Raw genomic sequence first — 72,089 nt, forward strand, 5'->3', positions numbered from 1 at the left:
GAATTACGAAAATCAGTTTTTCAGATCTGATTTCACGCATATCCATGTGCATGTGTTTAAGTTTTCTTTTCTCACAACCCTAGACATATATAAGGATTATTTTAAGGGTCGTCTTAATTGATGAAACTTGATGCAAAGGTTTTATGCAAGCATATTGTGACTGGAGACAATTTGCCCTAGTTTATCTCTCTCTTGAAGAAGCTGTTGCGTTTGTACGTCGTAGGGTTTTGTGACCAAGGAGCTTCTTGATCTTCATCGTGTGGATGAATTGAAGAACTTTGCAGCCAACATCCTTCTTAAGTTGGTGTGTTAGTCACATACTTGGATTTGTGCATCGATTGGTTAGTCACGTACTTGGAGCCGTGCATTGAAAGGAGAGATTATCACTACATTGTAAGTCCAATTAGGTATTGGGGTAAGGGTTCAACTGTAGGTTGGTATAAGATACTGAGATTTTTTTACCTGTAACCGCTTATTTTGATAATAGTGAATTCTTAGGAGTGGTGACCTTAAATTCACCCGGTGGGGTTTTGCCTCAGTGGTTTTCCCCATTTGTAAATAAATCACTGGTGTTAAATTTATTTTCTGCTGCATTTAGTTATTTGGTGATTTGTTTGTGCTACCATGTTTATTGCATGTAATTGAATCTAATTAATTAACTTGGCTAATTAATTGATTAATTTACCAAATGAGTCAATACATTCTTGGCCTATCAATATATATATATATATATATATATATTGTTTTGTTTCAATAATTTCTAGGTAGATTCTTTAATATTTTTAGGCATTTCACAAATTTTAACATCTGAATTTTGGAGTTATTTTTTTAAATATCTGAAACTGTTTGGAAAATTTTTTGCAAGCTATTGCACCTTCAATAGCTTGCAACATCAAAAATTATTGTTTTGTTTCAATAATTTTTAGGCAATGAATCTTTTGATTATTTAATATTTTTGGGCTTTTTGTAAATTTTAACATTTGAATTTTTGAGTTATTTTTTGAATATATAAAATTGTTTGGAAATTTTTTTGCAACCTATTGCACTTTTAAGTAATGACTTCTTTATTTAATTGTATCACAAATTGAAGCTAGACAAGAGCAATTCATGCAATAGTATAGTTTCATAATCAATTTAAGTTTTTTCAAAATTAGGTAGGTCCCCATGTGTAGCATGGCTTTGCGACTAGTTTTAACAAATAAATTCATATTATAATATCTCTACATCAAAGCTAATTATTATTATTTTTATAGTGTTAGGGTCATATTTTTTATGTATTGGTTTATCTTTTGACAAAATACATTTTACTTGTAATTGGGTAGATCTAAGTTGGGTTTAATGTTTAAGAAGTGTATTGTTCAACATAACAAGTGGTATCATTAAAGACATGAAGATTGATCCAAGAAACAAGTGAAGAAAACTGATTCAGTGGAGTTTGACTCTAGTCTCGAAACTAGCATTTATCGAGGTTTAATGAAGAAGCTCAACACACACAAGCTCGATCTATCAAGACTTACTATTTCAGAAATCTCAAATCTGAAATTCAACCCATGATGACTTGGATTGTTAGGGTTTCTCCCTCTACAACCCTAGACCATATAGAAGGCTTATTTTAAAGTCATCAAAGACATAGAGACTCAATTAGAGAACTCATACACTCTGTGAGAAGCTACTGTGTATTGTCCTTAGAGTTTTGTAACCAAGTACTTCCAGATCTTCAACGCGCTTTGAAGTGAAGATCTTTGTAGCCAAGACCTTTGTAGCCAACAATAATCAATCAGTTTGACGCTAGTCTTGAAACTAGCATTTATCAAGGTTTAATGAAGAAGCTTGACACACATAAGCTCGATCTATCAAGACTTATGATTTCAGAAATCTCAAATATGAAATTCAACCCATGATGACTAGGATTGCTAGGGTTTCTCTCATTACAACCCTAGACCATATAGAAGGCTTATTTTAAAGTCATCAAAGACACAAAGACTCAATTAGAGAACTCATACACTCTGTGAGAAGCTACTGTGTATTGTCCTTAAAGTTTTGTAACCAAGTGCTTCTAGATCTTCAACATGCTTTAAAGTGAAGATCTTTGTAGCCAACAATAATCAATCAGTTGCTTGGAGTTAATCACGTATTGGGATCTATGCAAAGGAAGAAGTCTTTTACAAGAACAAGTCCAATTGTGGATTGGAGTAAAGGTTCAACTGTAGGTTGGTATTTTGGGATAGTCCAGGGTAGTGGTAAGATTCCTTGTACTTGTAACCGCTTGTTCTTGTTTAGTGGATTCTTGGAAGTGGTGGCCTGAAATTCATTCGGTGGATTTTTTGTCTTGTGAGAGGTTTTCTCCATTCGTCAACAAATTATATGTCATTTAATTTCCGTTCAATTAGTTTATTTGGTGATTTTTTAGTGCTTCTATGATTTTCGTGTAATTTGACCTAATTAATCAACTTTGGTAATTGAATTAATTAACTGGGGTCAATTATTTGTAAGTAAAAAAGTGATGTAAGTGGTAGGGTTAGATGAGAACTGTAGGGGCGGTTTTTGGGGCTCAGGCCCAACAGGCGAGCGATTCTGGCCCAAAAGTCCCTCAACAATGAATTTGTAGAGAGTAGGTAACAGAACTAGGTCTTGACAGCGTGAACGTAGTTACGAACAAGCCATGCAACCAGTTGGACGTGGGGATATTCCTCTAAGCTTTTGGGATAACAGTCCGTGGGGCTGTATCTTCTGCTTTTTTTCTCCAACTCCTTTCTCTTTTTCTCTGTTTTTCTTCCTCTTGCTTGCGATACCCTGATCATGGGGATTTTCTTCTCTTATATAGCATCCTTTCTACGATAATGACCCTACACTTGTTAATCATCTGGGCCTCTACTTGAGTGCCTGTCCCATAGGACATCCTCCTTCTTTTCTGTGAGTTGCACTGGCCAAGATAATCCTGTTCTCCTGTCCTTTCCACATTAATGCGGTTGGAAAAGTTGCTCCTTGGCATTTAATGCGGCAGTTGTGGTTGCCCCCCCCCCCCCCGAACGTCATGCACTCTTCCTTGATACTGGATGACCTTTCGCCAGGTAAAGGGAGTGAATCAGACTCTCATTTGGTGCGTCCGAGGAGGTACTCCTCCTCGGACGCCCCTAAGCAAGCCCGACCCAACATGATTGGGCTGGGGGGTCTTCCGCCCGTGTCTTCGCTTGTTATTGTGGTTGGGCCTAGTACAGGTACTATGACCCAACGTTGACTGGCGAACTTTACCCCCACAAGAACCAATAAGAATTTGCTACCTCAATAGTAAAAGTTTTTTAAAAAAAGTTTATGGTTATAGCATTACACTTAAAAGAATCAGCAATATTGGGGGGGGGGGGCGGTAAAGTGTAATTTTAATAATAAAAAAATTGTAAATCAACACTTGTGCATATTCTAATATTTTTTTTAAAACATTTTTGGGGGTGCCACTAAATCAATATCTTCCTTCTACCCTACACACACACACACACACACACACACACACACACATATATATATATATATATATTTATAATATGAACAATGCTACCTCTTATTTAATGTCTCTGTTATGCAAATCATCATCGAATAAATATATGATAATGGTAAGAAGTGTTACAAATGAGATCATGAAAAAAATGATAAAACTAATTAGCCATTATCATTATAGAGTAGTAGTCTATGGTTTTACGCATCTAAAGAAGTGGAGTATATAGAGTTTACTTAAGATATATGTAATGATTCACATTATAAAAAATAAAAAAAAAGTAGGGATAATAACACTCCTCTCCCTTGAGGTTTGGGGAAATTGCACTCAACCCCAAACTTGAAGAGAAAAAACACTTTCCCCCTTGACATCCGATTGACCAAATTTTGTTAAATTAATATTAAATATGTTATGTACTAAAATTTCCTTTGTTTAAGAGCGAGTTTCAAGAATTATCCCCCATTTCAAAATTAAAATTTGTTAGGTTCTAAATTGTTAAGTTTTTAGACCCTTTAACACAATATGTTTAACCTAATATTAAGCCAAGTTGATTAACAAGTATTCAAGTCTAGGTTAAACTATTGTGAGCAAAACAGATATAATGCGGAAAGTAAAGAACACAAAGAACTGATGACCTAGGAAAACCAAATCGGTAAAAAACCTGGGGAGGATTTAACCTGGCTATCCTCAAAGTAAAAACAGATCGAAAGAATTGAAGTTTTACAAAAGGACTTAGACCACTAACATCCTAATGCTACCTCGTGTAGAAAACTTACCACGACGACCATGTGACAGCTTCGAGTCCACGGACTACTTTTTTCCTTGGATCTGCAACAAACACAAGTTCTCCTACTTGTGACTTTGGGACTCCACTTAAAGGTTTTGTTGTTCCTTGAATGTTCTTTAAGTAACAACTGAAACAACCATCAAGTTCTTGATGTGAATCTTGATCCTAATAGTTCTATGTGTGTGTTTGAACGTACAAACTTTTCAGATCTCACAAAAGACTCAACACACAACTCAACAAAGACTTCTAAAATGTGGCTAGGATTTTTCCTTTTATACTAGGAGTGAACCACTTAACCCTACATGTCATATGGGCTTGGGCTACGTTTGAGATCTTTTGCAGAATTTGCTGTGCTACGATTTTCGATCGATTGAGCCTTGCAGTTTTACACAGTAAATTCCTGCAAACAACTCGATTCAAACATATACTTAAACAAGCTTTGAGCAAGCCTAAACTTAGACTCATTATTTTGATCATGGTTTGCCAACATATACAAAATGAAGTTCTAATACATTTAGTTCCTAAAGTTTTGGAACCTAACAATCTCCCCCTTTGGCAATCCGTGACAAAACACATTACAGGAAATAAAATGCTCAAAGTAAAAACAACCCAATTACACAATGTTGCCCAAAATAAAATTCAAACTAACTACTACCTATCAGTTGCAAGTGTAGACAACAGCTTCGAATGAATCAACTTGTAAATTCCTGAAACACTAAACAAACCATAAACGTATGTGTGGAAAATACAAGTAAACCAAAATAAATTTCTTGTTTTCACAAAACATAAAATAAAAGACATATACCATGAATAACCTCATATTAAAAATCATAACCAATATATCATAGTTTGTGAAACAAGAACATAGAAAACACAAAAACATGAAAGAAAAATACAAAGCATGTCTCCCCCTAACATGTACAATCACAAAGCATCAAAACATGTCTCCCCCTAAATACAATCTACACCAAAAAAAAAAAAAAAAAAAAAAATCTATATCTCCCTCTATCCTGTGTACTCCTCATTTTTGTAACGTATTGCCCAAGGGCAATCATAACTGATCCGAGGGTGGAGTCGGTGGAGATGCACCTTTAGTAGCTGCTAAATCTGCTCGTAAGGCCACAACCTCATTAAGAAAATCCAACAAAAGTTGTCCATGTGCTGCTTGAACTGTGAGACACGTCTCTAGCAAGGTATGCACAGAAGAGGATGTAGATGTAGATGACGGAGGATCCACACTAGCAGTGGGGTCAACAAACTCCTCAGCCGTAGGATCGCCAGTAGGAGGATCTCTAGATGCATCACCTGTAGAAGACTCGACTCTAGGGCGTTTAGAGCAGCTTTTAACTGAGTAGCCCTTTGCCTAAGAAAGGTGGCACCGATAGGAGCGATGATATGTATAGGCTCAGAAGCAGGAAAGTCCTCTAAACCTAAATCTAAAAGAATCCTATGAATAAAAATAGGGAAAAACAAATCATGAGACTTAGCACTACTCCTATGAACCTCTACAAGAGAACGAATGAAAAGAGTAGGAAAACTCATTAGAGCATCAGTGATGAGAGCGTACAAAAACGCACATCTCTCAATGGGAATAGTATGTATATGAGAAATAGGCCAAATACTATGACACGAAATCCTAAAAAACAAATAATTGAGCCTAGTAAGCTCATGTGTGGTAATCCTAGGATCAATACCCCAACTAATGGTAGCATCAATGAGAAGTGACATAATGTCATTGATGGGAGGGAAATTTGTGTAAGGATACACAGGTTGCTGTACCAAAGGTACATTGAGACTTAAGAGCTGTAGCCACTACCTCACGGGTAATGATAAACTCTTCACCCCTTATCCAAGTCACATAGTGAATATTAGAGTCATCGGAGTGAATAGAGAGGTTTGAATAAAACTCTCTACCCAACGCAGTCGGAGGAGGATGCTTTACATCCAGAAGAGGTAACCAACCTCGACTCTCAAAATTCCTACGGATTTCAGGATTTACCTCATCTAAAATGACTTTTCTCTCAGCCCAAATAGACCTAAAAATGTTCAACTTCTCATAGGCATCATTATTAGACTTGAACTGAAATCTAGTCCTATCAAAATCAGAAGTGGAGGAGGAGGTAGTGTTTTTCTTTGCTCTAGTTTTTCTAACCATGGATCAAAGAATAGGAAGGAAAACGAAACCAAAAAAAAAAAAAAAAAAAAAAAAAAAAAAAAACCTTAAAAAACCAAGAGCAGATTGCATTAGAAAAGGTTAGAGCACAATATGTAAAAAAAAAAAAATGACAAACTATATGATGCATGTAATGAATGCACATATGATGCATGTAATGAATGCACATATGATGCATGCTCTAATGCATTAAAAATTGTTCAATTTTACCAAATTTACTAACAATTGACTTGAACATAAGAGTTTTAACCAAAAACCCCAAATTTTGAAAAACCCACTTTTCAAAACCAAATCAAATTATCAATTAAACATTATACTAGTTAGAAAACATCATATAATGGCTTAATCAATCAATTTTACAAGTCAATTTCAACAATTTAAGCTTAATTGAACAAAAACCCCAATTTTGAGAAATTTCAAGCCCTAGAATTTCCAATTCTTCTCAAATCACAAAATTGATCAAATTAATGCATGGGAATCATGTATATATCATCTAAGAACAAAAACCCAATGATTAATTTTGAACATAAACAACCCAGAAATCCAAAATCACAAAACCCCCTTTGTTCGACATTTTCAAAAAATTTAATGAAAAATGTAAATAAATTGAAAAAGGAAGGGTATTTAGGTCTTACCTACACTTGAGGACAAAAAGCCTTGAAGATTTGTGGAGGAAAACGACAAGAAAGTCTTGGATTGGATCGGTTGAGAGAGAAAAGGACGAAAAGGAAAGAAAATATTTTTGAATGGTTGAAGAGCACGTGATGTAAACCTTTTTATTTTTCCTTCTTTTCGAAACTCGATCAGTCAAGAACCAATCGGGCACTAATCGAACCAGATAGAAAGTATTCTTTAAAACATCTTAAATTTTCAATCAGTCGAAAAATAGCTTCAATCAATCGAAATCTGAATAAAACAGATTCGATTGATCAAGTACCAATCGAGGATTAGTTGAACCAACCTGAGGCCAAGCTTTAAAAAACAAGGGATTTTCGATTGGTCAAAAAACACATTCGATCAATCGAAATTATGGAAAACTGAATTTTTTGAAAAACTACAGAAGATTATGCAGAAACACCTAAAGCCAAGTAATTTCATGAATGAAATGCATGAGAATGAGTTTAAAAGTTTTCCAAAACATTAGTTTTTAACCTAGAACTTCAAAACAAGATTTTCAATCCTTTTTACCCCCAAATTTTCAGTCTATAAACGTGTTTTTAGTATTATTGATATTAATAAAAATTCAGACTTTTGTCTATTTTTTTCTAATGAATTCCAGAACCCTTGTTCCTTGTGGATTCAAGAACTCTTGTGGATTAAAGGAACTCTCATGAATTCGAGGTTATTTTCAGAAGTAAACGTGTTTTGTTTCTTGTTTTCTAAAAGTAGATGTGTTTTGCTTTTTAATGCTTCCACATCTCGCATCAAAATAGCTACCGGAAATGGGTTTGGTTGCTTACGTATTGTTAAATATTTTCTTCACAAACATTGTTGATCCCTAGAAAAGAAATGGTGATCTAGCTATTGAAAATTTTCTTTTAAAAATTCATATATTATATATTTTTTGATTTTTAATTTTTGATTTTTTTTTTCTTTTCTGATTTAATTTTTTAATATAAATGCTGACATTGGATTTTTTAAAAAGCAATGAAAAATTATTATTATTGTTTTAGTTGCCGTATAAGCTACTTGTGTGTCAGCGATGCACAATATTTGTCACGTAGACATTTTTCATTAATGAGTTTATGATAAAGATCAAATTAACTGCGAGTTGAATAGAATATAGACTAAATTGACTCTAAAATGTGTGACTAAATTGACTATAATCCCAAAATCTAGGAACAAAATGGTATCTTCATAACCTGGCTGTGACAATTTCCCTTGTAGATATTGACACTTTTAAATTTTTATGCCTTGGGGGCAATTAACTGCTAAAATATCAGAAGAGAGCGGCTACAAAGAGATGTGTCTGTTTGGAAGGTTATCATGAGAATATAGCCAATCTCATTTTTAAACTATTATTAGTCAAACATTTAGTAGTATATATTATTTAGCTTAATTTGCCTTGGGAAGGTTTCTTTTGCTTGGTTAGTTGTGAGATGTTGAAAAATAATTCTATCATTTAACGCGTTTGTACTTTGTAGTCAGGGCCCCAAAAAAAGAAAAAAAAAAAAGCAAGACTTTAAGAAAAGATTCTAAAAAATGCTACCATATTTTTTGTCCAAGAAGGGTAGAAGACAATCTCAGGAAAAAAAAAAGGGTCGGGGGGGGGGGGGGGGGGGGGGGGGGGGTGCAAAACGCTACCCCAGTTGTAATTTGTAATTAATAGGATACACACTGATCATCGCAAACCAAATCCTGCAAAGTAAATTCTGCTAAAGGTTAAGCCCAAAACCTGCATCAATTTGATGCAAACTACAAGCCTTTTTTTGGCAGTAGAGATAGAGATGGTAAGGCTAAAGGGGTTTAGTACTTCAAACGACAGTTCAATAAGTCTTATATGCAGCCACTAAACTTAGAGAAGAAACATGGTAGTAAATTGTGCAGCTGATCTATCTCCACATCAAACGAGCAACAGTCCAACAGTCTATCAGGCAGATCCAGAAAGCTCAAATTCGGACATCACATGGCTCAATTTTATGCATCATAATGAGAGCAAACTGCAATGCTTAAAAAAAAAAAAAACACTAACAATTCAAATCAATGAACATAGAAGAGACGATGGGTAATTCATAAGTAATTTTTAAACTTTTTCCACCATTAAATTTGTACATAAACATATACATTGGCATATGCAATACATTCCTGGGAAATTTTAATATCAAACTAGCTCATCTCCCATCTCTCAGAGTCTCCCAGAACATGTAAAACACTATAGAGAGAGAGAGAGAGAGAGAGAGAGAAATGGATGCATCCATCAACTTGCATTAATTGAGAAATCTAGCTCACCCCTCACACTAACAACAAATCCAACAACGTCACAAACCCAATAACCCATCTTCTCTCGCCCACCACCATCGAAAACAAAATTGTTTTCTTTTTACCATTTTCAGTAGTCAGAAAATCTCCAAAGATCTAAGGAAAAAAAAAAAAAAAAACCAGAGAGCATGTACTAAAAAAAGAGAAAACAAAGAGGCCGGCATAGTCAGAGCCCCAGAAGAGGGAGACTCTTCAAAAATGGCAGCCACAACAAAGATAAAAGAAACACAAGGTGGCAACCAACACAATAGCCTCAAACACAGACATAATCCTGAAAAGCACGTCGTCCACAAAAGAGAGCTGCAGATTCAACCTCTTCCACTTGAAAGCTGACCCCAAGAACTTCCATCTCCAAGCTGTCTGCATCCTCAGCCTCTTGAAAAAGATCCACCCATTCTTCTTTAACCCCATCTCTCTCTCTCTCTCTATAAATTTTTTTTTCCTTTTCTTTCTTAGTTGGTCTTTGCTTCTGGGTTGGTAGTTTGGTCGTGTCAGACAGGTCAGTTGTATTTAACGCAAGGAGGGAAGGGAACGGAGAAGGTTCGGTTTTCTTAAGGAATAAGGTTCGGTCGGGACCTTTTTGGACTAGGATTTGTAGAGTGGGGGTGTTTTTGGTAATTTCGTAACGGAAGAGTGGACCGTGTAGAAGAAAAGAAGAGAACAATACTAGAATAGTGTTATATTTATTAAGCACATCCGCGTTTTTGTTGATTGGAAAGGAAGGAATTTTCCTATATTCAAAATTCAACAAAAGCCAGTAGGTGTAATTGTTGAGATTCTAGAACAAAAGAATATATTAATCAGAGAACAAAAGAAAATATACGTGAGCACTGAGCTACTAATTCCAGCCTTTCACTATACTTTTCTTGCTTTATTTTGTGCTAGCTGGATAGTAGCGGAAAATTCTTTGTTTTTGTTTTTGGGTCTTCGGCTACTTCCATATGGATGGGAAATCAAAATGGAAGACACTTGACGTAGTATTTTTGACCCACAAGTATAACTTTTAATTTTTGAACACTATAATTTTCTTATTGGAATTTTCTCTATGATTTGAATTTTTTTTTCCATTTTTAAATACATAGAAAAATAGGAGTGAGATGATTATAGGTGTTTGGTTTTGCGATTATTTATATAAACCCAATTAAATTAATGTTTGTTTGGTATCAGCTTATAAACTTAGTTATTAATTTATAGCTTTTATGTAGAATTTTTTAAAACTTTACTTTTTTTTCACTTTTTCAAGCTAAAAGTATTTGTTAGCTATATATATATATATATATATATATATATATAGGAGTTGGATACCAACCCTCTTCTATTTTTATCTAGAAAAAAAAGAAGGTATCATGCATAAAATGAAAGTCAATTGAAAATAATTATTGTTTTTTTAATTAAATGATTGTATGATGTGAGTTGACAATAATTTTTTTTAAATTAAAAGATTGTATGATGTAAGAGATGATTGTGATTTCTTCTAATATTCAACCTTTAAACCAATAAAATGTTTTTTTTAGATAAATATTTTTTTTGTATTCCAAGTCAAGTTCTTTTTTTATAATAGAAATTATCATCAGATTAATTACATTGTAGATATGGTATGACAAAAATCCTAGTCATTGTTGCACCAAATTCATGCCATATTAATCTTGTGGAAAGCAATTGATTTTTTTATTTTTTATTTTTTATTTACCATATGATTACAACCCTCTAATTCTATATTCGTATAATCTTCACACATGGTCTTTCTTTTGGGATTCATGTTCTTTATTATTTATTTAATTCAAAATTATTTGGAAATTCATGTTACTTATTTTGTTATTTTATTTTTTGAGCAAATTGATAAATTAAACATGTTACGGTTGAAACTCGAATCCATTTGTTGGGATCCTTACGACCTTACCTATTGAAGTCACTATGTCACTTACTAAAGTCAACTTCTTGATGACAATTGACAAGGTGCCTTATTACTTATTAGTACTTTCTTAGCATGCTACAACAAACTATTTTACCACCACCAGTTCCAGGCGAGATGGTACCCGGTTTGTAAAGAAACCTTTCACTCGGGGTTCAAGCCCCCGCATTTACCTAGCAAAAAAAAAAAAAAAAAACAAACTATTTTGCTAAAACCAAAAATTAAGAGCTTTAATTTTTTTTTTAAAAACTTTTAGAAATTAACAAGAGCTTTAACTAATCTAATACTAATATAAAAGCAGAGAATTTTTCCCTGTAATTAAGGCTATGCTGCCATGTAAGAAAAAAAATCTATCTAAAAATTTACTACGTATACAATTTAAAAGTTACAAAATACTGCACATTGCACCATTTGAGAGCTTTAGATTTTACTCGTTTATTACTGTGCTGTCCTGTCCATACACGGTTAAATTGAGAGAGAGAGAGAGAGAGAGAGAGAGAGAGAGAGAGAGAGAGAGAGAGAGAGAGAGAGAGAGAGAGAGAGAGAAGATCGATTAGGTGTAAAGGAGAGATAAAAATCTAAGAAATCTTTTTGATTTCTTCTCTTTTGGATTTAAATGATTCAATTTCTTTCTATGTAGAAATGAAGTGGAATCTTCCTTCTCTCCCACTCCAATCTCTATCTCTAATGATCCAGAAAACCCTTTCCTCTTTCTCTTTTCTCTTAATTTAAGTTATGCATTTTTTTCCCCTTGTAGAGTTTCCACATCTTCTTCTTCTTCTTCCTTTGGATTGGGTTTTCGGTTTGGATTTTCTTTTTCTCTTTTTTTTGGGTATGCAATTTTTATTGGATTTTTGTTTCTTGGCATTTTTCTATTTGGTTTCAATTATGGGTTTGTTTTGGTTTGATAGATAGTGTTTTTATCATCTTCATTTTACATTGGTTTTTCCTTTCTATAAATTATTATAATCTTTGAGTGTTTTATATGATAGCCAACAGAATGTTAAGTTGGGGCTGCCACTATTTTAGATTCTGTGGGCATTTTATACTAATAGAGCAGCAAATATTATTTTAGTCTATGTTTCTTTCTTTTTATAATAGAAAATGCTAAAAGTTTACAAGTTTTACTACATATAAGCTTAGAAAGTGGTGTAATAATGAATTATATCTTTATGATTAGTGACATAGTAATTTGTAAACTTGATATAATAAAACTTTTAGTAATGGGATAATTACAGCAAACCCACCTGAGGTTTGGCCCGTTTGCACGTTACCTACCCGTGGTTCAAAACTTATCACTTTGCCCACCTGAAGTTAGTTCTGTTAGCTTTCCGTAACCCACCTCTTCATTTGCCGTTAGAAAAACACATTTTTAGGCTAAAACAAATATAACAAGAATAAAAAAGCTAGGATTTTTCATTCCTCACGAACTTCAATAAGAACAAAGTGGAGGAACAACACACCAATCAAATGACTCAATGAAACTGTTTTTAATCCATAACAATATCAACAATTTCACAACAGGCCAACTATCACAACAGCCACAATCACACCAGTACTTAACCCTTTCTTCAAAGACAACTTTCCTTTTGCTTCACTCATTACAGCCGCTTCTGGTAACGAGCTCGGGTTCGATGGCACCGTTTGAGCCAATGCAGTCACTGGAGATGTATTGGTGAACAAACAAGCAGGCAAAGGACTCGACCCACATAGCCCTTCGTTCCCAGAAAAGCTTCCTTGACCAAAGCACAACGATGGGTTTCATTTTCCTTCATTCTTGCTTCATGGGTTTCATTTTTTTTTTTTTTTTTTTTTTTTTTTTGGTGGTTTTGGTTGTGGGTTCATCTGATTTTTGTGGTTTTGGTTGTGGGTTCATCAGATTTCCTTCGTTCTCGCATCCGTCTCGGTCTCAGCCTCCGTCTCGACGGTTTGGAGCAGATCCAGGAAAAGGGCCGGTGGTGGTTTAGAGAGAATGGAGCTCAATCTTGGCCTCTGTCTCGGCCGGCGGTGGTTTTCTTTTTTTCTTTTCTTTTTTTGCTTTTGGGTTGTGGGTTTGATAATGATTTGATTATGGTGGGGTTATGGGTTGTGGCTTGTGGTGGTTGTGGATTGTGGGCGTGGTGGTGGTGCTGAGTTGTGGGTTCTAATAGTGATGGTGGTGGAGTGGGTGGCAACGCTTCGTGGGTTTCAATTTTTTTTTTTTTTTTTTGGCTTTTTGGTTGTGGGTTTTATTTGATTTTGGCTTGCTAATGGTGGTTGACCTCCATAGCTGCCGTTAGCACCACTATGAGCCACTGCCACGACAGCCAAGCCGTCGTACAAGCCACCATCAAACTTTAGGTCGAAGCACTCGAACACCACCATTGGTAGGATGAACAATGGTGCTGTTTTTCTCTTTTTGGTTTGTTTCTATTTTCTGTTTAATCTATGATTGGGTTCTAAAACTTTTTTATTACAGTTTGGGTTTGAAAAATGTGAGGGATTTTGGTATGGATTCAGAGGATTTAATTGGTTTTGGATGTGTGTAACTGAAAATTTTGAACTATATTTACAAATGTTGTGTTCTTGTTTTTGTGAGGAAAAGATTTGATGGTTCGTGTTTGGTCCGTGTTATGTTCTATTTTTAATAAAATGGTGTTTTTCTAACGTCTGAGGGTGAGGTGGGTAACGGATGGGTAACGGATCGAAGTTCAGGTGGGCAAAGTGATAAGTTTTGAACCACAGGTAGGTAATGTGCAAACGGGCCAAACCTCAAGTGGGTTTCCTATAATTATCCCTTTAGTAATTGTAGCCCTACTCTTTTAAAATTGTTAGGTAGATGCTCGCTCCAGATCTCATCGCTACCCACCCACCTGTCCAAAAAGGAAGTGTCGTTTTTGCCCAAAATTCCTTGGCATCTCTCGCTTCTTTGTATAGCCTACAGTTATAGCTAACACTAGCAAAAGGAAGAAGGAAACCAATTAATTACTAGGATCCCATCACAAATAAAATTAATTAATTAAAAGGAGAATATAAGTATGCCACAAAATTGACAATTGAATGGAGCTTGTGTTTGGTATCTTACCGAAAGAAAAAAGCTGAAAACTTTTGAAACTCCGAAAATTTCAATATATTCGTTCCGCATTTGTAACAGTAGTTGATTGCTTACACATTCATGAAAAGCTGAATGTGCACTGTTTTGAACTTCAATGACAATGTGTGTGTAATTGGGATTTGCTCTTTTGTTGTGTTAATCCATGGAATTCAACTAATCACTTGGCCTATTAACCGGGCTTTATTGTGTAATTTTCTAAAAATTGGTAATTAGACGTAAATGTAATTGGGATCTAAACTGCGGGTCTTTTCTCATTTAACTTAAGAAATTTTCACTTTGATTTTAAAAAGATAATTTAGCAAATACTTTGTCAAATTCAAAGAATATTACATAACATGGCTTGAAATATTTCACAGTCTAATTAATCCAAATTTTTGAAATTTTATTAATTTATAATTTTAATTTTTACGCTAGGCTGTAGCAGCCGTTATAAGAAATTTCTCACTTAAAGGAGTTTCCTTAGACCTTGTTTTGCTGGGTTTATTTTCAGGTTATTATTTAACTTGCTTCTCAAAAAAATATTATTTAACTTATTTGATTTATGTTTAAAATTTTAAAACATGTTTTTTCCTTCTTTTTAATTAAAAATATACAAATATACTTGTTTCCAGTTTATTTTTGAGCTCAAGAAACGCGTCGGTTTAGATCCCAATTACAACCACTTTCCAATTTTGATCAAATTACACTATTAAGCACAAGTAATTAATTTTAAAATCAACCACATATTTTCACTTAAAATTTGCCAAACATCTCCGGTTTGCTCGAGCAAAAATTTTGAGACAGCAACTCCACTTCCAACATCTGATCCAAGTATGATGTATGATGTTCAAATTTAGATCATTTACTCAACAACATAGATTTTATTAATTGAATTAATTAGAACCCACTTCTTAACTAATAACTTGGAGTTATATCCAAGATAGTCGATACCAAATCGGTACATATACCAGTATCAAAATGTCAACGTTTCGTACCGGTTTAAAAACTGGTTGTACTGGCCAATTTCAAACAATATTAGTCAGTATCGGTCGGTACATATATATATATATATATATTTTTTTTTTTTTAGTTTTGTAATTTTTGAATTTTTGTAAGGGCAGAACGATAACTTATTTGTATTAACTTATTAATATTATTTGTTTTCTTAGTATGCAATGAACAATTAAGTTTTCTATTTTTTATATTGTGTTTTTTTTTAATTGATATTAAAGTCTAAAACCATGAATAATTTGTTCTGAATTGAGGTAATATTTTATGGTAAACTTTTATATTTATTATTATATACACACACATACATACATACATACATACATACCTACATATATATATATATATATATATATAAAACAACCTACATACCTACATATATATATATATATATATATATGTAAAACAACGGTAAACCCAAAACGATACACCGGTATTAATCGGTACCGAAATATATCGTTCCACTGTTTAAACTGGTACAGCCTCTGGTATGAGATTGACTCCCTTGGTTATGTCAATTTATTAATAGTAACTTTTCAAATGAATCTCCAGTCTTCACCTTGGGTGAATGATTGTTTTTCCAGAAATTTTATGTGATCTTTTCCAATATTTTCAAATGATTCTCTATAACTAAAAACCGTTGGTGTTGAAGATTTCAAGAATCCCAAATTTGAAAAAGAGTGAGAGTAGTAGACAGTGTTTTGAAGCTGGCACCGAAATGTACAGGTTTTGAATCATTCATTTTTAGTCCTAATTTTTCATGGTTGATCGGCCTAAAAAATAAAATTTTCTTTATGCTGACTTAAGATTTGAGAATAATCGTTTTGTTTCCTTTTTATTGTCTACTCTTTCTAAGTGTTTACATTGCCTTTTATTTGATGCTCCTACTTTTTTTTTTTCTTTTTCTTTTGAGTACTGAAATGAAATGCTCCGACTTTGATAAGCATTCACTTAAAGAGAATCATTTTATAAAAGAGTACATGGTTTTAGACAAAAGCTAATTTAGGCATAAAGTAGCTGGATTTAAAAGTGAACAGAATCACCTAATAATCTTTCGAAGTCAGATGAGGATCAAAGATGCAAGTCTTTAGTTTTTGGTGCTCTTGGTAATTGTGGGTTTGGAAGTGTAGAAACCAAGTTGTTTTTGAAAACAAATCTATGGCTTATGAACAGGTTTGCAAAAATTTGATTAGAATCTTTCATGAGCATTGGGCTTTAACTAAATTAAGCTTTAATAACCATCTAGATAGAAGAGATTTAAGCTAAACAAAACCACCACAAAATGCCTTCAAGTTGAACTGTGATGCAACTATTGGGGATTCAAGCTCAACTATGGCAGTCATTGCCAGAGATTGGAGAGGGCTGCTGCTGTTTGCAGTCTCAAGAAAAGTAGACACCACCACCCCCATCCAAGCAGAAGCTGAGGCAATACTGTGGACAGTGAATTTAGCTTGCCAAGTTTTACAAAATAAAGTCAACAAATTGATGTAACAATAAATTCTCTTTTATTATTAGTAACACATCAGCTTATAAGCTTTATATTATAAAACTTTTAATAATTGTAGCTCTACTCTTTTAAAATTGTTTGGTAGATGCTTGCTGCAAATCTCATCGTTACCCACCCACTTGTCCAAAAAGAAGTGTCATTTGCCCAAAATTCCTTGGCATCTCCCTCCCCTTTGTGTAGCCTACAGTTACAGCTAGCTAACACTACCAAAAGGAAGAAGGAAACCCATAAAGATTTAAAAATAAAATATAAATAAAAGTGAGCATACTTATTGGGATCCTATCACAACTAAATTAAATTAATTAAAGGGAGAATATGAGTATGCCACAAAATTGACAATTGTATGGAGCTTGCTAGCAGTATTATGTTTGGTATCTTACTGAAAGGAAAAAGTTACCAATGAGGGGTTGGTTGAGTTGGTATGTGTTAAGGTCCAAAATTTCACAAGAAAGCTCATTTCATGAAAAGTAAAGAAGACCCAATTTGTGCAGCAAGAAGAATCAACATCAAGACCCTATGTACGTTTAGATTTCCAGCAAAAAAGGCCATTAAAAAATCCAGCAAAATCCAGTGAAAGAATTGGGCCGGGATACCCAAAGGCTCGGGATCCTCGGGACGTAAAGCATAGTATGAGATTGAGACAGCTCAAGAGGGGTATCACGAAATATAAGAAACGAAGAATAGATATGTCTTTCTCAAGCACCTAGTGGTGCAGCAAAGAACCAGAGAGCTTGGAGAGTGACAATTCATGAAAAAAGGTTGGTACCTCGGGGAACCCAGAATGAAGAACTATAAGGGGAAGTGGCTGGAAAAACCTTCAACCCAACAGAAATTGATTCTGCCAACCTGGGAAAAATGACAGCAAGGAAAGACAACCAATGGTTGAGTCTGAAAAGTGAGAAACCTTAAAAGAAGAGAGATTAAAGGTTAGTTGCTCAAGGACGCCTCGGAATGGAAAGTCAGCAAGTGACTTTTAGAGAAACAGCACTAAAAGATGAAAACTATCAGAAATAGGGAAAGAACCAGCCATTAAAGTGACTGACATAACAGTGGCTTTGGTACCCAGGGAGCCAAGGGGGGAGAATCAACAGTATCCTGAACTCTAAAATGACACTATAAAAGGGGAAGGCAGCCAACATTGAAAAGGGGATTCAGAAATAGGGAATCAAAACAAGAATTATTAAGAAAAACTTTGTCAAAAACTCAAAGAAAGTAGAAAACAGCGCCCGGTATCCCAGAAACAGCCACTATAGAACATACTTGGATTCAAAGGGATTCAAACTTTGCAAGTCTTAGAGGCTTAGATAGCCATCTAAGTCTGTAATTTTTGAGCTTATTTGGATCTTGTAACATGTCTTAGTGAGCACATTGTAATCCACAATTAAGAAAAATAATGAAATATCTCATATTGATTTGAGGATTTCTAACAATTACTTCGCGTATTTCTTTATTATATTATCTTCCTTTATTGCTTCTTGTTGCTCAAATACATATATTCTTACTTGTTAGTTTTTCCTTTTACTCAGCCAAAAGCTGAGTCCTTTTACCGGGGTCCTTTCTTCAACTTGGGCCTTGGACACACTTAGCCTTCAAAGAAATATATGCCAAAACATACACACATCAAATATCTCTCTTTCCCACAAAAATCCTTCTCACCTAACCATCTTGGAAGATAATGCCCAAGTAAAGCCACTTGGACTTGAGTTCCAAATCCCACAAGTCTTGTGCAAAAACACTAAGTCTGTGAGAATTGGGGCCAGGATCCTCGTGGCTGAATCATTCTCATGAAATTCATTTACATATATGTGTTGAGGTCTAAAAAAGGGTCATAGTGAAATAAGCCCAAAAAAAAAAAAAGAACAAGTCAAGCCCAAAAGGAAAATTCAAGCTAAGCCCAAAGTAATAGATACGGGAGACCCATGAGGGAATAAAAGAAAGGCCCAGAGGATCCTGAAGCCTAGAAAAAAAAAAAAGAAGCATCCAAAAAAAAGAGGACCACGGCAAAGTATAAGAAGCAAGGATCCTCAGGAACCATCAATAAGCACGGATCCCTTCAAGCACAAAGAAAAAGGAAGAATGGGACAGATCGATAGAAAGAAGACAGAAGAAGAAAACAAGAAATAAAAGCAAAACGCGAGCGACCTCTCATGGCATAGACAGAAAAGGCCTCGGGGAACCAGGACAGGGAAGAAGAATGATAACAAACGACTTTCAAAAATAGCAGAACAGGATTCCGCCCAAATAAGAAAAAAGGGGAAAAGTGGAAGACGACAGAAATGGGGATGCCGAAAAGGGCATACCTCAGCACGTCCCAAAGAAGATGGCTAACCAGGAACTTTCAAAAGAATCAGAGCTGAAAGAAGGAAAGAATGAGAAAAAACGGAAAAGGGACTTACCGAGACGATGGGAACAGGACATGCTCTGTTTGCAAAAGAACAAAACAGGGGAACCAACGGTTCCCCGGGAAGACCAAAAAACTCCATTATAAAAGGAGGGGATGGGTTGTGAAGAAGGGGCAGCGAAAAAAAAGAAAGAAACACAAGAAAGAAGAAATTCTCCAGGAAAAAACTATCAGAAAATCTGTGCAGAAAGGAAAATACTAAGGGAAAAACAAGTATTGCTTCCCGGTATCCTGTAAAAGCCACTATTGCACATACTCGGATTCAACGAGAATTAAACTTTGCAAGTTTTGAAGGCTGAAATAGTCATTCAAGACTGCAATTTTTGAGCTTGATTGAACCTTGTATCACGTCCTAGTGAGCTTTCTGTAATCAAACAGATAATGTATTAATGAAACATTGCTTTATATTTCCCAAGATCCCCACAGCACTAATTTTTATCGCTTTGCTTATCCTATTTCTTTCCTTCTGAATTTACCTTGTTAATTTTTGGCACTCTTCGATATCCTTGTTTGTCATTTTCTTTATATTGTCAGGAGTATTCTCTGCATCCACTTGATTCTTAAACAGCTCGTTAGCTGCGGTGAGTCAAGGCCCGGTCCACCAAATCCTCATTTTCATTTAGGCCTGGGATCCTTGGGCCTGAGTGTCACGAAAAAGGCACTCTCACAATATGTATATCTATTAAAATATATATTCTAATCTAGGAAACTAACAATTATTTGAAGATATGTGTATTGTATAGTTGTTCTTGTGTAGGACCTATAGAGGTAAAGGGAATGTACAAAACTCCATTGCATAACAAGCATGGAGAAAAATTGTATGGTGCAGAGAATCAGGATTCTGGGTTCTTACAGGCCTAATATGCCCCAGGATCCCACGACAGTACGCCCGGGGTACCAATTGAAGGAATTCTTTTAAATATTTATACGATAAAAGATAAGCCTTAAATATTCTATTTCAATTTCTTTCTCATTGTGAATATTATGAATATTTATTTTACTTATTTTGTAAGAGTAAAGGGTCATTTTATGATATTAAAAAACTTATAATGGTATTTTATTGCTTAGGAGGAATCGCATTTTTGCCTTGAGGAGATTTATGTGACTTGCTTACAACTTGGTTCGTAATCAATCCCCATTTAGCTGTGGTGAACCAGGCCCAGTTCACCAAACTACAACTATTTGGCCCAAGATCCTTGGGCTTGTGTGCTAAAGAAAAAAAGCACTCTCACAGTATGATTCGGACACTTCACCCAACAAGATTTAGGTTCGAGTCTTGTTGCTAGCAGTTCCCTTTTGGTGGACGATCTGTAAGTCCAATGTAAGCCCTTTCTGAGGCCTGAGACTTGCCCTAGCCCTGGTACAGGGGTAGCCTCCCCTTCACCTAAACTTTTTCTTACCCCACCCCCCCCCCCCCCCCCAAAAAAAAAAAAAAAAAAGATAAGAACTTTTCCTACTCTGAAAATTTCAATATATTTGATCCACATTTGTAACGGTATTTGATTGTATGCATCATTCATGAAAATGTGTAATATTATTGGGAAAACGTGTAAATCGCAAATTAGGATAAATAGAAAACTATAACACTAAACCCAAAAAAAAGAAAAAAGAAAAAAGAAAAAAAAAAGCTTCATTATTATTTGCACGAAACGCGTGTGATGAGTCTAGTTTAAATAAAAATATATAGAAGCATATTCTCTCTTGAAGCATTACTTTTTTGTTAATCGATGCCTTAATTAAGGTATATTAACAGTTATTACATTTTTTGAGGTCAATACGATAGAAAAATTTCATTGATTTATAAAATGTAAAGAAGCCAAAAACTAGAGCAATGTGCATGGTATAATAGAGCTTGGATTTATTATTATTATAGGATTTTGAAACCTATGGATCGTTACTCTATAATTATGAATTTCTTTTCTCGAATGCAAAGAATTATCTTTTGCGTAATAATAAAATTTAGTTTTTGAAGTAATATTAATAAAAATCTGTTAACACAATTTAATAAGCATGAGCTACAAATATTTCAAGCTAAAAATATTTATTTATAAAAAAAAAGAACATATTTATTCTCATCCTTCTCTTTTCGTATATAAATTAACTTTATTAAGAAGAAAAAGCTACAAATATGATGCAACTTTAGTTTTTTTCCTTTGATTTTTTTATAGATACAATAAAAATAATAAATGCTCTTTATCATCACATTATAGTCCAAAATTGGCATTTGCCCCTTTCGCCCAAAACAAGTAGCAAAATGTCCCTATTCTAAAACAATCTAACAAATACCCTTGTTTTGAAACTCGATTTTAAAAAAATTGAGTTTTAATGAAAAACTCGATTTAATGAAAATCAAGTTACTTGCAAAATGTTACATGGAACTCGAGTTTCATGTATTTTTTTTTTTAAGTTTTTGGTCTATAACTTGATTTTCTAAAAATCGAGTTTTTCATTGAAACTCAATTTTCTTAAAACAATGGCATATGGCTAAATAGTTTTAAAACATGGTTATTTTGCTACTTGTTTTAGGCGAAATGGGCAAATACCCATTTTGGCCTCACATTATAGCACAAACTAGTTTTGGAGAAGATAAAATTCAAATTTAGATCCTTTATTTGACAACATAAACTTTATTAATTAAACTAATTAGAACTCACCATCAATTTATTAATAGTAAGTTTTCAAAAGAATCTCCAGTCTTTACTTTGGGTGTAAGATTGTTTTTCCGGGAAATTATGTGTGATCTTTTCCAAAATTTTCAAATGATTCTCAATAACTAAAAACCGTAGGTGTTGAAGATTTCGAAAATTCCAAATTTGAAAAAAGAGTGAGAGTAGTAGACAGTGTTTTAAGGCTGGCACCTAAATGTAAAGGCTCTGAATCATTCATTTTTAGTCCTAATTTTTCATGGTTGGTCGGCCTAAAAATTAAAATTTTCTTTATGCTGACTTAAGATCTTCTGAGACTAATAGTTTTGTTTCCTTTTTATTGTCTGCTCTTTCTGTGTGTTTATATTTTCTTTTATTTGATGCTCATTTTTTTTCTTTTTCTTTTGAGTACTGAAATGAGATGCTCCGACTTGATAAGCATTCTCTTAATGAGAATCCTTTTATAAAAGAGTACGTGGTTTTAGACAAAAGATAATTTAGGCATAAAAGAGTACGTTGTTTTTGAATCCCGACCCTTACCCCCCACACCCCACAAATACTTATACTTGTAGAGTGACCATCGCATCAAGGGTGTGCGGTGGTGACCCACACCCCACAAGCACTTATACTTATGGAGTGACCATCGCATTAAGGGTGTGCAGTGGTGAGGATAATTAATTTGTGGCTAAAAAGAAAATGAACATAAATTAAGACATGTGACGTGACTATAAAGTGAATTGAATTATTTATGAAGTGATACATTAAATAAGCGAAGTTTTGCATCCGTAACATTTTCACAACAAATTATAGGTGGTTAATTATTATTGGTTATAGTTTGAATCTAACACTAAAACTACTTTTTTGTCTCACCAATAACAACCAGTAACAACTTGTCACTCAAGATTTGTTATGATAGTGTTGTGAAAATATTGTGAACATTGCATTTCTCTTAGGGGCGTTTGATTCACTATGATGTGTTTTTAATGTGATGCACTTTACAATGATGTAATATTAAGATTTTTAGTTTATTTTATTTTTTCTTACATTATCATAATTTAAAATTATAAAATATATCATATTACCTTAATCTTCTCATATTTTTTTTTTAATTAAAAAAAAAGGAAGGTGATAAGATTAAGGTAATGTAATTATTTTTTGTAATTTTGTATTGAGATTATCACATTCCTAAATAATGTAATGTTGCATTCTTTTATTGAGATTACTTTAATGTAAGATTACAATAATGTAATATTACGATGTAATGTAACATCACGGTGAACGAAACGCCTTTTTTTAAAAAAAAAATTTGAGATAGTTTCAACCTATGACGTTCACTCTTGATAATAACTCTTTATCATCAGACCAAGATACCGTACCAATCAGTTTTTGGTATAGACGAGGATTAAACCTCACATTTTTTATTCAACCATCAGAGATTTTACTAGTTGAGCTAATTGGAACCCCTTAAAATTAAATGTTGAAATGCATATGCGCTCAAGTAAAGATATAAGTTTCTATAGCATAGATGAATAATGCTTGCAGGCTTTGATTATGACTATGCCATCTGGGTTAGAAAAATGAGGGTGTTCGATTCTTTTGGTAGTTGAAAAAGAAGAAGAAAGATTTCTTTTGCTCTAATTTTACGTCATATTCCTCTAAGCTTTGAAATTTATCAAAGAAATTGATTTCATAAATATTTATATATATATATATATATATATATTTATATATATGCACGCATCATCTTAAAAATTTATCTCGTAATGATATACTGATATGGGTTAATTTCAGGCTAGAGACTAGAGTGATGTTCTAATCAATAATTGCTATCACATGCACCTATTAATGTTGCTCCATGCTTTCATTTTGTTGGTTCTTAAAAATATATATATTAGTGAGCAAATCTAATTTTGTGTGCTTACTTGGCAAGATGTTGCGTGGGATGCTGATATGGCAGATAACTTGTTTGCTAACATAGCACCTAGGGCCAATGTGTCACTACATTTAGGAAAAGGAAAAAGTAATTTGTATTAAATGATACCACGTCATCCGTATCAATATCCAATAAATGAGAGACGTGTGCAAAAATAACCACCCCACTAACACATGTCTTTCAATTGTTAGTAGGTTAGTAATTTTTTACTAACATATCTCACACTTATTGGATTTTGATACCGTTGACATGGTATTTTTTGATACCAAATACCTTCTCCTACGTGTAAATGACACATGGACAAATGTGTGGCAAGCATGTGCTAGCTTGTGTTAGACATGTGGCAGCACGTGTGAAGACTAGAGGGTGTGTGGGCTGGTCTGGTCCTAGAGGTGCATGGGACCAGGGGCGTAGCCAGGAATACGTACTTGGGGGGGCCGGGTTGTAACAGAGATATACCAAATATAATTTTTAAGTCTATTGGATACAAAATTATCAACTTTCATATATTATTATATATTTGAACATGTTGGGAATTCAACCAAAATTTCAAACCTGTGAGAAACAAAAAAAATAGAGAAAACAAAACGCCAAAAGTAAAACAATCACACGCACAAGACAGTATTTACGTGGTTCGGCAATTTGCCTATGTCCACAGAGTTGCAGAGATTTCACTATTATCAAAGAAAATTACAATGTGCGGCTACAATGTTTTTCTTTCTCAAAAACAACAACAAGACAAAACCCTAATTACAAAAAAAAAAAAAAAAAACAGCTTTTATACCCTGCGCACAGGATTCACAATGGGTTACAAAACGGGCCAAAAAATTTTTGTCGGCCCAAGCCTTCGCTCCATGGACTAAGCCTCAGTAAATCTCCCATTATTCGGGTTAGGTCGGATCATCAACTGAATCAAATCATGCCTGACGACGATTTTTCATGGAATAAATTTCATCCATTATCATCTCTATAGTGAAATTCTCTGCAATTTCCTTCTCTATATAAACTATCATATTATCTGCCAAAAGCTCATCCTCCATTCTATTGCGAAGTCTTGTTTTTAACAACTTCATAGCTGAGAAAGCTCGTTCTGTAGTTGCTGTAGAAACTGGAAGGGTCAACACAAGACGAATAAGTCTATCAATCAAAAAATATATTTTAGACTTTCCTGAAATTTTTAATCCCCTACATTGCTCGGAAATTGTACTCATATTCTGAAAATCTGGATGTTTTATCACATCAAGCTCATAATGTCACAATTGAGACTCCAAAAGTTCTTGTTCATGTTCATGTTCAGTGAAATCTTGAGGATAATATTTCTTAACCAAATTGCATATATCAACAATCTTGAATAATCTAAAAGCATCCTTGGGATTTAAAGCTGAACTAAGAATGACAAGTTCCGTTGTTAGCTCACAAAATCTACTTTTCAATTCTTGCAATTGAAAGTCTATTGCAACTGTAAATATGCCAATTCTAAAATGATGTTCCATTGTTAAATCGTCATCTTGACGACGATATCTACCTCGACCTTTAGTGTAACGAGCATTCATATCAGGAATATCAATTTCATGTTGCTGACAAATTGATATAACACTAACAAGTAAAGGCTCCCATCCATCATCTCTCAACTTTTGAATAAGTGATTTTGTAGTTGAAACTAAATGCATGGCATTTAAAAGGTCTTGAGATTGTTGTTGCAAAGCTTGACAAAGAACATTAGTAATTCCCATTATCTCTTTCATCAAATGCAAGATTAAAATAAATTCAAATGATGTTAATACCTGATAAGCTCCCTCGGCATCACCGCGTTGTTTATAATTGGCCCCTTCTTCAGAAATAGTGTTGATAACTTTGCAAGTAGCATCAAACATTTTAATCAAACTACAAATAGATTGAAAATGAGATCCCCACCTAGTATCTCCAGCTCGTTGCAAAGTACCAATCTGGTTTGCACCTCTTCCAGTCTCAATTTCATTAGAAGCAATCATATTCTCAACTTGTTCTGCTTGAGCATGTTGCAATTCATCATTACGCTTACTAGAACCAACAACAATATTGATAATATTGACCAAATGATCAAAGAATTGATGAACATCTTTTACTTCTCTAGATGCTGTAACTAGAGCTAATTGCAACCTATGAGCCATACAATGTACATAATAAGCATATGGGCAATCTTTAAGAAAAAAAGCTTGTAATCCATTCCATTCACCACGCATGTTACTAGCCCCATCATATCCTTGACCTCGAATATTTTCAACGTGGAGGTTATAACGAGAAAGGACAGTACATATCTCATTCTTTAAAGTCAATGCAGTAGTGTCTCTAACATGCACAACATGAAAAAAACGCTCTTTAATAAAACCTTCTTTATCAACAAATCTCAAAATGATGGCCATTTGCTCTCTCTTCGACTCATCCTGAGCTTCATCAACAAGAATGCAGAATTTTGCATCTCCAATTTCTTCACGAATAGCATTTCGCACATTATTAGCAAGAATATGCAAAATCTCCTTTTGAATTGTGGGTGATGTATATTTGGTATTTCCATGAGCATTTTCCAAGACAACACTAGCTACTTTGTCATTGAAAGTTGATGTGAATTTTATCAATTCAATAAAATTGCCTCTATTTTTTGAATCAAGACTTTCATCATGACCTCTAAAAGCACAAGCTTGGAATGCTAGCCATCGAGCACACTCTATTGAGGTTTTGAGCTATAATCGATTATTTTCTAATTCTTTTGACGTTTGTTTCTCAATTAGCTTGTCAATATGTCGTGAATAATTATGTAAATCCTCGCAACATTTCACAGCAATTTTATGTGGAGAGTTTGGTTCTTTCCCTTCATGACGAATTAAAGGACAATTCATTCCATCTTTCACCTTTTTCCAATTATTAAAACTTGTTGAAATGAATACATCTGATCCGGGACGACCTATTGGTTTCTTACTAAAAAGGTAGCAAGGTAGACAATATAATGCATCCGTTGAAGGTGAGTATTCCAACCAATCCTTATGTGAAACAAACCATGAAGGTTGAAATCGATGACGATGAGTATCATCATTGTATGGACAGACTATATTTTTAGGTTGGTATGGACCATTTATGAGATAAGCTCGTCGGATTTCATCTTGTTTGTTGATAGGAAATTCACATATTTGTTTACGTGTTCCTGGATCACGATCTATCTCTTCAGATTGAAATTTTGGACATTTGGAGGGGTGTTCATCAGGCATCGAAGTATTAACATTTGTTTCTACAGCCACAGGTGTCCTAATTTCTGAATTGCTAACATCTTTTTTCTTAAAGAATGCATCAATTGTTTTTCGTTTACTCATAATTCTTTTAGCTTTAAGACTATGACTCAATTAACCTGAAAAGAATTTTAAAAAATAAAATTTTAATTAGAAATTTTTGCTTAGTTATATGAATGTTATTCATACTCAAGGAAAAAACAAAATTTTCACTATAATTTAAACAGTCAACCCATTTTTAATACAACTTTAATTAATAATAACCCCTCAAATAATTTAATTAATTTATCTTTTATAATGTATTGGTTAATTTAATTATATAGCTTTAATTATTGTTGTTTAGCATAACAATAAACTATATTGCTTTAATTTATTTGTCATTAATTATAATGCTTTAATCCTAGTTGGTAATTACGCGTATGTTACACGTAAAATACGCGTACATACATAACAATTAATAAAACTCTCGTTTGCCGATTTGTTTCCAATTGTACAGTAAATTACGCATTATTTTGGAATGAGAGTTTCATTCCCGTTTGTAACACACAAAAGTTATAAACTGCGGAAACATACGGGCTATAAAATACTAAAGATAAGTTAAAGTCAACTATAGTAATAAATGATTAAACAATTCCTAAGAAATAGCCTTAAAAGAGTAAACACATATCCTCGGTTACAATTCCTAAAATATAGCAATAAACAATTAAACAATTCTTAAAAAATTGCAATAAATGATAACTAATAATTTAATTATTAGCTTTTGAATAAATATTAATTATTATTTAATAATATTGGTTTACACTAAAAACCAACACACTGACCATTGACCAACAAAAAGGAATAACCGGGTAAGATAAAGACAAATTTATAAAGACAAACAGAAAAAAAAAAAAAAAAAAAAAAAAAAAAAAAAAAAAAGGGTAAAAATCAACCAATGAATGAGTGAGATGCTATTAAAGTTAAAAGAATAAAAAGACTTAGGCAGATTTCATTTCCACTAAACCATTCGGTCATTCAGAGAGAGAGAGAGAGAGAGAGAGAGAGAGAGAGAGAGAGAGAGAGAGAGAGAGAGAGAGAGAGAGAGAGAGAGAGAGAGAGAGAGAGAGAGAGAGAGAGAGAGTCAGAGAGAAAAACCTTGAGGGAGGGCCGGAGCCGGAGCGGAGGAAGCAACGAGTCAACGGCAGATCTCCGATGAGTGATGACCGATCTACCGTCTGGCGTCGACGATCTACAAAAATTTCGTTTCATTTTTCATTTTAGTGACAGTGAGATAAAGAGAGAGAGAAAAAGAGAGAAATACCTTGAGGGAGGGCCGGAGGGAGCACCGGAGCAGAGGCCGATCTCCGATCTGCGATGAGGGGCGAGCGACAACGGCGACGACGAGCGAGCTGCGGCGTCGTGGCGACGTGACCGTGGGTTTGCTGGGGTTTGGTTTTTATTTGTGTATTGGGGATTTTTTTTTTTTTTTTTATAGATAAAAACCTCTGTCTCTCTGTGTTCTCTGTGTTTGGTTTGCTGTTGAGTTTAGTTTGCTCTGTATAGGCAGTATCAAGCATTGGGGTATGCGTTCTCTGCCTTCGATTTGATTTCTCTGCCAGCGACGTGATGGTTGGATTTTCTGATTCTTTGTATTTTTTTTTTCTTTTTTTCGGTTGAGAATGCGTGGGCTTGCCGTGAGCGAGCTACTGGGCTCACTGTGGGCTTAGCTTGCCGTGGGCTTCTTTGCAAATTTTTTTTTTTTTTTTTTTTTTTTTTTTTTTTCAGATTTTAGTTCAATTTCTTTTTGGGTTTTTTTTTTTTTTTTTTTTTTTTTTTTTTTTTTTTTTTTTTTAATTTGAGGATGTTCCTAATTTTTGATTGAGGCCTAGGAGAATGGGTGAGAAATTGGTAGGGGGGGCCGGCTGTCTAAGGTTGGGGGGGCCTAATTATTTTTTCTTCATAGTCTAATGGGATTTTTTTTTTTTTTTTTTTTTTTTGCAGGGGCCACGCCCCCACCCCCCCAAGCCACTATGTGGCTCCGCCCCTGCATGGGACATTATGGAAAAGCTGCAAATGGTGCATTGTGGCCCATGGTTCCTCCATTTATGATGGTTCGACAGCAGTTGGATAGATCAGAGTGATGAAATCTATCCTGTAGTAGTGGTGATGTGCTGAACAGAGTTACATGGTATGGTGTTCTAAAAGAGGCAGAGTCGGCAGACTGGGAAAACAAGAACAGTGACAGCGAAAGACTAATTGGAGACCCTAATACTTTTAAACACAAAACTTTTAATTATGATACCATGTTAAAGTTTGAATGATTGTGTAAAATAAAGTGCAAATGTCTGCCGTATATATTTTAACACATAATGTATGTTATTATACAAGTGATATATGAAAGTTCAAAAACGTGTACAAAAACACTTTTGAACGTTTAGACCCCCAAAAACCAATTTAATCAACACACGCAATATGTTAAACAACTAGTGTGCGGAAACTTAACATATGCTATAACATGAAATTGATTAAACAACTATCTAAGCCACATCAAAATAAACCACAGCAGATTAATGTAAAGGCAGAGATAGAGAGGAAGGAAGATGCAAACACAGCGATAACACCAGATATGTTATCGAAGAGGAAACCGAAGACCTCGGCGAAAAACCTCTCCGCCGCCCTCCAAGCGGTAATCAATCCACTAGAAAATACAGTTGGGATACAAGAACAACAATAGACCCTCCAAGCCTAATCTACCCAGTGCACCTAAGCCCTCCAAGCTTCTTGCTCCAACGAGGTTGCGCCGAACCTTTTTCTTTTCTAGCTTCCCGGATTCCGCTACTTCACCGTAGCATCAACCAATGAATATTGGCTCCTTCCTAACTGCTTCCCAGAACTCCAAACGTCTGTCTCACAGAGATGATAATGGTGAGAACCAGGTTTGGTATAAAGGCCTCTCAAGGATTTGACAATGGAGAGGAAGAGAGTGAGTGAATTTGATGAGACTCTAAGGTAGAGATTGTGGGTGAAACAATCTGGTTTTTCTTTAGGGTTTCTCTCTCAAAATTCTCTCTGGAAGCTCTCTTTCAATCGTGGGTTAAAAGGGTATTTATACTGAAGAGGAGTGGAATGCGAAACGTCAGGTTTTTCCAAAACAGGGGTGGCTCTTGGCTTGACCTCGCGGCTTGACTAAGTCGCGAGTTCCAGTCGCGAGTTAACCGTATGGCCAGTTGTCCTGTTTTGTCCTGTAGTGCTCCAGCTAGCATGACTGTTCATCTTCCAGCATGCTTGGCACGTGTGCATCTTCTGGCGGGTTGAAGCCGCGAGTCCAGCCGCGAGTCCCAGCCGCGACACTCTGTTTTCTTGCACACTCTTGAGCAATCTTCACACTATCTCACTCACTACCCTTACAACAATCCCACCTAAATACAGGGTTACTAAATGCTGAATTACAAGCAAATTTGGCACGGAATAAAGCCAATTAGATGGTTGAATAAATTCAACCTTACAATATAAGTGTGGTACAAAAAATCTGGAACAATGGGCCTAAATCCATTTGGCTTGTATTCTAACACATTTAAATCCATAATTTATTCCACATGTACTTGTACTTAGAGCAACCACATCCGTCCATCTATAATCATCTAAAATAGAAAAAGTTACCAATTTTACACATTTTGAGCAAAAAAACACCCACATCAGTGGGTGTAAAAATGTGTAAATATACACGCATGAACAGCAACCGTGCATATATACATGGTTAATGTTCATGTGTAAACGATTTTTTTATTCTTTTTTTCTCTCTCCTCTAACAAACTACTTCTCTTCCCAGCATTTACAATAACCTAGCGCGCCAGAATAAGAAGAAGGAAGAAGAAAATAACCACCCAACCACCAAACCCAGTGCCACCACCAAACACCGCAACCTAGCATGGAGAATTAACCCAAAATCAACTGAAAATTAACCCAAAATCAACGGAAAAGCAATTAGAAAATCCAACTCAAAATCAAGACAAACCCACTGGAAAACCCAACTCAAAATCAATCAAAACTCACCAGTAAACCCAACCCAAAAACAGTCCAAACCCATCGGAAAACCCAGCCCAAACCATACTCAACGGAAAACTCATGTGAAATGCCCAACAGAGCCGAATTTGCTACCACTGCTACCGCTCGATGGTTTTCCATTGCTGCCATTGAATCTTCCATTGCTATCGTTGGTTAGGGGTGGGAGGCGAAGGGTCGTCAGTTGGGGGTGGGAGGTGAAGGGTTAGTGGTGGAGGAAGAGAGGGAGGGGCGCATGAAAGAGGGAGGGCGAAAGCAAAAGGGAGGCCGAATTGACGGAGGGCTAAGGTGGCGAGCTGGATCGACGATGAGCTAGATTGGCCGCAACGGCGAGCTGGGTGAGGCGGTTGTGAGGAAGAGAGTGAGGGAAAGAGAGGAACAGGTGAATGTGTAAAAATGGGTGTTTATGAGAGAGAATGTGTATTAATAAATAATAAATAATATTATTTAATTAGAATAGATTTGTAAAATAGAAAAAGTAGGTTTTTAGTGTAAAATAGATGGAAATTTTTAGATGAATTGATGTGATTGCTCTTATACTTTTTAATTTTCATCTCTTGTTTTCCGAATATTTATAATATATTATAAAACTTTGAATATATATATTTTATCCTAAAAATTACTAATTATCTCTGTGTTCTTTTGGAAGGAAAAAACAATTGATAGGATCAGATTCATGAGTTTCTTTCTTTCTTTTTTTTATAAGAAAGTCAAATTCCTAAGTTGGAATGACAATATGACATATATAATATAATATAGGATTAATTGTGTATATCAAGTTACTTCCACTTCTTATAACTCCATATTCAATGATCCGATGGTCATGAACTTATCATACCACCAAGTCGAGGATTATTAGGTAATTCTCTGTAGGATTTTGATCCACATGAAATATATACAATAAAAGACTCTCATATTTACATATTTTAGCTTTACTTTTACGTTAATTTGTGATTGATTAGAAGTTATCTTTGTCTTACAGATAATAAAGGTTATTAGCGTACATGTTGAACAATTTACAAGGGCAAGGTAAAACTACATGGTAGGCCAATTTGAGAGATCCAGCCCAGTCATATGTGAAGCAAAGAGAAGCATTAGGAAAAAGATAATGATAATAAATAAATAAAAATAAGAAGAAGAGACCTGGAAGGCGAAAAAAAAAAATGTGAGACCGATTGTCAATCTTCTTTTTTTTTTTTTTTTTTTCAAAAGAATAGGAAAAAAAGGAATTGAAAGAAGTTTCAATGGGATAAGAGATGTACACCTAGGGGCTTTGTGTCTTAATTGAATGTTTGTTGTGGGTCTCCCAATCACTTCCCCAAAACACAATCGAGGAAGTTTTTATTTGGGCCACTTCGGTTTTGGTCCTGTAAAAGAAAGGCCTTAGGTCAATTGCAGTTTATTTGGGCCACTTCGGCTTCAGCACTTGGTCTAAATCCCGCTACATATCACACGGAATATTTGATTTCATGCTTTGTTCTAATGTATAACCCAACAATACCAAAGGATTGGGCCGAAGTGTTTATAGTAACCTGGTTAAGCAAATACTTATGCATGAAAATTATTAAGTATTCTCATAATATAATTATCGAATACTTAATCTTCTTTCATGCATAGTCAATAAAGAATATCACATTATTGTACTCTATGAATACTTAGGGCACGTTTGGTAGACTGTAATAGGTACTATAATGTAATAGTTATTCCTATGGTTTAGCTATTCAATAGTTTGGTTATGTTTTTATTACAGAGAATAGTCATTCCTTATGAATAGCTATTCTTTAAAATGAGGAATAACTATTCCTCTTTAAAAGGGTTGTAATAGCTATTCCTTAGTAGATGTAATAATTTTTAACATTAATATATTTCCAAATAAATAAACTTTTCATATCCACCTAACAATTATGGAAATAAAAAATCATCAAAAAATAATTAATCTCTCTAAAATTTAAAATATATTATTTTCTAGGAAATATATTTGTATGAATGTGATATTTTCTAAAATAGATCATAAGTTTTATTTTAATGTTACAACTCACAACCAAACTAATGAATATGTTTAGTTATTCTATTACAATACCCTTTATTCTTGGTAATAAAGATTACCATTCCTGTTGTAATCCACATTCAGTGTACCAAACGTATCCTTACTTATTCGGGCCTTGGAGTAAGGTCATGGTTTTGTTGGTGATGCTGAACTCAAGAGAGATGGTGCGATGGAATTCTTTAAATTGGGGTTTTTGGTAGCTTAATAATTTTTTGTTTTGGGTAAAATTATGTTCTTAAGAAATTGGTTTTTAGCCTCACACTCTCACATCTCGGAATTAGTATGTTTTTTATTACAAACTTTTTTCTTTTCTTTTTTTGAGGTACATATTACAAACTAATTGAAAAATTATTTAGTTTATTTCTTCATCTTAGAAATTTCCTTCAAGAATAATTTTATGATAACACATCCAAAAAAGATAGACAAATATAATAGCCGATTTAAAAATTTTCTAGCACATATTATGAATATTCTATTCATGGTACATATAAAAAAAAATAAATAAAAAAGAGAAGAAAAGAAAAGAAAAGAAAAGAAAGAATATTCTATTCAAACACAGATGCTCAAGCTAGTAATCAACCAAATTCCTAACTAAGAAGGAATACGATTCAAATACAAGGCTGCTCAACTTTTAAGCCTAATTGCTTGTGTATTCTCCGATTCAGTGCCAGAATTTGATTTCAAAGGAAACAAACGTACACATATATTTTATTATAACATTGCAATTGACGCTAAAATATTAAAAAAAAAAAAAAAAACTCATTTATTCTATTCTTTTTTTTTTTTTTTTTTTCCAAATGAATGTTGTGAGGTAATGGTGTATTAATTGTAATTAGCATGTAATCCATGCAAATGCATAGATGCATTTAAAATTAAACATAATTTTTATTATAAAAATATAAATAATTAGTCAAATTATTAAAAATAATGACAAAACTTAGGTATAGTACCTTAGATCGATGCTATTTCTTAGGTTTTTCTCTTAAAATTTAGCCATGTGACTATTTAACTAAAAAATACACTTCCATCTCATAAGAAAAAATCCACATGGCAGAATCTTAAAAATGAAACCTAAGGAACAGTATCTAAGTTTTACTTTTTAAAAAATTAGCATGTAACACATGCATACATATGGATACATTTAAAATTAAACACAATTTTTTATCATAAAAATATAAATAATTAGTCAAATTATTTTTTTGAAAAAGTAAACATAATTAGTCACATATTAAAATTATTACCTAAATTTAATACTACTTTTGATCATTTTTTTTCTAGTTTTTAATAAGATAGAGCATGTGGTGATCTTTGTTATGTAGTGATTTTTATTGAGCATATGTGGTTGGTTTTTTTATTATAAATTTTATAGTTCATTAATATTAGATTTTTAGTATTTTGCACTCATTAATTCACTTGACACAAAAATTAAAAAAAATTAAATGGGTGTATGAAACAAACTTAAGTAGATAATTATAGTGTGGTCCTCACATAAATTTAGACACATGACACAAAATTTGATTCTAATTTCAAATTCTAATTCAAATTTTTCTTAACTTTACCTATTAATATATATATATATATATATATAGATTATGGAATAAAAAATTATATCAGCAAAAAATTCATAAAATAAGTTTACCCAAAAAGAAAAAAGCAAAAGAAAACCAAGTATTAAAGTATAATATCTTCTCAAAAAAAAAGTGTTAAAGTATAATATGACATAGGTGAGTTGGAGAGGGGTAAAATAATTAAATTAACTCATTTAATTATTAACTAATTGATTTTACGATTGAAGTGAATCGAATTAATGGACTGAAGTGCCTATACAAAATCGTAGCAATAATATATTTTATGTTTTTACTTGTAAATATTATATAGATAACATCAATCAACCATAAAGATAAACGTTTCAAGTTTAGTTTTACCTATTGGTGATTTATACTACTTATTTATCTAAGTAACACGTGTTAATATGCATTTTTTGCCCATAATTCTGTTCTTGTCCAAGCAAATACAATTGGATATGCCGATAATAATTTTCAATCATTCGATAGTTACAATAATGGAGAAACATAAGAGACATTTGGATCATTTAGCACATATAGGGAAAGTTTTTCAAGGATTACAGACCATTAACTTAACAAAAAGTCATACAGAATATGGTTCAAATACATGTATACTCAGTTAGCTTTTTTAGTAACTGACATATCAGCCTCTTGGATAGGTTTCTGTGCCAAGAGCAGCAACGAAAATGAAGCTTCCATCTCACATACTCGAGCTTTTACATCCTCACGAAGCTCCTCCAGCGATCCCTTCAATTTTTCAAGCTCATGCAAGCTAAGCTCATCGATCTGAGTCTGGCAATTTTGTGGTGCTTTTGCTTTCTTAGCCTTCTGATCAAGACTCTGTGCCTTCTTCTTTTCAGCTTGTAGTCGCTTCATCACATCAACAAGTTGCTGATTAAGCCTGTCAACCTTTGCATTCTTTGAAGAACCAGCACGAGCCTTAACATTTGGTACTTCTTGGTCCTGATTTAGAAACCTGTCTGACACTGAATCAACAGTTGGGTGGCCAAATGAGAATGGTTTACCTCCTGGAGAGAAAACAACTATGGCAACTTCTGCGCCACACAGAGTTGCAAGCTCGTTTGCTTTCTTAAAAAGGCCAGTACGGCGCTTGGAAAAGGTCACCTGTCTGGAGCTGTTGTCCTTCACCAACTTCATCTCGATTTTTCGCCTTCCCATTATCCCTATCGATCCTACCTAAATCACCAGAAGTTTTTAGGGAGAGGGATAAGAATTTTTGAAACTATTTGATTCAAAAAGCAAATGAGAGAAATTGAGAGTGAAGAGATATGTGTGTGCATTAGGAACTTATATTGTGTTTCTAATATTGGACAATTAATCCTACATTGTTTCTATATATGATTTTTCATTGATAATATGGAAGGCTTTTGACTATCTTTCTTATTTTGTGTGACAACTTAATTAGTTTTGGTTGGTATCACTTAATTCTTGCTGACCACATAAAGTTCTGAGGAAAAAAAAATTAAATTTCAAGCTAATTTTCTTAAATATATTCCCTTCAAAACATTTTCCTCGTGTGGCTAGTCCACAATACTATTGGGTGTGCATCTTGTCTCAGCTAGCCACCTAACCATAGGCTCTTTTGAATTGGTTAAATCATTATGCTACTTGACTAATTATTTGTAATTCAATTAGTACTTCTTGGTGTTTACAATAAAAATGTGCGACCTTGCAACTATCAAATAATATAGACAAGAAAAAAAATGCTAATTGCCGAAATATTTGTAATTCAACTAGTAATTTTTATTATTTTCAATAAAGATGTACCTCCATACTTCAAACCCTATCCTCTTTACCTATAACTATCAAATAATATAAAAAAGAAAAAAGAAAATTGGGGGGGGGGGGGGGGGGGTGGATTCTGGGGATAGAGTTTATTGTAAAAAATAAAATTAAATAAAAAAACCTGTGGCATTTAAATTTCCTGAACGATGGTTCCAATGAAAAAAGGCAAGTGATTTGTATGAGTTAACGACTAACTAATAAAATGGTTATACCACTAACAACAGTGGTTTCGGCGGCTCAAAATTGGCAAGGACGGGTGAGAACCTTATCAAATGCAGTGGTTCCGGATCCCATGTTTGAAATTGCTGTTTTTGTAAGGGAGTTTTGTCCTTTCTGGTAAATGCATTAAAAAATATTCGTCACTATCTAGTCTATCTTGTTCCAATATATATGTTAAAAACCTTGTACCAAAACCAAAATTTTCATATAGGATTGTTATCACATCATTTTGAATGCTTCAGTTATCACTTATCAGAGTACAAGCATGGTGTTAATTAATAATGACTTTATGCGACTGCGCCTATTTTGTAAGATGATAGAAGCATAGGACTAAAGAGCCTTGCGGTTCAATGTTTACCCATTATCACTGTTGGGGAGAGAATACTTTCAGGGAGATTTTAATTGGGGAAAGACATTACTTAATCCAAAAAAACATAACACTACGAGTTTGGACTCAATTATGTATATTATATTAACCACTCATTATTTTCATTATTATTCAATATGAGACTTCACTCATACTTGTATACTCAACAATATCCTTCTCACGTATGAGTCTTTATTTCTCTATGGGTTTCAATACCTCTTTGTGGGTTATGAACAAGTCCTACTTACTCTCTCTTAGCTTATGGATTTTTTATTCATCAATGTATCATCCATATACCTCCCGTACATCATCTATGTAAATTAAACATCCATGTAAATTAAACCACGAGTCAACCCCACATATTTATCCATAGAAGCCAGCCCGCACTTCAATATTGATTTGATAATAAATTCAACTATTATAATTAATCACATTATTTCTCTTAAGCTTTTTCCTAACTTGAGATCCACCCCAAATGCAATAATAAATTTTTTTGTATAGGTCTCAAGGCTAAAAAAAAAAAAAAAATTCATTTGTTTCTTTTTTGTTCTCATACACACTATTTTTTTTTTTTTTTTTCACTTTTGCTTCAATCAACACTCTTTAATTCTTTTCCTTTTTTTACATGTGGCACTCACCTAACACTCTCTATTTGAGCTCCCTATTGTATGAAAAAAAAAATGAAAAAAGAAAAAGAAAAAGAAAAGCTAGCATGAGTTTTAGAGTTATGATATTAATGACATAACTGTTATCACTTCATATCACTGGCAGAGCCATGGGGTGAGAGGGGGCACTTGCCCTCCCTGACCTCCTCAAAATTCACAGCCAATGGTATCGTGGTATCATGTTTGTAATAGATCTAATAAGCCTTGAAACTGAGTAATTTTTAGGTATTTCTAAAGCAAAAAGAATGATGTTTCCTTCTTTTATATTCATGGTGGGGTTCACTCATTAGATTCAAGTGGGGTTCACTATGAATATTAGAAGAAGAAGCAACATTTATTCATGCTTCGAGAATACCTAAGAATTTTCTCTTGACACTAAAGATTTTCTGTACTCTACGCAAAAGAGCACCATTTTTAATATTTAAAAAAAATAAAAGTAACAACTATTGAGTGGGTTCCACTTAAAACTCAATATTTTATTTACTTTCAATGGTTTCTCACGGAAATTCAATGAATTTAATTCTGGCCTGTTTGGATTAAGAAGGGAGGGAGGGAGAGCAAAGGACAGTAAAGTAAAGTTGGTTGGAAATTAGGCTAATTTTCGAACTCTACTCTACTACTCCTTCCTCCCCTTCAATTCAAATGGACGAGAATGAGCGAGTCCCACATAACAATAATTAAAAAAAAAAAAATCCATTTATGTACATGACACTAAAAGTTTAAAGAAAATGTTAAATCTGCTGCAATAATATATAGCTAATGCTCTACTTTTTCTTTTTTCTTTTTTGAAAAGAATAGTCAGTACTACTTCACCAGAATAATTGATGAATGCTTAAATTGTATATAAACTTGTAGGTTTATGTAGTAAAATTTGAAGTATCTCTAAAATCATTAAAAGTTTAAAACACTAGACTCTCTCTACTAACATTTTTGTCTTCCATCTCACTGTTTTTTCATAGTTTCAATCTCTAAAATTTTTGTATAAATCCATATTTTAAGTATATGCTAAGGTTGTGAGACACACATACAACTTTGTAGGTATGTTACTCTATTCTTAATGCTTTTTACAATAACTTGTTTTCTCAATTTAAGGAATCAAATTATATGTTTAAACTTTATGCTTAATATATTAATTTGATTTTTATTAACTATGCTTTTTTTCCGAATCATTGTTAACTATGAATTGATTAATAATGTCGAGAGTGAGAGTAAATTAAACTAGGTATGAAAAATAAATTAAAACTTACATTTATATTTGATATTGTATGTCAATTTCATAAGTATATGAATATAATTATTTATTTTATTAATATCAATAAATATTTTTCAAATGAATTTTACTTCTTTTCTTGTCTATTATTCTTGTCTCCCGAACTAAAATCCCGACTCTGTCACTACTTCATTCACAACCTCTTGAGATTTTTCTAAGTGGCCTAATCATCCAAAAATCATGTCTTTATCAAAATTGTGCCTGGGACCCGAGTTAAAGGAAAAAAAAATGGTTGGATGGAAGAATCATCACTTTGTATCAATTTAGCGCAAATTTAAGGAGTGAACGACTCAAACACTTATTAAGTGTTGGAAAGTTTGACTTCAAACTGATCAAGGTAAAACTAGGGTCGAACGTTGTCAGATTGACACAAGCCAGGCCTTGCTGGAAAGAGCGCGAAATATTTTCTACTAGACAAGATTTTGAGCATGGAACACTTCTCAACCGTTGGGCCAAATTGTTCAAGCATGGTGGCATGGGAATGTAGACTTCACAACCTTATTATCAAATCCAAGTCACCAAAAATAGAGGTTAGGAAGGCTTTCCAAAATATATACTCAAGGGTGGTTAGTCAAAGGGGCGATTTTAGACGAGATGGGAAAATATTTGGATTACAATTTAAATGGTGGAGAATATAGTTTGAGCTGCTCAACATGTGCTGTGAAAATTACATTTTTCCAACTCTATAAATACCCGCTTCTCCATTCATTCCAACCATTTCATATATTATGGCTCAAGTTGTCCAAATTAATTGTAGGCTCATATACTTGTAGAACAAACTTATATAACCTTATTCTTTAATATATAAACCTTACATTGGATTCATTGTAATACATAAAAGTCTTTAATATAATATGTAGCCGTTCAAGAGTTTTATCACTATAAATAAAGGTTGTAAAACCCAACTATGTAGACCTTTATGTGTGCTCTCTCATTTATCCCATGACTCCAAAATCACCATAATAAACCCAAAGCCCTAAAAATTACCATAATACCTTTAATCTTCACAAATTACTAGAAGACCCCATACAATAACCATATAGTACTACTAGAACTCTAAAAAAAATGATCAAAATACTTGTAGAGCCTGAAAACATGACAAGGAAACCCCTCTAGCTAACTTTCACAAATTACCATAAAACCCAAAAACACCCAAAATTGCCAATATTTACTTAGGACCCCAAATTGACAAAAATACCCTTTATAACACCAAAATGACCAAATTACCACTGAACTCCACCAAATTTACCTGAATGCCTACAATGATTAGATCCCTCCACCCTAATTTTTATTGAAATGACTAAAAAAAAATGTTAAATTACCAATTGTCCCAAAAGTTTATGCTTTGGGATATGGTAAATTTAATCATTTAACCAATACTTACACTCCCTCTTATGTGTGGGGCAAAACTACCTTTTAATAAATGAGACCCAACACATGGGAATTTAAATGGGAAGTAAAATAGAGTAGACAATGATCGAACTTAGGATCTCATGCTCTGATATCATGTTAAATTAACGATTGTCCCAAAAGCTAAGCTTAAACTTTTAGAATATGGTAAATTTAATCCTTTAACCAATACTTCTAACAAAAAATACCCCCAAAGCTATGGAATTCACCATATTGACCTTAGACTTCACTAAAACTTTATCAGAATACCATTAGGCTCACTATAAGTCCTAAACCCTAAAACAGTTTCCAAAAATGATAAAACGTAGATGTTTTGCAATTAACCCTCGTCAAAACCATTGGTTTCAGCCAAATGCATTATTCTTAATGGATGCATGAAACTTTGGCACATACACCTCTGAATTTGAAACCAATAGTCTGATTTATTAAACATAAATAGTTTATATGAGAAATAGTTAAAATAAATGAATCATCACTGGATGGATGAAGTGCGGTGTCTTACACCTTCCTAAGACATAACTATATCCTCGAACGTATTTTCTAGTTCAGAACTTGATTCTGTCCATCCTTGGGCTAGTAGAATGCGGACACTTTTGACTTAAGATTGGATTTATCAGATAGGTTTTTTCTTGTTGTCTTGGATTCTATAACGTTATCATGTAGCTACAACTAAAAGTCAGTATATACTTAAAAAAAAAAAGATTTAGATTCCTTTTCCGTCAACATTTTTGTTGACATGAAATGATTCTTCATCACTAACATTGATGTTGATGCCAAAACTATTAGAACTTTTATTGGCCTGCATGTTGATGCAATATAATAGATGACAATCTTTTAAAGGGTTAAACTTGTTACACACAAACTATTTTAAACACTCCAAAAGAAATTGAAATCATAAGTCACAACTAAATTCAAGATTTCTATTTCTTTTAGGAGTGTGTGTAAAACAATTTGTATGTAATAAATACTACTCAATGTTAAATATATTTTTAATGGATACGAAAAGCTTAACGGGTAATGCTATTAGTTGATGTGAAAAAGATTAACTTTTCATGTCACTATTTTAGTTGACATGGAAATTCTATTCCACATGTTGTATTGCATCACTATGTAGAAATTATTTGGTTGACACAAAGATATTGTTCATATCATCATTTTATTTTTAGGGTTAATGAAAGTCGAGGGATAATTTTGGATAAAGAAATCACAATATAACTATTACAAATATATACTATCTATAAGAGGGTTTCCTTCTTTGGATTAGTCTTTTATGTGGTTCAGAAATATCCCTAAGCATTACGTTTAACAAGAAAAAAAAATTTGAGGACAACCTAGTAAAAATATATCTTCAACTCCACTTAAAATGCCTACAAAATAGGACACTTTCTTACTAATCCATGTCTTCAAAACAAACTTATCCAAAGTTTGTTTTTTAAAAATGAAAATTATAACACTAGATCAAAAAAAAATAAAAAGTTTCATTGCATGCGTAAAGCGCGCATGATGAGACTACTATAGTATAATATATTAAAATGAAATATGATTTGAATTCAAATTGAATTCAATCTAGTTTTTAATTATAGTCTATTTTTGCGCCAAGTGTCCATTTTAGTTTTCTTAATTTTGGTGCCAGGTGACCTAATTTAATATTTAACATGAAAGTTGAGATGACCAACTCACTCTTTAAGATAAGACCATCCCATCATCATTACTATTAAATATTATGCACATATTACAACTAAATTATAAATTACAAGTAAATTATTTTCAAGATTGAAAATTTAGATAAAAACTAAGGGGGGAAAAAGCACAAAATTATCTTCCCAATTGAAGCAAGTGGAAGAACATCAACTGAAATAATCTAGAAGTCATGAAAATGATTTAAGTTATTGATTCGGGACACCATGTAGGAAATCATGTGGTGGTGTGTGCGTGTGTATATATATATATATATATATATATATATTATATATATATATTTATATATATATATATATATATAAATATATATTTGTTGATTCAATGGTTTATGTATTTGTGTGTAATTCATATTTTGACTTGGTAATTTCACTCTCCCACCACTGCCTTATATGAACAATATGCCAATCCAACATATATATCACATAATGAACCATTAATGTGGGTTTGGTATAGTTTATATTGGTGAAACAAACAAACTATGCGGGGATTTAACTAAACAATACATAAGAAAAGGTAAAACCTTTTTTTTTTTTTTAAATGTGTATATATGTCTTGATTTCTAAGATAAGCACAAACAAACAAGCATTCAATAAATTGTCTATTTAGAATTTCAGCAAGATGACAAGATTAAATGATACAACAGACAAAAAATCATCTAAACTCCGGTTTTCAATCATTTTCTTTTTTCTTTTCGTTTTTAATCTCCCTAAAGAGAAGAGCGGGAACTTTTCTTAGGGTTTTGTGTGGTAACTTACTCCTCTCTCTTTCTCTCTCTCTCTTGAAGCCCTTCTATTGAAACCCTTATTTCTGACTTTGGTTTGTGAGAATATATCTTTTGAGACATGTCAAACAAGAAAAGCTGCATAGTTATTTGACAAACAAGAAAATATTAAAGTTCATATTTGCTACAAATCATAGGATCATTATATCCCCTACATATTCCAAAAAGTAAATGAAGAAGAAGAAGATAGATTCAGTTTTTTTTTTTTTTGGGATAAAACCTGAAACATTATATATGAAAAGCTAAAACCTCAAAGATACTCATTCAGAACTACCATGTTCCATTGCTGCAAGCGGCCCATACTCATTCAGAAGTTCCCTGGTCCATAGCCATAGCTGGGAGGAAGGGGAGGATCAGCATCACTGGCATTAGGGATAAACGGGATGGATCCTTGGGAAGAATTTCCAGGAAAATAGGTAGAGGACGAAGGGAGCGCCCCGCCAGCAAAAGCCTTCTCCTTCATATGGTTGCACAGGTTTTTGTGAAGCTCCTCCAATTGAGCGTTCATTTGTTTTAGCTCTTGATAGCCAAGCTCCTCAGTTGGAACCTCCCACCAACCCTTGTTTCCCCTTGCCTTTGTCAGCTTCTGGAGTGCCTTCCCTTGGTCCTTCTCGGCTTCGAGTAGGCTGAGCAGCTCATTGTACTGCTGGTTGAGCTCATTGATTCTCACCCTCCGGTGAGCCTCCACCAAGGGATGGGTGTTGTCACCTTGACCAGGTGGTGGGTTTTGTCTCAAGAAGCGATTGGCCACAGACTCAACCGAGGGATGACCAAATGTAAAGGGCTTTCCGGCTGGTGAGAAAATCACAACACCAACCTCAGCACCACATAGGGTCACCAACTCACTAGCCTTTTTGTAGATACCAGATCTACGTTTTGAGAAAGTAATAAGACGATCATCTTCATTCTCTATTTTCTTCATCTCAATTTTCTGCCTTCCCTTAGTTTTCTTTCCCTCCATGGTTAGAAAAATAGAGAAAAAAGAGATTATTTGCCTTTCTTGTTTGGCTTTGAATTGATGGCCCTCTTGGATTTGCTGGAGATATATATATATAGAAGAGGAAAACTTAGGTCATTAAATGCTTGCATGCCATTTTATTCGCTCTTTAAGTTGTCTCTTTCTATATACTATCCTTTTACTGTATAAAGAGTGAATTCCTTCGGTCTGGGAACTTATAAATTTCTTTTTACCATGTCAAATATCAATTATTTTTCTCGTCTTTTCCATAAAAATTGTTTATGAATTCAAAGTTCTAATTTTACAAAAATAATGTTAAAATTATAAATTATCTTATAAATTGTTTTTTAAAATGTTGATGTAATAAGCGATTATTAGTAAATAAAAATGTTATATTAATAATAAACCCAACTAAAAACCAATAAAAATTTGTTACATCAATAATTTATAAAAATATCATAAAATAGTTTATAGTTGTACCATTATATCTATAATATTAGATACTTCAAAATTCATCTCTACTCTATTGTATATGACTAATCATGTATCAAGACACATTAATTGTAATATGACTACATGATAGAGCTCTATTTTGACCATTAGGGTGTTGAGCTCATCATTCTATCACTGTTGCACTTTATGCTTATCGTGCTATCACTGTTGCACTTTATGCTTTACCTTAGTAACTACCATTAATTAGCACATACTGAACAATAAAATTCCTTAAAAGCCACTAATGAACAAGAAAGAAGAGGGAAAAATGAAAGTAATTGCCAATTATTGAATAAGACTAGTTTCTGTTGAATAAAAATGACTTAATTAATTGTATCAACTATATTTATAACTGAAATTGAAATTACAATATTGTTATATGTTAATGTTAAAAATGAAAGCATAGAATAAAACTAGAAGATTGAGAGAGAAATATTGAGAAAATAACTCAGAGATTGACAATTCTTATTAATTGTGATTAACTTTATAAAAGGCTCTGATTAATTTATACCCGTAAAATAGGAAAAAAGTATATCATGTATCGGCTACGTGGTGTACTTTCTCTTGGAACAGAGCAACCAAATCCAAAAACTAATAGCAAATAATGTTACTAGTCGTTGCATGGTTGCAACAGAAAATAACAAACTCTACTTAATTAACAAATTAAGCCAATGAGAAGAGGACACCGGACCAGAAAAAACTAAAACTGCTATATAATATAAGATCGACATGTAGCTATACAAACCAAATATATACAGGTTAAATGTAACAACATGATGCTTGATGCATGACTTCATATCGCCAACTATACGACATGCATGTTGTTATGTGGTAGTACAACATAATCCACTATTTCCTATTACTGTTCCTATTGTCATAGTAATTAATTGCGGGTGAGACTCAATGCATTATCCACCAGGTGCAGTACCTACTTTTACGTCTCACAAAATTTTTTACTTTCCCAACTTTTAATACTTTTCCTAATTTATTTATTTTTTTTCAAAAACTGAGATTGAAAGTTGCTTTCTTCACTCTCAATTTCAGCCACCGAGAAATATTGAATTCGGTGAAATACCCAAATCTCAATCCTAATAATTGTATCCTATTGTACATAATTAAGCTGCAAAAATGCAAGGGCGGCTCCACCCTTTGTTCAGGGGTTCAAATGAACCCCTGACTTCCCAAAAAAAAAATTCATATATATTTATAATATTTTTTTGTTAGTTTAATATTTTAATTTATTCTTGAAAATATTTTTGCACACCCTAACTTAAATCTTATGCACCCTTACTACAAGTATTTCCAACTCTAAGAGTACGAGTAAGTATTTGTGAACTGTAAGTATCAATCTTTACTATAAATTTATATTATATGTGTGTGAGTGTGTCTAATATTAATTGTGTATATTACTTTTTGTTATAATGTTATTTGTGTGAATAATGATGTGTTTGGATATTTGTGCATACAGTATACAAATAATATAACTTTATATAATTTAAGGAAATAGAGAGGATTTATTACATGTGTGTGTATTGTGATCATGTTATAAAGTCAGAAAAATTCAAGAAGAAAAATTGTAAAATTAGTTATTGTTCAAGTATTTAAGTAGTTAAGTAGACACGTAGTATATTATTTTATGTATGAATGGGTGTGATTATGTGTGCCAATAATTAATACAGAGTCAATGAGTTAAGTTTATTCATTTAGTTTAAAATATTTTTATAAAAACAATGACAAATTAATAGATAATAACAATTGCATAAAAATAAAAATGTTAGACAAACTTAACAAAATAAAATGGTCATAACTACCCACATTGACAATAAAACTCATAATAAACTACCATATAACAATTCAAAATTTGAAAACTTGTAGAAAGAAGTTGTAAAACTTCATTTTTTTTTTCTTTTTTTTTTTTGTCAATAACTTGATATATTCAAGTTCTATTTTTACTTTAAAAAATTTAATTTAAGTTTCTTAATGACCCCCTTAAACAAAATTCTTGGAGCCACCACTGCAACAATGACAGCTCTTAACACTTCAATAGTCCCCCTCAAGATGCAGTGAATGTTAATCAAAAACTAATCTTGTTGAGAATTGTTGAGAAGAGAGGGATGGGCAAAGGGCAATTGCAATTATGTACAATTATGTACAGGCAAATATGATATGTCATTCTTATTGTACTACCACATATCCACATATATTGTATAATAGGCAATATCAAAGCAAGATGTACTTCGTTTCATTTAACTTGTAAATGTTTGTTTTGTATAGCTACATGTCGATTTCATATTATATACTAGTTTAGAAAATACTCTTAAATTCAAAATCGTGACTTTAAGTCATGATTTCTTGTATTTTTTAAATGAGTGTACTATGTATGTGATAGTTTCCATGTGAAATAAACAATGCTCATATATAGTAGTTTAGTTTCTAGTGGTCAGGTGTCCTCTTCTCATTGACTCCATTAGTTAAGTGGAGTTCATTATATTTTTGTTGTAACAATGCAACAGCTAGTAACATTATTTATATATTAGTTAGTTTTTGGTTTTGGTTTCTCTGGTATGCGAGTATAAAACAAAGCCTTCTATACCGTTAATCACATTAAATGAGAATTAGCATTCTCTGAGTTCTTTTCTCAATATTACTCTCTCAATCTTCTAGTTTTATTCTCTGCTTTCATTTTTATCAATAACTTGTAATGACATTGTACTTTCGATTTCGTTTATAAATATAGTTGACACAATTAACTCATTCCTTTTGGGTTAATATTTTCTAGAATATAGTTTTGAATTCTTTATATCCCGAACTTTTCTTAAAAAACTTAGATTTTGCCTCATCATCATTCCACTAATATAATCTTAAAATAATGATAAATAAAAAGACCTTAAACTTATTGACTTGACTTTAGACCAAGAGGTAAAGTCAAAGAACCCATAAGATTGGTAGAATCCACTCCTACCCCATATTCCTTTTCTCCCACGGCCAATCGTCGGAGTTATATTCTCTAGGTTAAAAAATTTATAACATTCATTCATGGTGACCGCGCACCCTTGACGCAATAGTCACTTCACAAGTATGAGTGTTTGTGAGGTGTGAAGGGCAAAAGTCGGAGTTCAAGTCTCTAAGAAAGAGTTTCACACACATATACACTTAAATTAGGATAGAGTAAAATTTTTAGTTTATATAAAATAAAAAAAAATTCTATCCACCCAAAAATGCTATTCCTATTTAATTTTACAATAATCTGATAATATGTCTCAAAAGTTGCTCTTATATAATAGATGTTGTAGAACTAAAGTAGAATCTTACAAAATATCAAAGTCCTTTAGTGGGGGCTCTCGGAATTTTTTTAAGGGGAGTCATTAAGAAATCTAATTTAAATAAAATTTGATACAAAAAAAAAAAAAAAAAAAAACTTGAATATATCGAGTCATAAAAAAAATTCAAATATATGAAATTTTACAACTTCTATGGGTTTTTATATTTTAAAATCATTACATGATAGTTCATTATTAGTTTTTATTATTTATTGTCAATGCAGATAGGTGTAACCATTTTATTTTCTTAATTTTGTATAACATTTATTTATTTTTATATAGTTGTCATTATTTTTATAAAAATATTTTAAACGAAAATGACAAAATGCAACCCACTGACACTATATTATTTATTAACCCACACATTCATATTTATGCATACATAAATATTACACTAAATGTTTACTTAACCAATAAAATATGTGAACAATTGCTAACTTTACCATTTTTGTTCTTCAATTAAGTACTAACATAAATAATACACTAAATGTCTAATTGTTGTTTAGTTTTAGGTTGTACTGATCTATAATTCAGGTTGTGCAAGATTTCAGCCAATGTATGCAAAAGTATTTTTAAACATAAAATAAGCTAATAAAAGAAAAGGGAAGAAGAAGAAAAAAACAATAGCATTTCTTTCATGGCAATGAGTGATGGCATATAAAGACCAGACATCAAGGCCACAAGGTCAACGAAGGCACTAGCAACCTTCAGATTTGCATAAAACGTGCAGATGTTGTAAAATGTTGTGACAATCACCCTGGAATGGGAATATAACCTGTTAAGTTATGATTTTTATCATAACATTAGTGTTGGCTTATTCTATGACAAAAATGTGTTGTAATTGCATAAATGTTTTTCCTTGTATTTGTGTGGGATTTATTTGTAATGGGTTTAGTATGAAATGGTGGAGATTTGATCAAGACAACTAAAAGTCACATGAGGAGCACATGCCAGAAGTTGAAGTGTCACGACAGCAAGAGTACTACAGGACAAAAAGTACAGTCTGGCCTGACAGTTAACTTGCAACTCAAACTCGCAACTCGTTCCAGTCGCGAGGCCAAGTCGACAGAATGCCATGTTTTGCTGAAACACATGACCTTTCGTATTCTCCTCACACATACTATATATACCCTTATTACCTACAAAAAATGTAAGGAGCCTATTGAGAGAAAAACCCTAAGAAAGGTTTCTACAACACACCCACCCTATTAGAGAAAGCTACTCATTTTTAGAGAGAAATTTTCATAGTCTCTTCTGATCATTCCCTCTCCCATTGTTATACCCATTGAGAGGAGATTTGTACCCAAACATTACTCACACCTATTCAAAGTGTTGAGAGTGTTTTTGGAGCTTGGGAAGCATTGGAAGATACTAGGAATGGCGGATGCAATATGAAGCTTATTGCGGAATCTGGAAAGTTAGAGAAGACAAGGTTAGGTGTAACCCTGTTAGAGTAAGAAACTTGGAGGGCTTAGGTGCATTGGGTAGATTAGGCTTAGAGGGTCTATTGCTATTCATGTATCCAAACTTTATTCTTTAGTGGATCATTTCACTGCTTGGAGGGCAGTAAAGAGGTTTTTCACCAAGTTCTTTGGTTTCCTCTTCAATAACATGTGTTGGTGTTATCTTTGTGTTTGCATCTCTTTTCTCTTACTCTTTACCTTTTAATTACTACTGTGTTTGTGATTAATTATATTTTAAAGTGTTTTACCTAATTGGTTATAGCTTATATTCATCATTCTGCACGTATATTGTTTGTGTATAAGCTTGTGTTGATATTGTTAAAATTAGGAGTCTAAACATTCATTAGTGTTTTCACCTATAGCCATGTTTTAAACGCGACTATAGCTTTCACCTTAGGCCACATTTTAAACGTGGCCATAGGTCCTAGTCTTAGGCCGTGTTTGAAAAAGTGTAGCCATAGACCCCTCAGGCCTATAGTCATAGGGTTTAGGCTACATTTGAAAACGCGGCCTAAAAAAATGCGACTATAGGCCAAATCCTATAGCCGTGTTTCAAAAACATGGCTATAGAATGTTTTTTTTGTAGTGACACTAATTGAACTTTCATAACCCCTGTGACTGGCCATGGGAGGAGGAGGGTGGGGACTGGTGGACTTGCCTTGATAAGTTGGGCCTCTCTCTCTCTCTCTCTCTCTCTCTCTCTCTCTCTAAACATTATTTTAGAATTATGTTAGTGGTATGTTCACGCAGCAAAATCTTCCTCTTTATTATAAAGGAAATGTTAAGATTTATGGTCTATTTAGTTGGAGGTGGAAAAGTAATGGGACAAATCCTAGGGAAGAGATGAAAAAGTTTGAGGATAAAAGAGATTTTAATTTTCTCTCTTGGTGTTTGGTTAGGGATTGAAAAGTGGAGATATAAAAAAAATAAAAAATAAAAAACAAAAATATGAGAAAATAAAAAATAAAGTTTGTATAAATTTACTATCCTGCCTTATTAGATAAAACAAAGAATAACACGTTATATTTTTATTAAAAAAATATGTATGAATGAGCACTTCATATTTATTTTTATTTTTATTTAAAAAAATATAGCACAAGAAGTTCAAGAAACCAAAACTTAAAAAAAAAATTAAGAAAAATTGTTGAGAAAAGGACGAGCACAAAAAAAAAATGATAATATCATAAAAGACAAAAAACAAAAAGGAATGATAACATCCAAAAGACACACACACACACAAAACTTTAATAAAAATTTCAACGTTAGCCAGGCAATTTCGTCCAAAAACCTAGCTCCCCATTTTCCCTTGTGTTTTCTTCCCAATTTGGGGATTGAGTTTTGGCAGGTCCAGAGAGAAAACTGTTGACCCACTATTTTCTCTCCTCTTTCCACTTCTAACCAAAGATGCCTACTCCCCATTTTCTCTTCCTCATTTTTTATCCTTTCAATTTTCACTCCAACCAAATAGATCCTTAAAAAATTCTATATGATACGGTGCCCTAGAAACTCTAGAGGACATTAATCAATTCTTTTCAACAACTTTTCCTATTCAATAATTGAAAGTTACTTTCATTTTTCCTCTTCTACTTTGTTCAAAATGCTTTTACTGGGGTTTAACTTTTACTAGGGTTTAACTAATAGCCCATTAGTTTCCTTTATGTTGATAGGGGGTAATTATAAAATATTCTAGGATTATAATAAATGTGTATTCTCTCACATAATTATAGGTCTCATTAATAAAATTTATTGTGGGATCTATTATTTATGTGAGAGGTGAAAATACACATTTATTATACTCTCACATAAATAACATGCCTTATCTTGAATTTAATTAGTGAAACCTATAATTATGTGAGAGGGTACACATTTATTATACTCCTAGAGTAATTTATAATTTTCTTGTGTTGGTGGCCCAGCTCTCCTTTAATCAGTATCTTTTCTTAAAGAACCCACCCTCACTATTTACGTATATATAAATAATATAAAAGGGATTTTCATGAGTTTCTTTTGGTGAACTTTATGCTAATTATTATTATTTTTTTATTGTCCTAATATTATATTGGTAGTTATCAAAGGATAGAGTATAAAGTATAGCATATACATGATATATAGCACGACAAGCCCAAAACCTTTTTTTTTTCTAACAAGGGGGGTCTAAAACTCAATGAGTATTTGACTATTTAAGCCCAATACCCTAATTAATGACCATGATACAGTTTATCCACGACCTACCCTAGGCCTAGGACATGTCCTAGGGCCCCCTAATAGACAAATGCCCCCAAATAGGGAAATAAGTAATATTATTTTTAAGTGGGTTGTACATTTTCCCTTCCACATTTAAGAATGTTCAAAATATTGAGTGATGTTAGAAATATTATAAGTTTTATTACATAATTTTACAAATTGTTCTATCACGAATCAAAATAAGTAATTTCAAATACTAGTTTATTATCATATAGTTATTGAAATACTACCAATCACATTCTCTTCCATATTAGTTTGTATGTTTTTTGTAGTAAAATTTGTAAAACTTTTAGCAATTTCTCCAAAATATTTATAAAATAACAGTAATCCAACCAAATAACCACTAATTAAGTGAATGAAAAATACTAAGGTTACTACAAATTTTATTACAAAAAGAATATAAAAATTGATGTGGCAAGAATATGTAGTTTTACTTAAATAATATAATAAATGAATGTTTAAATAATTTTTTCCTAATTAGTGACACATTAGTTTACAGTAAAATTTATAGTATTCCTAATATCACTCGAGTGACTAACTATTAAACCATGAGAATAATGTATTTTAAATATATATATATATATATATATATAAAATAATAGAGAGCATTAACTAAATTGATGGTTAATTAACTAAATATTGTTTAAGTGATTAAATATAAAATGGTCCATTTGAAGTTTTCACTTTAGGCCTCAAATTATAATGAGTTTGCCCTAGTTGTATCATAGTATATCATATTGTGGAACTGATGAGTGATATTGCGATCAAAGTACTTTGATACATAATTAGTCATTTACCATATGATAGATATGCATCTTGAATTGTACCTATATAAGAAGGTTTATAGATGATTAATATTGAATAGAAGTTATTACTTAGGGAATGAGACCAAGGGAGTCAATTCTATATCGAAGATTGTTTTTATTTGACCATGGGAACGAAATATTTTAGTACCGATTGATATCAGTGTATCGTTTTAGGACTACCGCTATTTATATATAATTGTATCTATTTATGTAACTATGACTTTGTTAATTTTTATATTTATTAATATAAAATTTAAAATACACATATTTTATAAACCTAAATATTAGCCTAAGCATATTAACTAATATATTAACTTAAATAATATTTTTTTTAAAAATAAAAATAAAACAAATAAAATTTCTAACATTTTTTTTTTGAATTTTTTTAGTGTACTAATCAAAACACTAATATTGGCCGAAACACTTGAAATATGTTCGGTATAATTGGTATAACTCGGTATTTTTTTAGTATATTTTGGAAAAGTACTAGTACCGGTTTAATGGCCGATACAATATATTTCTCTGGTACAGTTGGTACCAATACGGTATTGACTTTCTTGAATGAGATACCTATCATAACTTCTTGAACTGTGAGTGCATAAACATGCTTTCTAGGAAATACTGATGAAACATAATCAATAACTGGCATATTAAAAAGAAAATTAAAAGTACCAATCAATTAAATTCACTGTTCAAAACTAAAAGGATAGTATATAAAAATAGACAACTCAAAGGGAAAATACCATTGCATTCAATCATTTAATTACCTTTTTTTTCTTTCAAAATCAAATCATTTAATTATTACCTAAGCTTTCCACTTCTTTATATGCATCTCCTATAAAACAAGAGAGCCACCAGTTCAAGCCAAACAAGAAACCAAAAGACCATCATCTCTTTTCTCTATTTTCTAGCCATGGAGGGCAAAAAAACCAAGGGAAGGCAAAAGATTGAGATGAAGATAATAGACAAAGAGAGTGATCGCATGGTTACTTTCTCAAAACGTAGGTCTGGTATCAACAAAAAAGCTAGTGAGTTGGTGACACTGTGTGGTGCTGAGATTGGTATGGTATTTTTCTCACCAGCAGGAAAGCCGTTTTCATTTGGTCATCCCTCAGTTGAGTCTGTGGCCAACCGCTTCTTACAACAAAACCCTCCACAAGCCCAAGGTGATAGTACCCGCCCTTTAATGGAGGCTCAATGGAGGTTGAGAATCAATGCGCTCAACCAACAATGCGATGAGCTTTTCAGGCAACTCGAGGCTGAGAAAAAGCGAGAAAAGGTACTCCAGGAACTGAAAAAGGCAAGAGGAAGCAACGGCTGGTGGGAGGTTCCTACTAAGGAGCTTAACTTTCAACAGCTACAACAAATGAACGAATCATTGAAGGAGTTCCACAAAAATCTGTGCACTAGTATGAAGGAGAAGGTTATAGCTGGGTTACCCTCTTCTTCTTCTTCTTCCACCTTTCTTGCTGATATTCCTGCGCAAGGAGCCATCCCCTTTGCCCCTAATGACAATGGAACTAATCCTCCAAGCTTTCCTCCTGGCTATGGCTATAATTAAATAAGGGCACTTCTGGATCTATTTAGAGGGTATCTTTATTATTTCAGGTTTTATAAAACTTGGAAAAAAAATGGGGGGAAACTGAAGGTTCTTCTTCTTTCTGTTTTTATTTTTATTTTGGAATATGTAGTTTGGGATTCAAAGATCTTATGATTTGCTGCAAATTATATTATATAACTTCCATATTTTCTTGTTTGTCAAAAATCGAAGCAGCTTTACTTGTTTGCTCAAAAGAGATTCTCAAACACCAAAGTCAAGAGAGATGATACCATACATAACCCTAAAAAAACATAACCAGAGACCTACGAAAATTCCCTTGCTCTGCTTTTCAAGGCCAATGAAAGAGATTGTAAAAAGAAAAAAAAATACCATCTCACTCGTAAATTAGGGGACACATTAACAATGTATATTTATGAATACTATCTTATGATTCTTATTACACAGTACAAATCCAGCCACTTAATTATGTTTTCAGTTGTCACTACCAGTTTTTTTTTTTATTCGTCAATATGCTTATTAAGGAAAATTAAAACTCAAGGAATTGAGGACATAAACTTGTATTGGTTTTCCATTTTGTACTTCACAAATCACAATTAGCTAATAGTCTGATTTTTTTCTCCCTTTTAAACTTTGGTTGCTTTTTTATAAAAAAAAATAATAAATTAAAAAAAAAAAACCACAATGTTTTAAGGCTACAATTGGTGGAATAATTACACTATAGTTTGGGAGTACGATAATGTTATACTTTCTTTCTCACATAAATATCACATAAATAATGATTCTTACTAATTAAATTTCATGATTAGACTTACTATTCATGTGAGAGTAAAGAGCACAACATTATTGTACTCCTAATTATTGTCATAAGTTTAGTTGTTACATATAGATAGTTTGTAAAAAATGTTGTATATGTAAAGTTTGTATTTTTGAAAATACATTAATTTTAAAAATTGTTATATGTACCAAGATATAACTATTACCACAATTTTAGAGATGACCTTAATTTAAGGAATATATATTTTTAAGGAATAACTATTCTTTGTAAAATAAAGGGTCATGTAACTTAACTGATTAATATCGATTGGTATTTCTAATGAAGACATTGATAGTTCAAAACCTCCTACCCCCAACTAAAGAATTATAAATAAATCACTAAAAAAACAGATAACCATTCTATTACAAGACTTATAATTATCACTATTCAAGGAAATTTATTGAGTAATAAATGTTTATGCTTCACTGTCTAATCTCTCTTATCAACTTCATTAAGTTGTCTCATTACCATGATAATGAAACCTTCTTTTCCATTAAAAGTATTCATTTATGACCTCTGTTGGATCCCAAATAATATTATCACAAAAATTAGCAATCCAAAATAACAATCATACACAAGAACACAAATATTACGTGGAAAACCCTTTCTTTTTGAAGAGAAAAACCATAAGGAAAACTCTGAATAATTTCATTATTATCAAATCAATTACAATAATTCTTGTATATGTCTCATGACTAAAGAAAATCTCTCTTGTTTTTCTTTACTCTCACACACACTAATTATTTTTCTCAAATGCTGCAACATTTTACTCTCTCCTTTCTATTTTCTTCTTCACGCACAACGCTCTCTTGGCTGTCTTCTTTTCTCTAGGCAGTCCACTCTTGGCTGCTCTCTCTCTTTTTTCTTGTGCGGCTTCCTCTTTCTTTGCTCTTGCACATACTCTCCTTATGTCTTCTCGAAGGCAACAGCCCTTTGCTCTCTCCTTCCTCTTGCGTTCCTTCGAAGTGAAAATCCCTTTTGTTTTCTCTTGGTTTCATGCTCTATTTTTCCTCTCCCCAAAGGGAGGACCCTTGGGCCAAAGCCAAAGACAAAGCCAACAATTTTTTTGTAACATTGTCTACTTATGAGACTTTTTTCATATTTCCTCTTGAACTAGGAATACATTACTTTTTTAACAAAGAATAGACTTCCCTTCCACACCAATGAATAGTCTTTTCTTTCACACAAGGGAATAAACTTTCCTTCTACACCAAGAAATAGTCATTCCTTCTACACAAAGGAAACCTAAATTAACTTTTTCTTTTTCAACTAGGAAACCTAATTAACTTTTGTTGAGGGAAGAAATTGATGCCTCTGAATGAAATATTAGGAAACCAAACCGAGACTCAACTATGGGCTCTTGAGTTGACACCTATAGGCTTTCGGTGTGATGACAAGCCTATCCAAGCAAGAAGAAACAAGAACTGCACTTAACAAAACAACAACAAAGGCCCAATAAAAAATACGTTACAATACTTAATTAGTATATTAGTGGTCCTGTTTTGATAGTCCAAGGAAAAACGAATTCTCCAGCGATAAGGGTGAAGTTGTTCTTAAGTCCAAAGGGTAAATTGTCCAACAGTAGGGGTGGAATTACACGGTCCAACCATCAATAATTAGATAGATTTAGGCAAATTTTAGGTCCTTATGTGTCTCATTCAAGAGGAATTTATTGTGCTTTCAGCCATTGCTACATCAATGTGAGGAAAAAGTTTGATCGTTACAAATACATCATACCCTTCAACAGTAAAGTAAAAAGTAAAAATTAAAGGCTCCATAGGAAGAAAAAATGGAGGATTAATTGGCATGGTGTGAAGGGAGAGAAAAACCCTCAGCTCAGTGTAGCAAATTTTTAAGCTAAGACTTTAGTGAGTGTAAATTTGTAAGGCACGAATAAGATGAATATGGGCTGCTTTTGAATTAGTAAGATGGGGTTGATGCTAAGACTGAAGTCTTTTATGGGTAATGGGCTGTTTGTGGTTAGCTAGAAGAGACTTATGAGCTGTGGTAGTGTAAAGGGAGGAGAAGAATGTCTGGGATCAAATGGGTATGGGTTGAAAGTGATGGATGGTAAGCTAGAAGAAAGTTGAACCACTAGTAAAAATGGCCAACGAATTTCAGAGTCTCAAAGGGGTGGCTTGGTTGGTTTTTTTGGTTAGCTTGCTTGTGCTTTTATAATGGAGTTTTCAGATAAGCATTTATTGACAAAGCTCCAAAAAATGTGTGACCACTCAGAGGTGATGAATCAAAGTCAAACTTCCCTGGGATTTTTGCTCAGAAGTAGGAAAATCCATTTAGGGGGTTGCTTTGCTTTTTTGGGTGATGATGGGATTTTAGAGCTTTTTGCATTAAATGCCAGGATTCTTGGGACTGAGTTTAATTATTGTGATTTGAGGCGTGTATCATGAGTGAATCCTAATGCTGCAACTGAGATTTGGACCCCTGAGAAGTAAGATTTAACACCCCAAGCCAGGTGCTAAGTTCTAATCTACTTCAGGGGGGTTTCGCTGGAGATCTCTTTATGCCCTCCAAACCACATGTTCCCAATTTTTCCCTTTTTGGATTCATGGGCTTGGCACATGAATCACGTTTTGAACATTTTTTAGTATTTTTAACATTAGTTTGTTGGAGTTTAAATAATTTGGTTTCAGCTCTCCTTCCGCTGGAGGTGCTGTTTTGAGGAAGATGATAGAGTTCCATCATTCTTTAGACTTCAGCTGATATGACAGCCCTTGGGCACTGTTCACGTCAGGTAGCGGGTGACAGAAAACTGATGGGATAGCCTTTAGTCCATTCTCAAAGGTTTGGTTCCCTTGTATGAGTCCTTAGTTGCTCTTTTTGGTTAGGAATGAACAAGGGCTGTTCTCCTTTGCCTACTGCTGGTGTTTTTTGCTTGGGCTTGCTCTCATGGGCTAGGTTGTGTGCACATATTGCCATGGGTTTTCATTCCTCATGGACTTTTATTAGTAAATATTTTTTGGGTTTTTCATAAATACTTGCAATGGGTCTTTGGGCAATTTGTTGTAATGTTTGAAATAATAGGATAAGTTTTAAAATACTTTTGTAAATAACATTACTTTGACGAATTCTATGTTGCAAGTAATGTTCATGGTTTCTAATAATTGTATCATGACTTAAATGATGGTCTTGTGGGTTTGAACGTTTACCATGAGTGTTGAAGGTGTATATTATGGATAAATGATGTCCATGTATTTCATGAGTTTTATAATACGAGAACATAATCCTCAAGATAGCTCTCAATGAGTTTTTTCATAAGATGATTGTCATGGTAACATTTTAACGTGATATTTTTTCTTTGCCAAGCGTTGATAATCTTGGACTCTTTTCTTTTTGATGAAGTAGTGCCAATGAAAATTGGGTTTTAATGTTGTCAATAAGAATTGAGTTTTGATATTGCCAATGAGAATTGGGCTTTGATGTTCCCAATAAGAATTGGGCTTTAATGTTTCCAATGAGAATTGGGCTCTGATGTTGCCAATAAGAATTGGGTTTTGGATGAATGAATCGCCATGGGTTTGAATTATGGGCTTTGATTATGGATTTGAATTCCACTGATAAAATTGTTTTGCCATGGACTTGAATCATGAGCTTTTCAAATATTGCCAAGCATAAGTATTCTTGGGCTTTAAATATAATAAGGTGTGTACGTATTTGAAAGTGAATAGGTGGTACTTAAATAAAATTAGGTATAATAAAAAGAAAGTACCCTAACAACTTTCTAAGTCACAATTAGAATTTGAGACAATTTCCCAACAATCTCATCATCGCCTAGATATATAAAGGTTCTAATGCCCCCCTTGAAAATCTTTTTCTTCGAAATTAGTCCCTTGCTTTTTTTGAATAATTTATTTTGACTTCCACACCATTTTTTGTCACAAGTTGTGACCACATGAATTCGTATTTTTAGTGGAAACTTTTTCTCAAAAGTTAAAAATGGCTATTATTTTGAGAAATCTTTTTGTGGTAATTTATATTTGTTAGAATAATGGTCAAATGATTAAACTTATTATTTCTTAACTTTTTGAGATTTTGGGGCATTTGATAATATATATATATATATATATATATGTAATAATAGGTAAAGTTAAGAGAAACTCAAATAAAAATTCCAAATTAGAGTTCCAATTTTGCACCATATGTCCTAAATTATTTATTCTTAAAGAGTTTTATTTCTTAATTTTAGAATCAAATGCAGGACCACATCATAAATATTCATCTAAGTGAGTTATTAAGTACAAAAATCAAAGAGTTTAGAATAAATGAATCATAAAAAAAAATTAAAAAAAAATGTTTCACAATTAAAAAAAAAGGGGACAATTTACATTTTATATCTAATAATATCCTTACAAAAATTTTTAAAGAGTTAACAAAATATAAAAATGACTATCAATAGTATTTAAATTATATATATAGAACTTATATTATGCATCTTATTGTATATCTTTAAGTGTATCCATGCATATGCATAGAGTTACAAACTAGTTCACTATAATATTAGAGAAAGAGGTTTTGAGTTTAATTTTAAGTATTTGAACAACTAGTAATTTATCAATATCAATAATGTCAAAAAAATGGGCATCCTATATTGGATCTCCTCCATGTTTTTAATTACAGACAATTAAGACTTTAACCTTTCATCAATTCTTTGTTTGATTTATCTTATTTCTCTGTTTTTTTTTTTTTTCCCCCTAATCACTATTAACTACTCAAATTCTTGTTCCTTCCATTGATATTCTTTTATTCTTTGTTTGATTCTCGAGAAAGCAAAGGAATTATATGAAATCAATTTAGTTTAGCATTAGGTCTTTGTTTAGGTTAGTTCTACAAAATTTTATCCGAAGTGTGCTTTACATTGTCTTTTGTTTGACTAATTGGTGTAATGAGCGGTTTATGAATTTTTCAAGTTTTGTTAAAAGAGTACGTGTGGGTCTTACATATTGTGAATAAGAGGTCTCACAAGATCCTTCTTGAGATACCTTGTTGTTATTGAGGAAAATATCTTAAGAGATGACCTCATAAAATACATTCTCTTGATATTGGTGCTAGTGTTAGGTATTGTTTATTTTTTTTAAAGGATATTTTTATTAGTATTAGCTTTAATAATTTTACTGTTTTTGAGTCATTAATTAGTGTTTGAGATAAACTACTTTTTATTTTGTTTGTTTTACAAAAACAAAGCTATCAGAGTGGTTGAGTAGCTCTTATCACTTAATTAATTTAATCACTACGGTAAAATAATGAAACTTTTTTGATTACTCACTCTATGAAAAGAATGTTTTGGGGGGGGGGGGGGGGGGGGGGGCGGGGTTCTCATTCTTAACCCTAAACTTTTTTAACTCAAAAACCTAAATCCTAAGCCCTAAACCCTAAATTGCTACACCTGTGTACCCTTATACCCAGTAAACCCTATACAATGTTTTCACATATTTCAATTTTCTAATAGTGGTTGATAATTTTTTACTAAAATTTTTGTATCTAGTATTCCTCCATTCTCCTTTCATAAAAAAAAAAAATAATAATAATAATAATAATAATAAACCTATCAAGAAAAAAATTCTTATAGTTTATGAGTGATTAAAACATGTAATTTTCGCAAAGCATGCATATGTTAATTGATAAAATTTGGGTTCAGCTTGTTATTAAACAATTATTAGAGTATCAAAAAGGTGTGGATGATCAGTTCCTAGATATGACATTTACATGTCCAGGGTAGAGGATACAATGAGATGATATTCATGATGTTACATTTACATTTCAAATGGTTTCAAGACATGATGCGGATTAAACTAACATTTGAAATGTTATTTAACATCTAAAGAGGTGAGCATTGTGGGATACATCTTATGGTGGAGATGATCAATTGAATACTCGAGATTCTAAGCAACCGAATGTTGAAGCTCAGAAGCTTTTATGATTGTTAAAGAATTATAAGCAGAAATCATATCCAAATTATGAGGGTAATTATCATTTGTTAGATTAGGTAAAATGAAATATTAAAAATCTTTTTTTTTTTTTCATTTTTATAAAAAATATTTTTATATAAATTTAGTACAAAATAAGTTAAATAACCATATAATTAATATTTTATAAATAATTAATGCACTTTTTATAGATAATTAATACATGAAAATCAATGCATTTGTCTCATTAATACATAGCAATTTTTTTTTTTTGAGACATATACAATAATAATGAATTTTGTAGTAAGCCAATAAATTATTAACAACTGTCTTTTATTATTATAATTTAATGTGCATTATAGCTCATAATTGAGCATTTATTAATTCTTAGCCTATGCTCATTAAAAAGACCCTTATTTTTATGTATTAACCATATAATTAATTATGAGAAATACTAAAAGAGTGCCCTCAAGGTACTGGTTAAGAATCTAGTTAAAGAAAGTTCTTATGGAAAAAAAAAAAACAATTAATATTTTGACAGCTTTGTTCATTTCCCATAAAAGTGATGTCAAAACTTTTCTAAAATGGATTATTAATGAGTGCTCTTAGAATACTCGTTAGCGTGACCCAATTATTATTTATAAATAATTAATGCACTTTTTATAGATAATTAATACATGAAAATCAATGCATTTACCTCATTAATACATATTTATGAGGCAAATGCATTGATTTTCATGTATTAATTATCTATAAAAAAGTGCATTAATTATTTATAAATAATAATTATATGGTTAATACACTAAATAAAAATAAGGGTCTTTTTAATGAGCATAGGCTAAGAATTAATAAATGCTCAATTATGAGCTATAATGCACATTAAATTATAACAATAAAAGACAGTTGTTAATAATTTATTGGCTTACTACACAATTCATTATTATTGTATATGTGCTTTTATGGATGTATCATATATGTGTACAGGTTGACTTTATTTCTTGAAAAATGTATAAAAATATTATTTAATAAAACACTAAATGCACCTTAATTGCTGTGCTTACAACATTCATTAACAAAAGTCTAGAATTAAATGAGAATTTTTTTTAAAAAATTTTTTTGAGAAATAAATGAGAAGTTTTGATTTTGATGAGTGGAAGAGGCTAACATGAAAGAGAAATTTTATTCATTCTCAATGAATGCGCCACTTGGCAAAGTGATAGACCATTATGGCTAAAATTAGTATCCAAAGATGTAAGCATTGCCCCATCAAAAATAAAAAAGAAGTAAGCTTTGGGGACACATTTTATGGTGGAGATGAACCTAGATAGGTTCAAGTTATTCCTAATGTAACATTGTAAAAATTACAACTTCTTTTAATTTTAAATTTCTAAAAGATCTATTGGTTAAAATACACTATTCTAAATGTCATGAGGAACGATTTACTGCTTTCCTCCGTAACTTAATTAATAGCATCTTTTTTTTTCTCTTTTATCTCATTACCTTTACAACAATTTGTTTAGAAAGAGAGAAAACAAAAACTGCAAAATTAGAATCTACACCTTCATCTTCCCCTCAAAAAAAAAAAAAATCTACACCTTCATCAAATGTCATTAGACATTACCTCTCCCCAAAGATAAATACTAAGAGCCATTAAAATGAATAAATATAAGGGGTAAGAATTTCTAGAAATGAGTAGACGATAGCACACATAACAAGCATTTTAGTAAATAAAAAATTTAAATATATTATATGTTCGGTTAATGGGTGATCTTAGGCATTTGTTAAAAATAAAGCTACAGACATAAATTATTTTATAACAATTTTACAAACTACTGATGTGATAAATTTTTATTAGTTCTCATCTAGCTAGGCTTACCAATAACCACTCATCATAGCAGCAATTTAAAAAAAAAATTGTAAAATAGTTTGTATCTGTTGCATTTTCTATTTATTAATGGACTAATTTAGAAAAGTTCTAATATCACTTTTATAGGAAATATAAAAAGATATAAAAAAATTCAGTTACATACCTGTAATACGTAACAAACTCTCGAATAGTAACATTGGGGTGATGCCTGCCAAGAACCCTCCGATACTTAAGTTAGATGATAAAGTTGTAGTGTAAAAAGTGTTGAGATAGATTTTAGTCAAAGAATTGTGTGTACCTTTCTCTGCTTCGGGAGGTTGATTTATATAGCCTTCTCTTAGGTAGATGTTGCGGGCTTATTATTGTGTCTTTACGACACGGGTGGAAACCAACCTCCCTCTCCAAGCAGAGGCTGAAGCCGTTAATTTGACGACTTGTGTAGCTGTTAATCGTGGGTTTGAGAATGTAGTGGTTGAGAGCAATGCCAAAGCATGTATTGAAGCTCTTAAAGCCCCCACTGATCCTGTGCCTTGGAGAATATCAACCATAACTGCCGATACTCTTTCGTGGGCATTCCGTGGCCAGCAATTTATTTTTAAGTGGAGTTCAAGAGATTCAAACAAAGCTACCCATGTATTAGCTTCTTGGTGCCTTGGAAAAAATTTGTCTGGATGTTTTGGTCAGGGTTATGCTCCTAGCCCTTTTATGGATGTAATTAATTCAGAGCATCTTAATGTTGTAGTTGCCGTTTAGACTCTGTTCTTTGTTTTGTTAATAAAATTTTCTGTTCATCAAAAAAAAAAAAAAAAAAAAAAAAAAAACGACACTTGTAACATTCCTACTAACTTAATTGTCATTCATGATTCTATCAATGGTCGTTTATCCATTGTACTCTGTCGATGACGGAAAGGTAATTAATGTTCATTTAGTATGTAACCGTCGTCTAGACTTATGGTCGACCAATATTCTTGTACTCATCAATTATAATTTAATTAATTATGAATTAGGGTTTCTAAAACTCCCAATCATGAAATCAATTATTCTCCTTCATTTTGTCATTCTCCCTTCTCACATAAACGCAACTGGAACATTGTGAAACGCAGCTCTAGATCAGTTCTGAAGCTGTGTTTAGTAAACGTGGCTCGGTGGAGGTGCGTTTTTTTTTAAACGCGGCTCTAAGCCGGTCTATAGCCGCGTTTTTATAAACGCGGTTATAGAAAACATAGCTTAATACCACGTCTTTTGTAGTGGCGTAGTGCATGCACTAGATCATCAATCAGTAGAGGCTTCCATTCCATATAGCCACGTACTGATGCCTCTAAAACTACTGGAAGTTCCGAATCATTAATTTTACGACCACGCACGTGAAGGCACACACTATTTACAACCCTCTTCCATGCACGTACGTGTCTTTTACTCCATGTTTTTCTAAATTCTTTCTTAGTTTTCTCTAGCTCAAAAATTATATTGTAGCTCTATTGAGGCCAAAATGGCCCATTAGCATTAATTTTTGAAATATTTAGCAACAGAGCACTGTTTCGGAAATAATTAGGGAAATACCACTTTTTCTGGTACTCGAGCATGGTGAGCTCGAGTACAATCTTTTCATTGGTCAAACATCTTCTAAAAAAAAAACGCTGCTATAGGGCCCGAAAACGTCACTATAGGGCTTAAAAAAGCCACTATAGGGCCCCTTGAACCTGTTATGGGACTTATAAAAAAATTTTGCAGGAAAACGCCGCTATAGGGCCCAAAAACGTCACTATAGGGCTTAAAAACGCCACTATAGGGCCCCTTGAACCTGTTATGGGACTTATAGAAAAAATTTTGCAGGTAAACACCGCTATAGGGCCCGAAAACGTCATTATAGGGCCCTTTGAACCTGGTATGGGGGCTTAAAAATGCCGCTATAGGGCCCGAAAACGTCACTATAAGGCTTAAAAACGCCACTATAGGGCTCTTTGAATATAGGGCGACGGTGGATTAAAAAAACATGGTACTTGAGCTCACCAAGCTCGAGTACCAAAAAAAGTGGTATTTCCCTAATTATTTCCGAAACAGTGCTCTGTTGCTAAATATTTCAAAAATTGATGCTAATGGGCCATTTTGGCCCTCTATTGAAATAATCCTAGTTTGGTTGGTGCCCATTTGATTGAAGAAGTTTGCTTTGGAGTTTAAGCCCATATAAAATGTGACTGTTATTCTAATGCTTCAGTACTTAAACTAAAAGTAAGCAAAAACGAGCTAAAAGATAAAGCCATAAAATTTGTCAAAAAAGTCAGCATCCATGCATATCCTTAGCTACGGCAAATCATTCAATTCCCTAGCTAGCTCAGTTTTGATCTACAATACGCTGCTGTTGGAGATAGTGACACTGATGCCTGAATTAGCAATGATATACTTCAACCAATGCAAGGAAATATAAACAATATATGACCATGGAAAGATATCTAATATAATCTCTGTTAAAAGACTTAGAATCAATTTTTGTTGCTCTTTAACGTATTTCCAAGAAGTCATCAAAGTCATCCAAGAGAATAACATACCTTTTTTTTTTTTTTTTGGATCTTCTTGTGATTGGACAACTAGCCCAATCAGAATCACAAATTCACAATAATTATAGGGATATTATGAATACTAATATCAGGGGAAAAGGGTTCAATTCCTTGACTAGGACTTCCTTTCAAATATTGTAAAAGGCGAAGTGACTCCAAATGTGGCTTTCGAGGTTGCTGAATATTTGGATTAAGGATATTGAAACTGTACGTAGACAATGTTAACCCGAGTGATAATAATAAGATAGAGTAGTCGTCCTTCTATATATTGTTCAATATATATAATGAAAAATCCTCCAAAACCACATCATCTACAGCATTAAGTTTCATATGTAGTTCCTATAAGAGTTTTGATGAATGAATAATTGCATTAACCTTTTTATTGTGTAAGCTAACCTATATATACAATAATACAAAGGAAGAAGCTACTAACTGCCTAACTAACTTTTCTATCTATCCGGATCTTCCCTCCAAAATTGGTTATGAACAATACACCAATCACCAAACTACACGTGTCCATAATTAATATAAAGCTAACTACAACACATCCAAAACTACAAGTAGCACAGCAAAACAATAAGTCTAAAACTACAGTCGTTTATGCAGAAGCTAACAACAATCTTCCTTCCAATGCTCTGTTTCTGCAGCTTCAATCCAAGTTTGATCTCAGGTTCCTTACTAACTTAACTTCAACTGCTCAGACTTACTTTTATCAACCTGACCCTTCTGATTCTCCCTCTCAAGAGGAAGAGGGGGATGTGCATTCACCATGTTCATCTTGCCCAATAGAGAAGAAAATTGTTGTGACTCTAACGCCTTTGTTAAAAGATCTCCCACTTGAGACTTGCTTCTAACATGCAATAACCTTATCACTTTGGCCTGTACTTTATCCCTAACAATATGATAATCTATCTCAATGTGTTTTGTCCTCTCATAAAAAACAGGATTGGCCCCAATATGCAATGCTGCTTGACTGTCACTGAAGAGCAAAGCTGCTTTAGGATGAGGCACTTGAATATCTCTGAGAAAGCTTAACAACCATACAATCTCACACAATGCCACAGTCATTGCCTTGTATTCTGATTCTGCAGAAGACCTGGACGCAATCTATTGCTTCTTGGATTTCCAGGAAACTAAAGAATTCCCAAGAAAAACACAATATCCTGTAGTTGATCTTTGAGTATCAAGGCATGCAGCCTAGTTTGCATCAACAAAGGCTTTAATGTGGAGCTCTGACTGACTTGAGAATAATAGACCATGACCAAGAGTGCCTTTGATGTATTGCAAGATTCTATTTGTAGCTTGTAAATGTTGTAGTCTAGGTTTAGCCATAAATTGACTTAGCCTATGGACAACAAAGGTGATATTTGGTCTTGTAATGGTCAAGTAGAGTAATCTGCTAGTCAATCTTCTATATGTGCCAGGATTATTCAACTCATTTCCTTCATATTTGCTCAGCTTTAGATTCTGATCCATAGGGGTTTTTGCTGGCTTGCAACCCAACATATATACTTGCATCATCCAAAAGCTCAAGAGCATATTTTCTTTGACAAAGATTTATCCCTTCCTTAGACCTTGTCACTTCTAGGCCTAGAAAGAACTTCAAATCCCCTAAATCCTTTAGCTTGAATTGCCTATCTGGCAACACTTTGAGATCTACCACAACTTACACATTATCACTAGCTATAAGGACATCATCCACATGAACAAGTAATGCCACAAAAGCTTCAAAATTATTCCTTACAAACAGTGAGTAATCTGCCTTGGACTGACAAAAATCCGACTGAATCAAAGCTTGAGAAAACTTGGAAAACTACTATCAAGAAGTTTGTTTCGGACCATACCATGACTTGTTAAGTTTGCAAACAACCTACCCCTTGCTGTGAAATCCTGGTGGCAAAACCATGTAAACCTCTTCTTCAAGATCTCCATGCAAAAAGGCATTGTTCACATCAAGTTGAGATAGGTGCCACCCTTTCACAGTAGCCACTGCAAGCAAAGTTTTAACAAATCGAAACCATCTTAGCAACTGGTGAAAAGGTTTTTGTATAGTCCAACCCCTCTCTTTGGGTGAAACCCTTAGCAACCAACTTGACCTTATACCTTTCTATAGAGCCATCAACCCTATGTTTAATTTTATAGACCCACTTGTAGCCTATAGGCTTCTTGTGAGCAGGTAAGGGACCAAGGGTTCGTTTGGATACAGCTGAAAACTGAAAACTGAAACTGAAAACTGAAAAACACTGTAGCAAAATAATTTTTAAATATGTGAATAATATTGTAGGATCCATTTTAATAAAAAAAGTTGCTGAAAATTGTATTTTGTGGGACCCATGAACAGTGCATTTATGCACTGTTCACAAAAGAAAAGTCAAAAAGTTACGGCTTGACCAAAAAAAAATTTCTGAAACGTAAATGTGCGTCTGGGAAGCGCGTTTGTGCATTTATGCACTGTTCACAAAAGAAAAGTCAAAAAGTTACGGCTTGACCAAAAAAAAATTTCTGAAACGTAAATGTGCGTCTGGGAAGCGCAAAACGCGCTTCCCAAACACACTCCAAGTATTGTTTACTTCCAAAGCAACAACTTCAACTGCCATAGCATCCCTCCACTTAGGGTTTTTAACAACTTGGGCATAGGAAGTAGGTTCCACAACTGAAGAAATGGAATTGCAAAAGTGTTTATGATGTGGGGAAAGATGAGAGTAAGACATGAAATTATGGAGAGGATGAGCAGTACCTTTCTTAGGAATTGATGGAATAGTATGTGCAAATGAATTGATGACTTGATTGCAATGATAAGATTGTAGATAAGAAGGTTTGTGTGAAACCCTGGTAGACCTTCTAAGAACCTGAGGTGGTGCATTAGGCTGAGCAACAGCCTGTGGGACAGAATGCACATCAGAGGGAACAACCTAAGTGACAGATTGAACATCAAGTGAAGCACTAGAAGGAATGGCTTGGGAATCAACATGAGAAGGAGTGGCTTGGGAATCAACATGAGATGCAGGAATAGAAGCAGGCTCAATTGTCACAGAAGTGGATTGGTCTAAGTCACTAGAGTCAATATTCTAAGGTAAAGCAGATGCATGTGAGCTATTAGCATCATCATCAGAGTCTGAGTCTACATCAAGAGCAAAATGTTGATCATGAAAGAACTTTTCATGATAAACTGGAGGGTTAAGGAATGGAAAAATAAGAGTAGTAGTAAGATTAGGACTAGATTGAGAAGAATCTGAAGAGGCAGATGGACACACAAAATCAGAAGAAATGAAGGGAAAAATATGTCCCTGGAAAACAACATCCCTAGAAATCAGGACTTTTCTAGAGCTGAGATTAAGAAGTTTGTACCCTTTAGTGACAAGAGGATAACCAAATAGAACACAAGCTTGAGCTCTTGGTTGGAATTTATCCCTATGAATAGATATGGTTGATGCATAATACAAGCATCCAAAAACTCTCAAATGACTATAGGAAGGCTTAGAATGGAAAAGAAGCTCAAAAGGGGTTTTATTATTCAATACTGGAGAATGCAACTTGTTGATAATGTGGGCTGCAGTAAGAATGCAATCTTCCCAATAACATGAAGGCACATTAGATTGAAGTTGTAAAGCTCTTGCAATAAACAAAAGATGTTGATGTTTCCTCTCCACCATAGACTTCTATTGGGGAGTGTAAGCACAGTTCTTTTGATGGATTATACCATGAGCATTATAAAAATCAACCATAGCAAATTCTTGTCCATTATCTAACCTAATAGACTTGATGTTAGTCTTAAACTGAGTTTGAATCATTTTGTAAAAAGAAATGAGAATGCTTCTAACATTAGATTTTTCCTTTAACAAATAAAACCAAGTACTTCTAGTAACATCATCAACAATGGACAAAAAAATCTAAGGGTCCATTTGGTTGGAAGAGTGGAAAAGTAGGAGGATGGAAAATATTTAGTTTTTCCTCTTGTGTGTTTGGTTGGAGGGGTGGAAAAGTGGGAGGGTGGAAAAATCTTTTGTTTGGTTGGAGAGAAAAAGGGGAGGATGGAAAATGTAATTTATATAAATTTACTATTATAACCTTGTTACATAATATGTAAGAAATAGATTTATTTGTACTTATTAAATAATATAAAATTTACCACATCATATATATAAATTTATATTATTATAATGTAAAAATTACAATAGTGTACATATAAATTTAATTGGACAAAGGATTTTGTAACCAACAAAAAGGTGGTTAGCAAAGTTACACTACATTCAACCCACAAAAACATGGTCAGCAAAGAGGAATTCAGCAAACTTTTGTAGGCAAAAGATTTTGTAACCATTCAACATGGTCAGTATGCTACACACCTCAAAGAGACAATTGAGTCCTTTTATGTTGTAACCAAAAGTTTAGCAACAAATTTTTTTTTTTTTTTTTGAAAACTAATATATAAAAAACGAGGCTATAAGAAGAGGAATACATAATAAAATCCGAGATTATTGCCAAAGACTTCCCAACCTTGGACGGTTGGACCTTCTTTCTATCATTTTAAGCTAGAAGGGAAAGCCTAATGGAATAAAACAATAACCCAATGTTCAAGAACACGCAATCTAGACAAAAAGACATAAACACCCAACTCTTAAATCACAGTAACTACTTCATCTCCAATATTTTTAACCATGCTGATTAGTTCATTGAGCTTCATGAGAAAACTCATACAAGTACAACAACATAGATATGTAGATGACTTATCAAAAAAAAAAAAAAAAAGAATAACATGCGCTTACTCAGGTTTCATCAGAACCAAGAATGAATGACAAACCATCTCAATCCAACACACCTAGGCTAGACAAAATGCAGATCTGAACCAGAAGAAATACAAAACTTTGGAGCAAAATGATATTAATTTCATTCATCCATAGCACAGTGCAAGTTAAAATATTACATTATCTTCTAGTGTCTTAACTGAAATACAAATTTATCAAATATTACTAATTATGTAATATACTACATTTAGCCCACAAAAGTTAGCAAATCAAAAGTCAGCAAAATGTTAAGTTGCATTGTTTACTATTGTGCAACTTAGCTACTACCAAAAGTTAGTTGACAATTATTCAACCACTAAGGTTCCTTAGTATATATCATCTTCAATAATATTTGTCGACATAACTCATTAGTTGGAACACGAAAAAATGCTTTCATTTTGGCTGGATCCTTAATTAGGAAGAGCATAGCATCAAGTTGCACGTCCATCGGTATTTCTATTTTCACCAATTCAGAAAATACTTCATCCTCAGAGTAACAACATGGATGTCCTCTCTCCATGATAGCAAGTCCCTCCTTAGCAATCTCATATCCTTGCATCATAATGACAAGTCCCTTCTTAGCAATCTCATTTCCTTGCCTTATACTTGCTGCCACATAATCAATTTTGGATTGAAAAATTTTCATTTGCTTTTCAAGCATTTCAACCATTTGAGGTGTTTTCTTCGCCTTCTTGGAGAATATGATTCTACATTTGGCATGCTAAACTCATCAAAGCAATCAATATTTTCTTCCAAATTTACACTATCCTCTCTTTCCTTTTCCCATTGACGAACTTTCTCCTTTGCACTTATACAACCTTCACCATTTACCCTATCCTTGGAAAACAAATCAAAAAGCTTCTCATAATATTGAATTGAAGTTCTTTTCCATTTTTAGCATTTGGGTTTGCCTATAAGAATACAATACACACTTATTAGTATTATTATAACAAAGTACCAACAAAATGTATCAACTTGATCTAAAAAACATTTCACAATATCAAAATAAATATAACTAATCTCTATTAAAGGTTCCCACACTTCATCTTCAGCCTCAAAAAGTCCAGTAATTGGATTCCATGCAAATCCACTTATGTTTTTGAAAAGGTCATGACATGAATGGAAAGTACCTTTCAATGTTTTGATACAATTCTTGATGTTACCTTTCTCAACTGCATAACCAAACAATGCTGAACACTTTTTAGACATATTTGAGTAAGTATGAGAACTCCATGTTCCATTAGGCCTATTTCCAGTTTTGTTCATCCATCATGACGTTAAGTAAGAAGCCATCCATGTCATCAGTCCATCTCATATTAATCGCTTTAGACTCACTATCAGTTGTCTTCTTCAATGTCTTAGACATCTTTAAAGACTGCATGTTAAACATATTAGTCTTTATAAGATTACATACAACTACTGCAAAGAAACCAATAAGATTTACATACAAATATTACAAACAAACCAACAAAACAAAATACGACATAGCATAATGTTGCTATAAATAAGCTAGTAATTGAACATTCTTCTAAAACATTAATAAGGTACACATAATAGTTGTACAAAAGCAATTACTGGCAAATGTTCAGCAATAGTTATTCCATTCGAAACTATTCCATAAAGAAAGATACACATAAGCAAGTCAAATCTCATAACATAATGACTAAAATTATTGATCATGCGATACATAGTCATTCCACATTCTAGTTGCTATACTAGTTCGTAATATTGCTCCTCTTCTAGCATCTGCATCACTATCATTTGTACTGTTTCTAGCTTCAGTATGTATGTCACCATTCGAAATCTCTTGATCAACTTCTGCAATCAACCTTTCATCCAGATCAACTCCCATAAGATAGTTGTGCAATATACAACAAGCCAAGATAATCTCAGTAACTGTATCAACTGGAAAAAAAAGGTTCCATCATTCCAGATATAATAGGTAATCGTTTCTTCAACACACCAAATGTCCTTTTAATGACATTGCGCAAAAAGGAATGCCAACGATTATATATTTCCTCAGCATTTTCTGGACCGCGTGCTGAATACTCTTTTAAGTGATAATGTACACCCCTATATGACACCATAAGTCCACTTCTCAGCATAAAACCTGCATCTACTAGATAATATTTGCCTATTAAGAAAATAATTTATATAAGTAATTCTCTATATTTTTTATAAGTATATTTTGTATTTATAACTTAACATTATCTCTAGAGACTATAAGTTTGTCTTCCTTACTTAAAACGTTTTTAATTATCTTC

General features: G+C 33.0%; 6 protein-coding genes across 6 annotated transcripts; 1 reads left to right on the forward strand and 5 right to left on the reverse strand.

Annotated features, from left to right (window-relative positions):
* Positions 1 to 9,176: 9,176 nt before the first annotated feature.
* Positions 9,177 to 10,042, reverse strand: LOC126726521 (uncharacterized). The gene has a single exon (XM_050431796.1). It carries the CDS (start codon positions 9,838 to 9,840, stop codon positions 9,622 to 9,624), a length of 219 nt encoding a protein of 72 aa, XP_050287753.1. The 5' UTR covers positions 9,841 to 10,042; the 3' UTR covers positions 9,177 to 9,621.
* A 15,119-nt stretch (positions 10,043 to 25,161) lies between these two features.
* LOC126728473 (uncharacterized) lies at positions 25,162 to 31,353 on the reverse strand. The gene is made up of 3 exons (XM_050434287.1): positions 31,201 to 31,353; positions 31,045 to 31,070; positions 25,162 to 26,572 (listed from the first exon to the last, which is right to left on the reverse strand). The coding sequence occupies exons 1-3, from the start codon at positions 31,351 to 31,353 to the stop codon at positions 25,162 to 25,164; spliced, it is 1,590 nt and encodes a 529-aa protein (XP_050290244.1).
* A 4,083-nt stretch (positions 31,354 to 35,436) lies between these two features.
* LOC126728474 (agamous-like MADS-box protein AGL29) lies at positions 35,437 to 36,000 on the reverse strand. Its single transcript, XM_050434288.1, has one exon. The coding sequence runs from the start codon at positions 35,998 to 36,000 to the stop codon at positions 35,437 to 35,439; it is 564 nt and encodes a 187-aa protein (XP_050290245.1).
* A 7,347-nt stretch (positions 36,001 to 43,347) lies between these two features.
* On the reverse strand, positions 43,348 to 44,001 carry LOC126728475 (agamous-like MADS-box protein AGL62). The gene has a single exon (XM_050434289.1). The coding sequence runs from the start codon at positions 43,999 to 44,001 to the stop codon at positions 43,348 to 43,350; it is 654 nt and encodes a 217-aa protein (XP_050290246.1).
* Positions 44,002 to 53,236: 9,235 nt separating this feature from the next.
* LOC126728476 (agamous-like MADS-box protein AGL61) lies at positions 53,237 to 53,884 on the forward strand. The gene has a single exon (XM_050434290.1). The coding sequence runs from the start codon at positions 53,237 to 53,239 to the stop codon at positions 53,882 to 53,884; it is 648 nt and encodes a 215-aa protein (XP_050290247.1).
* An 11,835-nt stretch (positions 53,885 to 65,719) lies between these two features.
* Positions 65,720 to 71,034, reverse strand: LOC126728477 (uncharacterized). The gene is made up of 6 exons (XM_050434291.1): positions 70,956 to 71,034; positions 70,292 to 70,434; positions 67,963 to 68,109; positions 67,779 to 67,920; positions 66,916 to 67,030; positions 65,720 to 66,137 (listed from the first exon to the last, which is right to left on the reverse strand). The coding sequence occupies exons 1-6, from the start codon at positions 71,032 to 71,034 to the stop codon at positions 65,720 to 65,722; spliced, it is 1,044 nt and encodes a 347-aa protein (XP_050290248.1).
* Positions 71,035 to 72,089: the final 1,055 nt, after the last annotated feature.

The sequence above is a fragment of the Quercus robur genome, chromosome 5 (assembly GCF_932294415.1).
Source record: "Quercus robur chromosome 5, dhQueRobu3.1, whole genome shotgun sequence".
Classification (NCBI taxonomy): Eukaryota; Viridiplantae; Streptophyta; class Magnoliopsida; order Fagales; family Fagaceae; genus Quercus; species Quercus robur.

What these genes read in the sequence shown, in the direction of transcription:
- LOC126726521 (XM_050431796.1), bottom strand. Translation starts at nt 9,840, where the DNA reads ATGGGGTTAAAGAAGAATGGGTGGATCTTTTTCAAGAGGCTGAGGATG.
- LOC126728473 (XM_050434287.1), bottom strand. Translation starts at nt 31,353, where the DNA reads ATGGAAGATTCAATGGCAGCAATGGAAAACCATCGAGCGGTAGCAGTG. An exon ending in TTTTTGGGTTGGGTTTACTG is followed by an intron (nt 31,071 to 31,200) that starts GTGAGTTTTGAT and finishes TCTCCATGCTAG; the next exon opens with GTTGCGGTGTTTGGTGGTGG. An exon ending in GTGTTTGGTGGTGGCACTGG is followed by an intron (nt 26,573 to 31,044) that starts GTTTGGTGGTTG and finishes TTGTGCTTTTAG; the next exon opens with AGGTCATGATGAAAGTCTTG.
- LOC126728474 (XM_050434288.1), bottom strand. Translation starts at nt 36,000, where the DNA reads ATGGGAAGGCGAAAAATCGAGATGAAGTTGGTGAAGGACAACAGCTCC.
- LOC126728475 (XM_050434289.1), bottom strand. Translation starts at nt 44,001, where the DNA reads ATGGAGGGAAAGAAAACTAAGGGAAGGCAGAAAATTGAGATGAAGAAA.
- LOC126728476 (XM_050434290.1), top strand. Translation starts at nt 53,237, where the DNA reads ATGGAGGGCAAAAAAACCAAGGGAAGGCAAAAGATTGAGATGAAGATA.
- LOC126728477 (XM_050434291.1), bottom strand. Translation starts at nt 71,034, where the DNA reads ATGTCTAAAAAGTGTTCAGCATTGTTTGGTTATGCAGTTGAGAAAGGT. An exon ending in TCCATCAATTCCTAAGAAAG is followed by an intron (nt 67,031 to 67,778) that starts GTACTGCTCATC and finishes CTTTGCTTGCAG; the next exon opens with TGGCTACTGTGAAAGGGTGG. An exon ending in CCAGGATTTCACAGCAAGGG is followed by an intron (nt 66,138 to 66,915) that starts GTAGGTTGTTTG and finishes GATTGCGTCCAG; the next exon opens with GTCTTCTGCAGAATCAGAAT.